A 67,500-nucleotide genomic window follows, 5' to 3' on the forward strand; every position below is an offset into this window, starting at 1 on the left:
GTAGTAGGATGTTAATGTTGCCATGTACTCCATTCTTCCCGCTTCACCACCGTGACCATCCCGGTACCCCGTTCTTCCCGCTACACCATGACTTTCCTGGTTCTCCGTTCTTCCCGCTACACCATTGACCTGTTTTAATGATTCTCCTGAATCACTATGATCAATACAATATTTTCTTGAGTGTACTTTTAAAAAGAGATGAGATTTTCTTCAAATGTGCATTCAGCTTGTTTCTTACACCTATCAAGTTGTTTCAGAATTCCACAAGTGCCTAGGAGGGAGGGGTTAGGGTGTCTTCAGGACAGGGCCTAACTATACTGGGGAGGAGGGGCCAGGGTTTCTTCAGGACAGGGCCTAACTATACTGGGGAGGAGGGGCCAGGGTTTCTTCAGGACAGGGCCTAACTATACTGGGGAGGAGGGGCCAGGGTTTCTTCAGGACAGGGCCTAACTATACTGGGGAGGAGGGGCTAGGGGTTATTCTGGACAGGGCCTAACTATACTGGGGAGGAGAGGTTAAGGGTTATTCTGGACAGGGCCTAACTATACTGGGGAGGAGGGGCTAGGGGTTATTCAGGACAGGGCCTAACTATATTGGTGAGTAGGGGCCAGGGTTTCTTCAGGACAGGGTCTAACTATATTGGGTAGGAGGGGCCAGGGTTTCTTCAGGACAGGGCCTAACTATACTGGGGAGGGGGGGCCAGGGTTTCTTCAGGACAGGGCCTAACTATACTGGGGAGGAGGGGCCAGGGTTTCTTCAGGACAGGGCCTAACTATACTGGAGAGGAGGGGCTAGGGGTTATTCTGGACAGGACCTAACTATACTGGGGAGGAGGGGCTAGGGTTTCCTCTGGACAGGGCCTAACTATACTGGGGAGGAGGGGCTAGGGGTTATTCTGGACAGGGCCTAACTATACTGGGGAGGAGGGGCTAGGGGTTATTCTGGACAGGGCATAACTATACTGGGGAGGAGGGGCTAGGGTTTCCTCTGGACAGGGCCTAACTATACTGGGGAGGAGGGGCTAGGGGTTATTCTGGACAGGGCCTAACTATACTGGGGAGGAGGGGCTAGGGTTTCCTCTGGATAGGTCCTAACTATGCTTGGGAGGAGGTGGTAATAGGGGCTAGGGGTTATTCTGGACAGGGCCTAACTATACTGGGGAGGAGGGGATAGGGTTTCTTCAGGACAGGGCCTAACTATACTGGAGAGGAGGGGATAGGGTTTCTTCAGGACAGGGCCTAACTATACTGGGGAGGAGGGGATAGGGTTTCCTCTGGACAGGGCCTAATAAGCACATTCCCTGGAGATGTTCCGTATCGAGACAGTGGTTTTGGTGTTCGTCATTGGTGCTGGTGGCCTGAGACTCTTTAGAGGAGTCAGCCTACGTTTACATTCTTAGCAATATATGTGAATGTCATTATGACATATTAACGTTCTCATTTAACGTGGCTAGATCATAAATATCTTGTATTCTTAGAACATAGCAACCATGTTCTGTGTATGTTTGGTAGGATATTGACGGAATTTGCTCCTATCTCACAGAAAACTGGACACCGATGTTGTCGCAACGTCCCCATTGTCACGAGGTTGCCCTGTTGGGTGAGGTTTATGACCCTCATAAATACCTTTCCCCCTTTTCTCTCCATTCTACCGAATGGACTCTTGGAAAGCCTTTAACATAGAGAGAGTATGTAGTAATCAACCTAAGGGCCCAATCGGGAGTTCTAGAACCATCACCAGTAATCAACCTAAGGGAACAACGGTGAGTTCTAGAACCATCACCAGTAATCAACCTAAGGGAACAACAGTGAGTTCTAGAACCATCACCAGTAATCAACCTAAGAACACATTGGTGTCATGAGGTTGCCCTGTTGGATGAGGTTTATGACCCCCATAAATACCTTTCCCCCTTTTTCTCTCTCTACTCTACAGATTGGACTCTTGGAAAGCCCTTTGATAGCATGAGAGCACCAGCTGTTCCAGACAACTGTGTGATCACACTCTTTGTAGCCGATGTGAGCAAGACCTTTAAACAGGTCAATATTCACATAGCCGCAGGGCCAGACATTACCAGGACCAACTGGCAAGTGTCTTCACTGACGTTTTCAACCTCTCTCCCTGACTGAGTCTGTAATACCTACATGTTTCAAACAGACCAACCATAGTCCCTGTGCCCAGGGAAGGCCCTAGCCCCTCCTCCCCAGTATAGTTAGGTATTACAGACTCAGTCAGGGAATGAGGTTGAAAACGTCAGTGAAGAAGGTAACCTGCCTGATGATTACCGCCCCGTAGCACTCATGTCGGTAGCCTGTACTCCCTGTTCACCCACGACTGTGTGGCCAAACATGACTCCAACACCATCATCAACAACGATGAGACAGCCTATAGGGAGGAGGTTAGAGACCTGGCAGTGTGGTGCTAGAATAACAACCTCTCCCTCAATGTGAGCAAGACAAAGGAGATAATCGGGGTCTTACAGGAAAGGGAGGGCCGAACACACCCCCATTAACACAACGGGGCTATAGTGGAACGGGTCGAGAGTTTCAAGTTACTTTGTGTCCACATCACCTTTATTTAACTAGGCAAGTCAGTTAATGAACAAATTCTTATTTTCAATGATGGCCTAGGAACAGTGGGTTAACTGCCTGTTCAGGGACAGAATGACAGATTTGTACCTTGTCAGCTGGGGGATTTGAACTTGCAACCTTTTGGTTACTAGTCCAACGCTCTAACCACTAGGCTACCCTGCCGCCCCAATATGGCGGCCGATGTTCCTTCGTGTCCACATCACCAACAAATCATGGTTCAAACACACCAAAGAGGGCACGACAACACCTTTTCCCCCTCAGGAGACTGAAAAGATTTGGCATGGGTATTCAGTAGCACCATCGAGAGCAACATCTGAGAGTTAGGTGCTACAGAGGGTAATGAGTACTGACCAGTGCATCACTGGGGCCAAGCTTCCTGCCATCCAGGACCTCTATACTAGGTGGTGTCAGAGGAAGGCCCCCAAAAAATTGTCAACGACTCCAGTCACCCAAGTCGTAGACTGTTCTCTCTGCTACCGCACGGCAAGAGGTACCGGAGCACCACATCTAGGTCCACAAGGCTCTTTAACAGCTTCTACCCCCCAAGCTATAAGACTGTTGAACAGCTGAACAATTAATCAAACGGCCACCGGACTATTTACATTGATACCCTTCCCTTTGTTTTTACACTGCTGCTACTGGCTGTTTATTATATATGCATATTAACTTTACCCCTACCTACATGAACAAATTAAATCAATTACCCTGTATCCCTGAAAATTGACTTGGTACCGGTACCCCCTGAATCTAGCCTCGTCATTGTTATTTTATTGACCAACAATGTTGTTCAAGAAATAGTTAAGAAAATATTTACTCAATAAACCTGATTGAGAACCATACTTAGGTAGCCCTTTTTCCCACCTGTGTTTGTGGGAAGTTGACTTTGTTTATGGCACATAGCCTTTAGCTTCATGGTTTGTTTTTGTAGTGTTTATTGTTTTGTTCGGCATCATTTTTCCAAATAAAGAGAAAATGTACACTCACCACGCTGCACCTTGGTCCTCTTCTTTTAACGGCCGTGACAGAGAAGAGGACCAAGGGGCAGCGTGGTGAGCGTACATTTTCACGGTCACGGTGGTGTAGACAACGATAGACAGCTGCCTCTGATTGAGAACCACACCCGGCCAAACACAAATAAATAGAAAACATAGAAATAAAGAAACTAGAATGCCCACCTTAGTCACACCCTGGCCTAACCAAAATAGAGAATAAAAACCTCTCTATGGCCAGGGAGTGACAGATGATGTATCAATACAACCAGTCACTGCAAAGATACAGGCGTCCTTCCTAACTCGGCTCCCAGAGAGGAAGGAAACCGCTCAGTGAAAAAGTATTTGCCCCCTTACACTCTATAACTGGTTGTGCCACCTTTAGCTGCAACGACTGCAACCAACCACTTCCTGTAGTTGTTGATCAGTCCACCTTTAGCTGCAACGACTGCATCCAACCACTTCCTGTAGTTGGTGATCAGTCCACCTTTAGCTGCAACGACTGCATCCAACCACTTCCTGTAGTTGGTGATCAGTCCACCTTTAGCTGCAACGACTGCAGCCAACCACTTCCTGTAGTTGGTGATCAGTCCACCTTCAGCTGAAATGACTCCAACCAAACTCTTCCTGTAGTTGTTGATCAGTCCACCTTTAGCTGCAACGACTGCATCCAACCACTTCCTGTAGTTGGTGATCAGTCCACCTTTAGCTGCAACGACTGCAGCCAACCACTTCCTGTAGTTGGTGATCAGTCCACCTTCAGCTGAAATGACTCCAACCAAACTCTTCCTGTAGTTGTTGATCAGTCCACCTTTAGCTGCAATGACTGCAACCAAACTCTTCCTGTAGTTGGTGATCAGTCCACCTTTAGCTGAAATTTCTCCAACCAAACACTTCCTGTAGTTGTTGATCAGTCCACCTTTAGCTGCAGCTAAGCACTTCCTGTAGTTGTTGATCAGTCCACCTTTAGCTGCAGCTAAGCACTTCCTGTAGTTGTTGATCAGTCTTTCACGTCGCTGTGGAGGAATTTTGACCCACTCTTCTATGCAGAGCTACTTTAACTCAGCGACATTTGAGGGTTTTCAAGCATCAACTGCTCATTTCAAGTCCTGCAACAACATCTCAATTGGGATTAGATCTGGACACTTTACATGTGTTGCTTTTTAGGCATGTTCTGGTAGACTTGATTGTGTGTTTTGGATCATTATCTTGCTGCATTACCCAGCTGTGCTTCAGCTCACAGACGGATGGTCTGACATTCTCCTGTAGAATTATCTGATACAGAGCAGGATTCAGTGTTCCTTCTATTCCATCCAAGTCCTGAGGCAGCAAAGCAACCCCAAACCATCACACTACCACCACGCTTGACCATTGGTATAAGGTTCTTACTGTAGAATGCAGTGTTTGGTTTTCGCCAGACATAATGGGACCCATCTCGTCCAAGAAGTTGTACTTTCGAATCATCTGTCTGTAGAACATTCTTCCAAGAGTCTTGGTGATCATCCAGGTGCTTGGATGATCAACTATAGTCAACTTTTTGAATGAGATGGCACACACAGTGAGTGACACAAATACTGCTTTAGAAACAGCCACTCATATACACACACAAATAAAATACACACCACACACACACACACACACCAGCCAGACAATGTGCACATACCCCACACACCAGCAAACCAATGTACACATGTCCTAAACTCCAACTTAAGTGAATTAGGTCAGAGGGGGGACGCGATGGGAGAGAGGCAACAATAGTGCCCACATGGTTAAATCAAATCAAATTTATTTATATAGCCCTTCGTACATCAGCTGATATCTCAAAGTGCTGTACAGAAACCCAGCCTAAAACCCCAAACAGCAAGCAATGCAGGTGTAGAAGCACGGTGGCTAGGAAAAACTCCCTAGAAAGGCCAAAACCTAGGAAGAAACCTAGAGAGGAACCAGGCTATGTGGGGTGGCCAGTCCACTTCTGGCTGTGCCGGGTGGAGATTATAACAGAACATGGCCAAGATGTTCAAATGTTCATAAATGACCAGCATGGTCAAATAATAATAATCACAGGCAGAACAGTTGAAACTGGAGCAGCAGCACGGCCAGGTGGACTGGGGACAGCAAGAAGTCATCATGTCAGGTAGTCCTGAGGCATGGTCCTAGGGCTCAGGTCCTCCAAGAGAGAGAAGGAAAGAAAGAGAGAATTAGAGAGAGCATACTTAAATTCACACAGGACACCGGATAAGACAGGAGAAGTACTCCAGATATAACAAACTGACCCTAGCCCCCCTGACACATAAACTACTGCAGCATAAATACTGGAGGCTGAGACAGGAGGGGTCAGGAGACACTGTGGCCCCATCCGATGACACCCCCGGACAGGGTTAGACCCAGACTGTTGCTGAGCTGGTCCTGTCTCTGGGGAAGGTGGAGGGAATGGGGGGGGGGCTCAGCCTGCCACAGAGGGAGGCTGAAGAAAGGAGACTGGGATGGTGGGAGGCTGAAGAAAGGAGACTGGATGGAGTGGGAGGCTGAAGATAGGAGACTGGGTGGAGTGGGAGGCTGAAGATAGGAGACTGGGAGGGATGGGAGGCTGAAGATAGGAGACTGGGATGTGGGAGGCTGAAGATAGGAGACTGGGAGGGATGGGAGGCTGAAGAAAGGAGACTGGGTGGAGTGGGAGGCTGAAGAAAGGAGACTGGGTGGAGTGGGAGGCTGAAGATAGGAGACTGGGAGGGATGGGAGGCTGAAGATAGGAGACTGGGAGGGATGGGAGGCTGAAGATAGGAGACTGGGTGGAGTGGGAGGCTGAAGTTAGGAGACTGGGATGGTGGGAGGCTGAAGATAGGAGACTGGGATGTGGGAGGCTGAAGATAGGAGACTGGGAGGGATGGGAGGCTGAAGAAAGGAGACTGGGTGGAGTGGGAGGCTGAAGAAAGGAGACTGGGTAGAGTGGTAGGCTGAAGAAAAGAGACTGGGAGGGGTGGGAGGATGAAGAAAAGAGACTGGGAGGTGGGAGCATGATTTTCACTTTACATGGATGAGATTAAAATGCCATTGTGTCTGCTGTGTGACCGCCAGGCCTTTCAGCACTCCGTCCTATACACACAGACACACACACGCAAACACACACACACACACACACACACACAGCGCACTAGACAACAATGACATGGCACCAGTCTAGAACAATGAGGCATTCTGAAAGAAATATGTATTTCAAGTTTTTTTTTCTGGTACACTGCTATATACTAGTCTACATAAAACAGACTTAACACTACGCTAGCAAGATAATCAGGAAGCAGAAGTGCTGAAACATCCCTGATAAACCCAGCTAACAATTCTCGGGAGAGAGAACCTTTTTTTACGTTACCTGTAGGGGAGAGTAGGGTAAGTTCTTTCTAGGAAACCTACACAAAATTATCACATTTGACTAAATATTTAGGAAGAGGTCATTATTTCATGGAGTGTGTGAAGGAAAAAACCACGTGGAAAAAGTGGTAAGCAAGTTAAGTCCCCAAAAAACTGATTTTCACCAAGTCAAATGAATGTATTGTAATAGAGATTTCATGATGCTTGTATCTTAACCAAAGTAGATCATTTCAAGATTGTTCTATACATCAGTTGGGGTCTCTATAAGCTACAGTATGAGGTCCTAAACCTAGAATGAACGTGCATCCTTGTAGCTGTGTGGGCTAAAATAGTCAAATGAATGCCTTGGGGTAAGTTGAGCCTATGGACATGGGGTAGGTTGAGCCTATAGACATAAGGTAGGTTGAGCCTATAGACATAAGGTAGGTTGAGCCTATAGACATGGGGTAGGTTGAGCTTATGGACATGCGGTAGGTTGAGCCTATGGACATGGGGTAGTTTGAGCCTATAGACATGGGGTAGGTTGAGCCTATGGACATGGGGTAGGTTGAGCCTATAGACATGGGGTGGGTTGAGCCTATAGACATGGGGTAGGTTGAGCCTATGGACATGGGGTAGGTTGAGCTTATGGACATGGGGTAGGTTGAGCCTATGGACATGGGGTAGGTTGAGTCTATAGACATGGGGTAGGTTTGAGCCTATAGACATGGGGTAGGTTGAGCCTATGGACATGGGGTAGGTTGAGCCTATAGACATGGGGTAGGTTGAGCCTATGGACATGGGGTAGGTTGAGCCTATAGACATGGGGTAGGTTGAGCCTATGGACATGCGGTAGGTTGAGCCTATGGACATGGGGTAGGTTGAGCCTATAGACATGGGGTAGGTTGAGCCTATGGACATGGGGTAGGTTGAGCCTATAGACATGGGGTAGGTTGAGCCTATGGACATGGGGTGGGTTGAGCCTATAGACATGGGGTAGGTTGAGCCTATGGACATGGGGTAGGTTGAGCCTATAGACATGGGGTAGGTTGAGCCTATAGACATGGGGTAGGTTGAGCCTATGGACATGGGGTACCTATGGACATGGGGTAGGTTGAGCCTATAGACATGGGGTAGGTTGAGCCTATAGACATGGGGGGTAGGTTGAGCCTATAGACATGGGGTAGGTTGAGCCTATGACATGGGGTAGGTTGAGCCTATGGACATGGGGTAGGTTGAGCCTATAGACATGGGGTAGGTTGAGCCTATAGACATGGGGTGGGTTGAGCCTATAGACATGGGGTAGGTTGAGCCTATGGACATGGACATGGTAGGTTGAGCCTATGGTAGGTTGAGCCTATAGACATGGGGTAGGTTGAGCCTATAGACATGGGGTAGGTTGAGCCTATAGACATGGGGTAGGTTGAGCCTATAGACATGGGGTAGGTTGAGCCTATAGACATGGGGTAGGTTGAGCCTATAGACATGGGGTAGGTTGAGCCTATAGACATGGGGTAGGTTGAGCCTATAGACATGGGGTGGGTTGAGCCTATGGACATGCGGTAAGTTTGCGATATGAGGTAACAACAGGGCCTGGTTTATGTAAAAAAAAAGAAAGAAGTACAATGTGTTTATAAGGTGTAAAGCCTGTGTAAAAAATATACTTAAAATGATTAAAATAAAAGGCATAAACTGACCCAGATCTGAACTGAACTGCTGACTAATACGGAGAGTAAACTATGAAAAGAAAGGAAGTCTCACACTAATTACGATCCAAAACATTTAATGGTATAGCAACCAACCCTTTTTAATTAAGGATTACATGGTAAATGCTTGAAACAGATTATGTAGACAAACAGTGAAATGAATGCAGCCAATGAACACAGTTGACGGGTGTGTGATAGTAATTAAGGTAAGGAGTGATGAAAAAGTGGAACTGTAAAAAAAAAAATTGCCATATATTTTACAGCATGTCAAGATGTAAATAGCTGCCCCTTGTATTCAACATCATCTTACATCAACATGATGAGACATAATAGAATACATAATGAAAAATGACATCAACCAATCACTAGACAATAAGTAGGCAATTCTTACTCATTGGTTAAACGGACAGCTAGTGGGGTGGAGCCTGGAGACCAGCTAGTGGGGTGGAGCCTGGAGACCAGCTAGTGGGGTGGAGCCTGGAGGACAGCTAGTGGGGTGGAGCCTGGAGACCAGCTAGCGGGGTGAAGCCTGGAGGACAGCTAGCGGGGTGGAGCCTGGAGACCAGCTAGCGGGGTGGAGCCTGGAAGACAGCTAGCAGGGTGGAGCCTGAAGGACAGCTAGCGGGGTGGAGCCTGAAGACCAGCTAGCGGGGTGGAGCCTGAAGACCAGCTAGCGGGGTGGAGCCTGGAGGACAGCTAGCGGTTGGAGCCTGGACACCAGCTAGCGGGGTGGAGCCTGGAGGACAGCTAGCGCGGTGAAGCCTGGAGGACAGCTAGTGGGGTGTAGCCTGGAGACCAGCTAGTGGGGTGGAGCCTGGAGACCAGCTAGTGGGGTGGAGCCTGGAGGACAGCTAGTGGGGTGGAGCCTGGAGACCAGCTAGTGGGGTGGAGCCTGGAGGACAGCTAGCGGGGTGGAGCCTGGAAGACAGCTAGCAGGGTGGAGCCTGGAGGACAGCTAGCGGGGTGGATCCTGGAGACCAGCTAGCGGGGTGGAGCCTGGAGGACAACTAGTGGGGTGGAGCCTGGAGGACAGCTAGCGGGGTGGAGCCTGGAGACCAGCTAGCGGGGTGGAGCCTGGAGGACAACTAGTGGGGTGGAGCCTGGACACCAGCTAGCGGGGTGGAGCCTGGAGACCAGCTAGCGTGGTGGAGCCTGGAGACCAGCTAGCGGGGTGGAGCCTGGAGGACAGCTAGCAGGGTGGAGCCTGGAGGACAGCTAGCGGGGTGGAGCCTGGAGACCAGCTAGCGGGGTGGAGCCTGGAAACCAGCAAGTGGGGTGGAGCCTGGAGGACAGCTAGTGGGGTGGAGCCTGGAGGACAGCTAGCGGGGTGGAGCCTAGAAACCAGCTAGTGGGGTGGAGCCTGGAGACCAGCTAGCAGGGTGGAGCCTGGAGACCAGCTAGCGGGGTGGAGCCTGGAGACCAGCTAGCGGGGTGGTCCGGAAGTGCTCTGGCCAAGGAGGAAGTGCTGCAGTCCCCAACTGAGCCAGGTCAAGGTTGGAGAGAGCGATAGGAAGGGAAGAGGAGAGGAGAGGAGAGGAGAGGAGAGGAGAGGAGAGGAGAGGAGAGGAGGGAGAGGAGAGGAGAGGGAGAGGAGAGGAGGAGAGGAGGAGAGGAGAGGAGAGGAGAGGAGAGGAGAGGAGAGGAGAGGAGAGGAGAGGAGAGGAGAGGAGAGGTGAGGAGAGGTGAGGAGAGGTGAGGGGTTAGGGAACATGGTCTGAGACTGCTGAGGAGAGAGGTGAATGAAGAAAGGAGTGAGAGAATGATGTGCTGTGGAGCTAAAGAAAGAAAAGTGTGAGAAATATGATAAAGGGAGATGAATGTTGTAGGAAGAGAGTTGAGGACTGTGTCCAACAGTATATCAAGTGAAAACCCTGTGCTCTCACAGCAGTGTGTCTTGTTCCAGATACTGGTTCTGGCAGTAACAACTCAACGACACCAACTCCATCATCAAGTTTTCGGACGACACCACGGCTGAAGGCCTGATAACCAACAACGATGATCCAGGGAGGAGGTAAGTGAACTTGGATTGTGGTACCTCTAGTTCCTAAGGAGGCTGAAGAAATTCATAGCTGACCGAAGTCGTAATGTTTGTATTCTTATCTTTTATTTTTTCTAATTGTTGTTGCATTGTCGAGAAGGAACCTGCACATAAGCATTGGGTATCCTGTATACTGTATATGCAACTTGAAACTTGAATGTCCAAAACACTTTGATATTTTCTAGTGTGCAATTGGTTTTCTTTTACAATTACTCAAGACATTTAGAAGATGAGGATATGGGGCGTAACACTGATCGACCAAGGCAAGAGGAGAGGCTTTCTGGCGGCAGGGTAGCCAGCTACATAGGAGAGGATCAGTCTGAGGTGCGGTGGATATATACAGTGGCTTGCGAAAATATTCACCCCCTTTGGCATTTTTCTTATTTTGTTACCTTACAACCTAGAATTAAAATTGATTTTGGGGGGGGTTGTATCATATGATTTACACAGCATGCCTACCACTTTGAAGATGCAAAATATTTTATATTGAGAATCAAACAAGAAATAAGACAAAAAAAACAGAACTTGAGCGTGCATAACTATTCACTTCCCCAAAGTCAATACTTTGTAGAGCCACCTTATGCAGCAATTACAGCTGCAAGTTTCCTGTGGTGTGTCTCTATAAGCTTGGCACATCTAGCCACTGGGATTTCTGCCCATTCTTCAAGGCAAAACTGCTCCAGATCCTTCAAATTGTATGGGTTCTGCTGGTGTACAGCAATCTTTAGGTCATACCACAGATTCTCAATTCGATTGAGGTCTGGGCTTTGACTAGACCTGTCAGGGGTGCGTACTGGCGGCAGAGAAGTCAGGCGCAGGAGAGCGACCCTGTGTTTCCAACGACTAAATTCAATTATCAAAACCCACGGGATACAGAATAATAAAATTCATGGGAGCATAACCCGACGCACACCAGAACATAACGTGCACAAGCACTGACAACAAACAATTACAGACAAGTACATGGGGGGGAACAGAGGGTTAAATACACAACATGTAATTGATGGATATGGAACCAGGTGTGATGGAAGACAAGACAAAAACCAATGGAAAATGAAAAGTGGATCGGCGATGGCTAGAAGGTTGGTGACGGCGACTGCCGAACGCCACCCGAACAAGGAGAGGGACCGACTTCGGCAGAAGTTGTGACAAGGCCATTCCAAGACATTTAAATGTTTCCCCTTAAACCACTCAAGTGTTGCTTTAGCAGTCATTGTCCTGCTGGAAGGTGAATCTCCGCCGCAGTCTCAAATCTTTGGAAGACTGAAACAGGATTCCCTCAAGAATTTCCCTGTATTTAGCACCATCCATCACTCCCTCAATTCTGACCAGTTTCCCAGTCCCTGCTGATGAAGAAACATCCCCACAGGATGATGCTGCCACCACCGTGCTTCACTGTGGGGATGGTATTCTTGGGGTGATGAGAGGTGTTGGGATTTGCACCAGACATAGCAATTTCTTTGATGGCGAAAAAAGCTCAATTTTAGTCTCATTTAACGAAAGTACCTTCTTCCATATGTTTGGGGAGTCTCCCACATGCCTTTATGACGAACACCAAACGTGTTTGCTGATGTTTTTCTTTAATCAATGGCTTTTTTTCTGGCCACTCTTCTATAAAGCTCAGCTCTGTGGAGTGTACGGCTTAAAGTGGTCCTATGGACCACTTTTGTTGCCTCTCTGATGAAGTTAGGGATCGGCGTCCAGTCAACGGGACAGTTGTAAATCATTCAGCGGCTTTTGTCACCATTGCAGATTTTAAAGAAACAACAAATGTTGGTACATAGAATTGTCTTATATTGGCTGAAAGTTCTTGTTAATATAACAGTAGCTATTACAGTAGCTATTACTGAGAAAAAATGCCATGCTATTGTTTGAGGAGAGCTCCTAACAACAAAACACTTTTTTCATCACGATAGGTTTGATAAATTCACCTCTGAAGGTGAAATGTGTACTTACATTCTGAAATCTTGCTCTGATTTTATCATCCAAAGTGTCCCAAAGATAACATGAAGTGTCGTTTTGTCAGATAAAATAATTTTTCATATCCTAAAAAGGTCCATATAGCATGCATGATCAACTTTGTATTTCCACTCGTTCAATTATGTGACTTCTGAAGGTAATTGGTTGCACCAGATCTAATTTAGAGGCTTCATCGTAAAGGGGGTGAATACAAGCAGCACTTGTCGTTTGAATATTTTTTATAATTTTTGGAAATAAGTTATTTTTTTAATTTCGCTTCACCAATTTGGAGTATTTTGTGTTTGTCCATTACATGAAATCCAAATGGAAATCAATTTAAATTACAGATTGTAATGCAACAAAATCGGAAGAATGCCAAGGGGGATGAATACTTTTGCAAGGCACTGTATACTTCCTTAGTTTAGCATTCATAGATAAATATACTTCCTTAGTTTAGCATTCATAGATAAATATACTTCCTTAGTCCACTGACTTTCTGACCTCTGATTGGAAGCTATAGCTAGTCATTCCTTCCTCGTTATGTTACTGTCATTACTAGTCATCAACTTCCCATGAACTATTAGGAAAGATTGGAATGATATCCAGGAAGTAGCCAATGTTGACTCAGAGACTCTTCTGTAGTGCAACTCAACTAAAACCTGGACGCAACATTAAAAAAACATGTTTTGTCTTGTCAGATGTGTCTCCTGGCCTGTGGTCTGATGTGTCTCCTGGCCTGTGGTCTGCTGTGTCTCCTGGCCTGTAGTCTGATGTGTCTCCTGGCCTGTGGTCTGATGTGTCTCCTGGCCTGTGGTCTGATGTGTCTCCTGGCCTGTAGTCTGCTGTGTCTCCTGGCCTGTGGTCTGATGTGTCTCCTGGCCTGTGGTCTGATGTGTCTCCTGGCCTGTGGTCTGCTGTGTCTCCTGGCCTGTGGTCTGCTGTGTCTCCTGGCCTGTGGTCTGCTGTGTCTCATGGCCTGTGGTCTGATGTGTCTCCTGGCCTGTGGTCTGCTGTGTCTCCTGGCCTGTAGTCTGATGTGTCTCCTGGCCTGTGGTCTGATGTGTCTCCTGGCCTGTGGTCTGATGTGTCTCCTGGCCTGTAGTCTGCTGTGTCTCCTGGCCTGTGGTCTGATGTGTCTCCTGGCCTGTGGTCTGATGTGTCTCCTGGCCTGTGGTCTGCTGTGTCTCCTGGCCTGTGGTCTGCTGTGTCTCCTGGCCTGTGGTCTGCTGTGTCTCATGGCCTGAGGACAGCTTTTTTTTTTTTTTTTTTTTTTACCTGTGTGTGTGTGTGTGTGTGTGTGTGTGTACCAGTGTGTGTGTGTGTGTACCAGTACATGTGTTAGGAATCATGCTCTCCTCTTCTCAGACAGAGTTGACTCTAGACAGAGGAGAGGCAGGGAGGATAATGTCTCTTTGTTTCTCAAATCATCTTGGATGTCTCCCAGTCCCTTTTTAATAATTCATGTAAAATCTCAGCTGAGTCCATTTACTGTGCTTACATTTTAATCTACCGCACTGTTTCCACTGTATCAGGGATTAGAGAGCGGGAAAGAGAGAGAGAAAGAGAACTGTTTCCACTGTATCGGGGATTAGAGAGCGGGAAAGAGAGAGAGAAAGAGAACTGTTTCCACTGTATCGGGGATTAGAGAGCGGGAAAGAGAGAGAGAAAGAGAACTGTTTCCACTGTATCGGGGATTAGAGAGCGGGTTAGATTAGAGGGAACTGTGCAGATCCTTGTCAGTAAAAGCAGGAAGGGTGAAAACAGGCGTAGAGCTTCTCAAAACCGCTGCTTTAGGTGAGAAACCACCACTACGTAGCTTAAAACAGAAACAATTTTAAACTAAATCAATGACTAAATAGAAGACTTATCATCAGATACTTCACGATGATACTGGCCCATGATGGCAGTACTGGAGACCTGGTTGTGCGGGACACTACTTGTACAATCAAGCTGTATGGCTACAGCACCTTTGTATGTCTGTGTGAATGAGTTCAGTCCGGAACATGTTTTCATTTCTTTTGGGATACAGTTAAGCCCTCTATCCCTAAAAAAAAAAAAAAATCTTCAAGTTCCCTTATATTTTGTTTTATGAGAGGGGGCTGCGGACATCGAATGTATTCTTGTGAGAGTGAAACATGAACGCTCTCTAAAGAAAAAAAAGACTGGTCTGATTTCAATTTATCCGCCCTGACTGTCTTTTTTTTGAGACAGAGAGCTTTGTTCATTCTCAGTGTAAAATCTGTCCTCATACAGTAAGGGGGAAGAATTTGATCCCCTGCTGATTTTGTACGTTTGCCCACTGACAAAGAAATGACCAGTCTATAATTTTAATGGTAAGTTTATTTGAACAGTGAGAGACAGAATAACGACAAAAACAACAGAAAAACACATGTCAAAAAATGTTATAAATTGATTTGCATTTGAATGAGTATCAACTCTTTATCATATTCTATAAACCACACTGTCTTTTACAATAGCAATACTATTGTATTACAATACTCTGAAGTATTACTCTGAAGTATTACTCTGAAGTATTACTCTGAAGTATTACTCTGAAGTATTACTCTGAAGGTTAAGCACAACAACAACAAAATCACACGTGATCACGGGCAACTTTGATGAGGGTGGTGGCCACAAAAAAAAAGATGAACTCATCACGAGGCCGCAGTGTCTCGTGGGTCTGTATACCCACGTCCAAACTTCTGAACCTTTCTAATCGCATGTAATACCGTGTGGATTAGTGCGTGTATGTGTTTGAAATTGTCACGTGAAAATAAAAAAGTAAAAATTTGTCATGAAGAATCTGAAAACACTTCCATCTTGTGGTGGAATACAGTAACTGCCATTGGAGACCGTCTGAAAGGACTGCTTGTAATTATTCCCAGGCATTCTGTGACATGTTTAAATGCCCCACAGTAAAAGTTGGCATAATAAAAATGTCAACTTACCAATAACTGTTCACATAACAATTGATCGACCAGATCGTTTGATGGAGTCCAATACATTTAGATAAATGTATTACAATTTAGTCGGCTTGTATTTATTTTTTACTTAAAAAAAAAAAAAGGCAAGTCAATTAAGAACAAATGTCTTATTTACAATAACGACCTACATGGGAACAGTGGGTTAACTGGTCTAGGAACAGTGGGTTAACTGGTCTAGGAACAGTGGGTTAACTGGTCTAGGAACAGTGGGTTAACTGCCTTGTTCAGGGGCAGAATGACAGATTTTTACCTGGTCAGCTCAGGGATTCAATCTTGCAACCTTTCGGTTACTAGTCCAACGCTCTAACCACTAGGCTATCTGCCGCCCCAACTTTAGCCTATGGCGTATTAGCTACTATAGGACTGCTATAACTTTAGCCTACGGTGTATTAGCTACTACAGGCCTACTATAACTTTAGCATACGGTCTATTAGCTACTACAGGCCTACTATAACTTTAGCTTACGGTGTATTAGCTACTACAGGCCTACTATAACTTTAGCATACGGTCTATTAGCTACTACAGGCCTACTATAACTTTAGCTTACGGTGTATTAGCTACTACAGGCCTACTATAACTTTAGCTTACGGTGTATTAGCTACTACAGGCCTACTATAACTTTAGCATACGGTCTATTAGCTACTACAGGCCTACTATAACTTTAGCTTACGGTCTATTAGCTACTACAGGCCTACTATAACTTTAGCTTACGGTGTATTAGCTACTACAGGCCTACTATAACTTTAGCATACGGTCTATTAGCTACTACAGGCCTACTATAACTTTAGCTTACGGTGTATTAGCTACTACAGGCCTACTATAACTTTAGCCTACGGTGTATTAGCTACTACAGGCCTACTATAACTTTAGCCTACGGTGTATTAGCTACTACAGGCCTACTATAACTTTAGCCTACGGTGTATTAGCTACTACAGGCCTACTATAACTTTAGCATACAGTCTATTAGCTACTACAGGCCTACTATAACTTTAGCCTACGGTGGATTAGCTACTACAGGCCTACTATAACTTTAGCCTATGGTCCATTAGCTACTACAGGCCTACTATAACTTTAGATTATAGTAAATTGAAATTTGCTATCGTAAATGTTAGCAACACCTCCGCCTTTGCGGGATGCACGGGGGATATGGTCACTAGTGTAACCAGGAGGTGAGGCCTCATTTAACACAGTAAATTCATCAGGCTTAAGCCATGTTTCAGTCAGGCCAATCACATCAAGATTATGATCAGTGATTAGTTCATTGACTATAACTGCCTTGGAAGTGAGGGACCTAACATTAAGTAAAACCCTATTTTGAGATGTGAGGTATCATGATCTCTTTCAATGATGACAGGAATGGAGGAGGTCTTTATTCTAGTGTCATTGCTAAGGCGAACACCGCCATGTTTAGTTTTGCCCAACCCAGGTCGAGGCACAAACACGGTCTCAATGGGGATAGCTGAGCTGACTACACTGACTGTGCTAGTGGCAGACTCCACTAAGCTGGCAGGCTGGCTAACAGCCTGCTGCCTGGCCTGCAACCTAATTTCAATGTGGCGCTAGAGGAGTTAGAGCCCTGTCTACGTTCGTAGATAAGATGAGAGCACCCCTCCAGCTAGGATGGAGTCCGTCACTCCTCAGCAGGCCAGGCTTGGTCCTGTTTGTGGGTGAGTCCCAGAAAGAAGGCCAATTATCTACAAATTCTATCTTTTGGGAGGGGCAGAAAACAGTTTTCAACCAACGATTGAGTTGTGAGAATCTGCTGTAGAGCTCACCACTCCCCCTAACTGGGAGGGGAGCCAGAGACACCTCATACCAGTCTAAAATACATTATCTTACTGGCATCATGGGAGAGCTTCCTCCCAATGTGTTTGTGTGAGTAGCCTGAACAGCGGCAGAGAGGGACTTCCACTAGGGAGAGGTGGAGTTTCCTTACAAAGTATAAACACACACACACACACCTCATACCATTCCATGTGATTAGAGGCCCACACACCCCCACCATGCCCATTCCGACAGCCTATCCTATCACAGGAAACAAAATGACGTTGAAAAGACGTTGGCATGACATGTATTTCTGGTGCTGAATGAAAGGTCAGAGTACATACTGGATGTCCAAAATATGTATTTTTTGGGTCATTGATTCTATGGACAAATGTCAATAGCACACATGCACAAATATAACAAAAATATCAACACAGCATGTAAAGTGTTGGTCCCATGTTTAATAAAATGAACTAAAATAATCCAGAAATGTGTTCACATCCCTGTTATCAAATCAAATGTTATTGGTCACGTACACATGGTTAGCGGATGGTATTGGTCACATGGTTAGCAGATGGTATTGGTCACATGGTTAGCAGATGGTATTGGTCACATGGTTAGCAGATGGTATTGGTCATATGGTTAGCAGATGGTATTGGTCATATGGTTAGCAGATGGTATTGGTCATATGGTTAGCAGATGGTATTGGTCACATGGTTAGCAGATGGTATTGGTCACATACACATGGTTAGCGGATGGTATTGGTCACATACACATGGTTAGCGGATGGTATTGGTCACATGGTTAGCAGATGGTATTGGTCACATGGTTAGCAGATGGTATTGGTCACATGGTTAGCAGATGGTATTGGTCATATGGTTAGCAGATGGTATTGGTCACATGGTTAGCAGATGGTATTGGTCACATACACATGGTTAGCGGATGGTATTGGTCACATACACATGGTTAGCAGATGGTATTGGTCACGTACACATGGTTAGCAGATGGTATTGGTCACATACACATGGTTAGCGGATGGTATTGGTCATATGGTTAGCAGATGGTATTGGTCACATGGTTAGCAGATGGTATTGGTCACATACACATGGTTAGCGATGGTATTGGTCACATACACATGGTTAGCAGATGGTATTGGTCACATACACATAGTTAGCAGATGGTATTGGTCACATACACATGGTTAGCGTATGGTATTGGTCACATACACATGGTTAGCAGATGGTATTGGTCACATACACATGGTTAGCAGATGGTATTGGTCACGTACACATGGTTAGCAGATGGTATTGGTCACATACACATGGTTAGCAGATGGTATTGGTCATATGGTTAGCGGATGGTATTGGTCATATGGTTAGCAGATGGTATTGGTCACATGGTTAGCGGATGGTATTGGTCATATGGTTAGCAGATGGTATTGGTCACATGGTTAGCAGATGGTATTGGTCATATGGTTAGCAGATGGTATTGGTCATATGGTTAGCAGATGGTATTGGTCATATGGTTAGCAGATGGTATTGGTCACATGGTTAGCGGATGGTATTGGTCATATGGTTAGCAGATGGTATTGGTCACATGGTTAGCAGATGGTATTGGTCATATGGTTAGCAGATGGTATTGGTCACATGGTTAGCAGATGGTATTGGTCACATGGTTAGCAGATGGTATTGGTCATATGGTTAGCAGATGGTATTGGTCATATGGTTAGCAGATGGTATTGGTCATATGGTTAGCAGATGGTATTGGTCACATGGTTAGCAGATGGTATTGGTCACATACACATGTTAGCGGATGGTATTGGTCATATGGTTAGCAGATGGTATTGGTCACATACACATGGTTAGCGGATGGTATTGGTCACATGGTTAGCAGATGGTATTGGTCACATACACATGGTTAGCGGATGGTATTGGTCACATGGTTAGCAGATGGTATTGGTCACATACACATGGTTAGCGGATGGTATTGGTCACATGGTTAGCAGATGGTATTGGTCACATGGTTAGCAGATGGTATTGGTCACATACACATGGTTAGCAGATGGTATTGGTCATATGGTTAGCAGATGGTATTGGTCACATGGTTAGCAGATGGTATTGGTCATATGGTTAGCAGATGGTATTGGTCACATACACATGGTTAGCAGATGGTATTGGTCACATGGTTAGCAGATGGTATTGGTCACATGGTTAGCAGATGGTATTGGTCACATGGTTAGCAGATGGTATTGGTCACATGGTTAGCAGATGGTATTGGTCACATGGTTAGCAGATGGTATTGGTCACATGGTTAGCAGATGGTATTGGTCACATGGTTAGCAGATGGTATTGGTCATATGGTTAGCAGATGGTATTGGTCACATGGTTAGCAGATGGTATTGGTCACATGGTTAGCAGATGGTATTGGTCATATGGTTAGCAGATGGTATTGGTCACATACACATGGTTAGCGGATGGTATTGGTCACATACACATGGTTAGCAGATGGTATTGGTCACATACACATGGTTAGCGGATGGTATTGGTCATATGGTTAGCAGATGGTATTGGTCACATACACATGGTTAGCGGATGGTATTGGTCACATACACATGGTTAGCAGATGGTATTGGTCACATACACATGGTTAGCAGATGGTATTGGTCACATACACATGGTTAGCAGATGGTATTGGTCACATACACATGGTTAGCGGATGGTATTGGTCCTATGGTTAGCAGATGGTATTGGTCACATGGTTAGCAGATGGTATTGGTCACATGGTTAGCAGATGGTATTGGTCACATGGTTAGCAGATGTTATTGGTCACATGGTTAGCAGATGTTATTGGTCACATACACATGGTTAGCAGATGGTATTGGTCACATGGTTAGCAGATGGTATTGGTCACATGGTTAGCAGATGGTATTGGTCACATGGCTAGCAGATGGTATTGGTCACATGGTTAGCAGATGTTATTGGTCACATACACATGGTTAGCAGATGGTATTGGTCACATACACATGGTTAGCAGATGGTATTGGTCACATGGTTAGCAGATGGTATTGGTCACATGGTTAGCAGATGGTATTGGTCACATGGTTAGCAGATGGTATTGGTCACATGGTTAGCAGATGTCACATGGTTAGCAGATGGTATTGGTCACATGGTTAGCAGATGGTATTGGTCACATGGTTAGCAGATGGTATTGGTCATATGGTTAGCAGATGGTATTGGTCACATACACATGGTTAGCAGATGGTATTGGTCACATACACATGGTTAGCAGATGGTATTGGTCACATACACATGGTTAGCAGATGGTATTGGTCACATACACATGGTTAGCAGATGGTATTGGTCACATACACATGGTTAGCAGATGGTATTGGTCACATGTTACACATGGTTAGCGGATGGTATTGGTACATATGGTTAGCAGATGGTATTGGTCACATACACATGGTTAGCGGATGGTATTGGTCATATGGTTAGCAGATGGTATTGGTCACATACACATGGTTAGCGGATGGTATTGGTCATATGGTTAGCAGATGGTATTGGTCACATACACATGGTTAGCGGATGGTATTGGTCACATGGTTAGCGGATGGTATTGGTCACATGGTTAGCAGATGTTATTGGTCACATACACATGGTTAGCAGATGTTATTGGTCACATACACATGGTTAGCAGATGTTAATGCGAGTGTAGCGAAATGCTTGTGCTTCTAGTTTCCGACAGCGCAGCAATATCGAACATCTAATCTAACAATTCCAAGACAACTACCTAGTATACACAAATCTAAGTAAAAGGATGGAATAAGAATATGTACAGTTGAAGTCGGAAGTTTACACACACACACACACACCCACATAGGTAAAAAAACAAAACAAGCTGACCACAGGCCAGGAGACACAGCAGACCACAGGCCAGGAGACACATCAGACCACAGGCCAGGAGACACATCAGACCACAGGCCAGGAGACACATCAGACCACAGGCCAGGAGACACATCAGACCACAGGCCAGGAGACACATCAGACCACAGGCCAGGAGACACATCAGACCACAGGCCAGGAGACACATCAGACCACAGGCCAGGAGACACATCAGACCACAGGCCAGGAGGAGACCACAGGCCAGGAGACACATCAGACCACAGGCCAGGAGACAGACCACAGGCCAGACCACAGGCCAGGAGACACATCAGACCACAGGCCAGGAGACACATCAGACCACAGGCCAGGAGACACATCAGACCACAGGCCAGGAGACACATCAGACCACAGGCCAAGAGACACATCAGACCACAGGCCAGGAGACACAGACCACAGGCCAGGAGACACATCAGACCACAGGCCAGGAGACACATCAGACCACAGGCCAGGAGACGACCACAGGCCAGGATCAGACCACAGGCCAGGAGACACATCAGACCACAGGCCAGGAGACACATCAGACCACAGGCCAGGACACATCAGACCACAGGCCAGGAGACACATCAGACCACAGGCCAGGAGACACATCAGACCACAGGCCAGGAGACATCAGACCACAGGCCAGGAGACACATCAGACCACAGGCCAGGAGACATAGCATACCACAGGCCAGGAGACACATCAGACCACAGGCCAGGAGACACATCAGACCACAGGCCAGGAGACATAGCATACCACAGGCCAGGAGACACATCAGACCACAGGCCAGGAGACACATCAGACTACAGGCCAGGAGACACATCAGACCACAGGCCAGGAGACACATCTGACCACAGGCCAGGAGACACATCAGACCACAGGCCAGGAGACACATCAGACCACAGGCCAGGAGACACATCATACCACATCAGACAAAACATGTTTTTTTAAGTTGCGTCCAGGTTTTAGTTGAGTTGCACTACAGAAGAGTCTCTGAGTCAACATTGGCTACTTCCTGGATATCATTCCAATCTTTCCTAATAGTTCATGGGAAGTTGATGACTAGTAATGACAGTAACATAACGAGGAAGGAATGACTAGCTATAGCTTCCAATCAGAGGTCAGAAACTCAGTGGACTAAGGAAGTATATTTATCTATGAATGCTAAACTAAGGAAGTATATTTATCTATGAATGCTAAACTAAGGAAGTATATTTATCTATGAATGCTAAACTAAGGAAGTATATTTATCTATGAATGCTAAACTAAGGAAGTATATTTATCTATGAATGCTAAACTAAGGAAGTATATTTATCTATGAATGCTAAACTAAGGAAGTATATTTATCTATGAATGCTAAACTAAGGAAGTATATTTATCTATGAATGCTAAACTAAGGAAGCATGTGGGGCGAAAAACAAACCAAATCCAATTTTGTCACATGCTTCGTAAACAACGTGTGGAGACTAACAGTGAAATGCTGACTTGCTGGTCTTTCCCAACACTGCAGAGAAAGAAGAGAAACAGAAGAAAACAATAGAAAAATAATAAGTCAGCGGAGGAGGAAAAAGTCATTAATTGTCCAACTTGAGTAAAAGTATAGTTGAAGTAAGAAGTTTACATACACTTAAGTTGGAGTCATTAAAACTAGTTTTTCAAACACTCCACAAACTATAGTTTTGGCAAGTCCGTTAAGACATCTTCTTTGTGCATGACACAAGTAGTTTTTCCAACAATCGTTTACAGACAGATTATTTCACTTATAATTCACTGTATCACAATTCCAGTGGGGTCAGAAGTTTACATACACTAAGTTGACTGTGCCTTTAAACAGCTTGGAAAATTCCAGAAAATGATGTCATGGCTTTAGAAGCTTCTGATAGGCTAATTGACGTCAACTGGAGGTGTAGCTGTGGATGTATTTCAAGGCCTACCTTCAAACTCAGTGCCTCTTTGCTTGACATCATGGGAAAATCAAAAGAAATCAGCCTCAGAAAAATCCTTGGGAGCAATTTCCAAACTCCTGAAGGTACCACGTTCATCTGTACAAACAATAGTACACAAGTATAAACACCATGGGACCACGCAGGCGTCATACAGTCACATTACCCATTCCAATCATTCCTACATGTACATACTACCTCAATAATCCTGACTAACCGGTGCCTGTATATAGCCTTGCTACTGTTCCAAATGTCTTTTTACTTTTTTAATTTCTTTGTCTACACACACACACATTTGTTTTTGGTTAGAGCCTGTAAGTAAGCATTTCACTGTAAGGTTTCTGCGCACGTGACAAATCAACTTTGATTTGACTAGAGATTAACATACTTTGGTGCGAAAAGTGCAAATCAATCCCAGAACAACAGCAAAGGACCTTGTGAAGATGCTGGAGGAAACAGGTACAAAAGTATCTCTATCCACAGTAAAATGAGTCCTATATCAACATAACCTGAAAGGCCGCTCAGCAAGGAAGAAGCCACTGCTCCTAAACCGCCATAAAAAAGACAGACTAAGGTTTGCAAATGCGCATTGGGACAAAGATCATACTTTTTGGAGAAATGTTCTCTGGTCTGATGAAACCAAATATGAAACAAAAAATATATCTGTTTGACTATAATGACCATCGTTATGTTTGGAGGAAAAAGGGGGAGGCTTGCAAGCCGAAGAACACCATTCCAACCGTGAAGCACGGGGGTGGCAGCATCATGTTGTGGGGGTGTTTTGCTTGCAGGACGGACTGGTGCACTTCACAAAATAGATGACATCATGAGGGAGGAAAATGATGTGGATATATTGAAGCAACATCTCAAGACATCAGTCAGGAAGTTAAAGCTTGGTCGCAAATGGGTCTTCCAAATGGACAATGACCCCAAGCATACTTCCAAAGTTGTGGCAAAATGGCTTAAGGACAACAAAGTCAAGGTATTGGAGTGGCCCTCACAAAGCCCTGACCTCAATCCTATAGAAAATTTGTGGGCAGAACTGAAAAAGTGTGTGCGAGCAAGGAGGCCTACAAACTTGACTCAGTTACACCTGCTCTGTAATGAGGAATGGGACAAAATTCACCAAACTTTTTTTGTGGGAAGCTTGTGGAAGGCTATCAGAAACGTTTGACCAAAGTTAAACAATTTAAAGGCAATGCTACCAAATACTAATTGAGTGTATGTAAACTTCTGACCCTCTGGGAATGTGATGATAGAAATAAAAACTGAAATAAATCATTCTCTCTACTATTATTCTGACATTTCACATTCTTAAAATAAAGTGGTGATCCTAACTGACCTAATATGGTCAATGTCTAATATTAAGGTTGTCTCGAGGTATTGCTCGCCTGAGGTAGAGTATCTCATGATAAGCTGTAGACCACACTATCTACCAAGAGATTTTTATTCTGTATTTTTTCGTAGCTGTATATTTATCACCACAAACCGCCGCTGGCACTAAGACCGCACTCAATCAGCTGTAGGCCCTAAGCAGTTCAAATCTCATCCAGAAGCGGCGCTCCTAGTGGCCGGGGACTTTAATCCAGTCAAATTTACATGCGTTGTACCTCATTTCTACCATCATGTCACATGTGCAACCAGAGGGAGAAAAAAACTCTAGACCACCTTTACTCCACACACAGAGACACGTACAAAGCTCTCCCTCTCCCTCCATTTGGAAAATCTGATCATAATTCTATCTTCCTAATTCCTGTTTACAAGGTAAAACTAAAGCAGGAAGTACCAATGACACGCTCAATACTGAAGTGGTCTGATGACGCAGATGCAACTTTACAGCACGGTTTTGCAGCACAGACTGGAATAAGTTCCAGGATTTATCCAATGGCACTGAGGAGTATGCCACTTCAGTCACCGGCTTCATCAATAAGTACATCGACGACGCCACCCCCCCATCTGCACTGAGACAAAGAGTAGAGCTGCCTCTTTCAAGGAGCGGTACACTAATCTGGACGATTCTAAAAAAATGCCAATACGCTCTCAGACGAACCATCAAACAGGCAAAGCGTCAATACAGGACTAAGATTGAATCCAACTACACGGGCTCTGACGCTCGTCGGATGTGGCAGGGCTCGCAAACTGTTACTGTCTATGTAGGGAAACCCAGCCGTGAGCTGCCCAGTGAAACGAGCCTACCAGATGGGCTAAATGCCTTTTGTGCTCGCTTCGAGGCAAGCAACACTGAAGCATGCATGAGAGCACCAACTGTTCCAGACAACTGTGTGATCACACTCTCTGTAGCCGATGTGAGCAAGACCTTTAAACAGGTCAACATTCACAAGTGTACTCCAAGCATTTGGGGCGGCAGGTAGCCTAGTGGTTAGAGCATTTGGACTAGTAACCGGAAGGTTGCGAGTTCAAACACCCGAGCTGACAAGGTACAAATCTGTCGTTCTGCCCCTGAACAGGCAGTTAACCCACTGTTCCCAGGCCGTCATTGAAAATAAGAATGTGTTCTTAACTGACTTGCCTGGTTAAATAAAGGTAAAAAAAAAAAAAAAAAAAAAAATGTAACCGAATGGTTGCTAGATTGAATCTCCGAGCTGACAAGGTAAAAATCTATCGTTCTGCCACTGAACAAGGCCAAACAAAAACCTCCCTCTGCAACTGGATCCTGTACTTCCTGACGGGCCGCCCCTTGGTGGTAAGGGTAGGCAACAACACATCTGCCACACTGATTCTCAATACCGGGGCCCCTCAGTGGTGCGTGCTTAGTCCCCTCCTGTACTCCCTGTTTACCCAGGATTGTGTGGCCAAGCACCACTCCAACACCATCATTAAGTTTGCTGACGACACAATGATGGTAGGCCTGATCGTCGACAACGATGAGACAGCCTATAGGGAGGAGTTCAGAGACCTGGCAGTTCGGTGCCAGGACATTAAACCTCTTCCTCAACATGAGCAAGACAAAGAAGATGATTGCGGACTACAGGAAAAGGAGGGCCAACAAACCATCATGGTCCAAACACACCAATAAAGTCATGAAGAGGGCACAACAATGCCTTTTCCCCCTCAGGAGACTGAAAAGATTTGGCATGGGTCCCCAGATCCTCAAAAAGTTCTACAGCTCTGACCGATTGCATCACCGCCTGTTATGAAAACTGCTCAGCATCTGACCGTAAGGTGCTACAGAGGGTATTGCGTACGGCCCAGTACATCACCGGGGCCAAGCTTCCTACCATCCAGGATCTATAAACTAAGCGTTATTAGAGGATGGCCCAAAAAATTGTGAAAGACTCCAGTCACCCTAGTCATAGACTGTTCTCTCTGCTACCACACGGCAAGCAGTACCAGAGCGCCAAGTCTAGGTCCAAAAGGCTCCTTAACAGAATCTACCCCCAAGCCATAAGACTGCTGAACAATTGATCAAATGGCCACCCAGACTATTTACATTGACCTCCTTTTGGTTTTACACTGCTGCTACTCTCTGTTTATTATCTATACATAATCACTCTACCCCTACCTACATGTACAAATTACCTCGACTAACCTGTATCTCTACACATTGACTTGGTACTGGTATTTCCTGTATATAGCCTCATTATTGTTATTTTAGTTTTGACTTTTTTTATTTTATTTTTTGACTTTAGTTTATTTAGTAAATATTTTCTAAACTCTGTTCTCCTAAAACTGCATTGTTGGTTAAGGGCTTGTAAGTAAGCATTTCACGGAAAGGTCCTACGGAAAGGTCCTACACCTGTTGTATTCGGCGTATGTTACAAATAACATTTAATTTGAGTATGACAATTGGGTACTTTTTCCACCACTGCTCTTTAGTGCTTTGCGGTCGAGGGCGGTGCATTTGCCATACCAAGCGGGGATGCAGCCAGTCTAAATGCTCTCGATGGTGCAGCTGTAGAACTTGTTAAGGAACCAAATGCCAAATCTTTTCAGCCTCCTGAGAGGGAAAAGGCTCTGTAGAGTGCTCGTCATGACTGTGCGGGTGTGTATGTGGGTGCAAAGGAACTTGAAGCTCTCAACCTGTTCCACTACAGCCTGGATGGGGTTGTATTCCCTCGTCCTGCTTTCTCCTGTAGTCCACAATCAGCTCCTTCGTCTTGCTGACTTGGTTTAAAGTTCTTAAGTAAAAATCATTTTAAGTACTACTTCAGTAGTTTTTTGGGGGGTATTTATGCTTTACCATTTATATTTGGACAACTTTTACTCTTACTTCACTACGTTCCTAAAGAAAATGATGTACTTTTTTTACTCCAAACATTTTCCCTGACACCCAAAAGTACTAGTTACATTTTGAATGCTTAGCAGGACAGGGAAATGGTCAAATTCACACACTTATCAAGAGAACGTAGATCTCTACTGATCCTCTTCTGATCTGGTGGATTCACTAAACATAAACGCTTCCTTTGTAAATGATGTCTGAGTGTTGGACTGTGCCTAGCTGTCAAAAAAATGTAATAAAAAGGAAATTGTGTTGTCTGGTCTGTCTAAATATCAGGAATTTAATGTAATGCATTTACTTTTACTCACAATTGAGTACTTTTTTCCACCACTAAGTATATTTAAAATCTGATAATTTTAGACTTTTACTCAAGTAGTATTTTACTGGGTTACTTTCAATTTTACTTGTGTCATTTTCAATTATGGTATCTTTACTTTTACTCAAGTTGGACAATTAATTACTTTTTCCTCCTCCGCTGACTTATTATTTTTCTATTTTTTTCTTCTATTTCTCTTCTTTCTCTCTCTGCATTGTTGGGAAAGACCAGCAAGTCAGCATTTCACTGTTAGTCTCCACATGTTGTTTACGAAGCATGTGACAAATACAATTGGATATGATTTGTTTTTGAGCCCCACGCAGTTCAATGGGTGCCAAAGTGGTGTTAGCTTGTGTAGGGACGTAGACAGCCGCGATAATTGTGGATGAGAATTCTCTTGATAGATAAAAAGTTACTCAGCTTACCATATATATACAGTATATATACTGACATTCCTGTCTTGCAGTGAATCACACACAGAACGAGCAGTATGGCTGGTGGCATTGTCAGGCTGGAGGGTCATGTCAGGATGAGCCTGCAGGAAGGGTACCACATGAGGGAGGAGGATGTCTTCCCTGTAACGCACAGCGTTGAGATTGCCTGCAATAACAACAAGCTCAGTCTGATGATGCTGTGACACACAGCCCCAGACCACGACAGACCCTCCACCTCCAAATCGATCACGCTTCAGAGTACAGGCCTCGGTGTTACGCTCATTCCTTCGATGATAAACGCCAATCCGACCGTCACCCCTTGTGAGACAAAACCGTGACTTGTCAGTGAAGAGCACTTTTTGCCAGTCCTGTCTGGTCCAGCGACGGTGGGTTTGTGCCCATAGATGACGTTGTTGCCGGTGATGTCTGGTGAGGACCTGCCTTACTACAGGCCTACAAGCCCTCAGTCCAGCCTCTCTCAGCCTATTGCGGACAGTCTGAGCACTGATGGAGGGATTGTGCATTCCTGGTGTAACCCGGGCAGTTGTTGCCATCCTGTACCTGTCCCGCAGGTGTGATGTTCAGCTGTACCGATCCTGTGCAGGTGTTGTTACACGTGGTCTGCCACTGCGAGGACAATCAGCTGTCCGTCCTGTCTCCTTGTAGTGCTGTCTTAGGCGTATCACAATACGGACATTGCAATTTATTGCCCTGGCCACATCTGCAGTCCTCATGCCTCCTTGCAGCATGCCTAAGGCACATTCACGCAGATGAGCAGGGACCCCGGGCATCTTTCTTTTGGTGTTTTTCAGAGTCAGTAGAAAGGCCTCTTTAGTGGCCTAAGTTTTCATAACTGTGACCTTAATTGCCTACTGTCTGTAAGCTGTTAGTGTCTTAACAACCGTTCCACAGGTGCATGTTCGTTAATTGTTTATGGTTCATTGAACAAGCATGAGAAACAGTGTTTAAACCCTTTACAATGAAGATCTGTGAAGTTATTTGGATTTTTACGAATTATCTTTGAAAGACAGGGTCCTGAAAAAGGGGAGGTTTCTTTTTTTGCTGAGTTTATATTAGGTTGCGAAACCTCAATATTCACTTCTCACTGGAAGCGTTGTACCAGTTGATGCACTGGAACGTTTTTTCTATTCTTTTTAAGGAGTTTTTATATGGAGGTCATGAGTGTCGAAATTGGTTAACAATGCATGTAATTTCTTATTTTCTACGTGTGGATTATTTGAAGTGTCTAAGTGCTGCAATGAATATAAGTGCTGTAATGATTGAGTGTACTGTAATAAGTAGGACACGTGACATCTCGGTTATTTTTGAGAAAAAACACTTTTTTCGGGAGTTGTGCATGATCGTCCCTAGTTACCACAGCCACAAAGTCACCCCCCCACCCCCTTTCCTACAATTTATATACATTTAAAACTAGCCTTAATCACACTGCTAACTGTATGCCTAATAATAACCTGAAATTAAGACTAAAAACCATTTTTATAATATTTTTTAAAGCTATAGAGCCAATTGTGACTTTGTGGCTGTGGTAACTAGTGGATACCGTTGCGCCCCACACCCATATCCGCCCTCTCATTGGCTAGAATGGTCCCACCTGATCTTGCCTCCTCTCTTATTTTCATTGTTAAAACGGCCACTAGAGAATATGGTCAATATAATCTATAAAATGTACATCCGGTTTTCAGGGGAAATTGAAAGAGACAATGACGCCTCTTACACTTTCGGACGTTAACCACAGATTATTTATTATATTGACAAGATATACTGCTTTGACAATGGAAATACATGTCCTCAATGATTGAATGAATGCCATTCTAGCCAATGAGAGGGCAGTATGTGCACAAAAACCACAACTAAATCGTTTTTCTCAAAGTTGCCGGAATACCGCGTTCATCCACTTATATATTATATATTACATTTATAACAGCCTAAACATTACAAAACGTATATTTGATCAAATAAGCCTGACGTATTTCGACACTCTCTCATAGACCTCCTTACAAACAAACGGGCTTGTCTCACTCGGACAAAATTTTGGACGGAGTAAATCCTCTCGCTTCGCCTCTTCCTCTCTGGGTTAACAAAGGTGACATCAGAGAGGAAGAGGCAAAGCCTGGCGACACTCCATTTTAACTATTTTTGCACGTTTACGGGATTGGATGAACAGTGCAGATGATAACCTCCCTCGACAGTTTTTTTTCTCTCGTCAGGGCCCCCCAAAAAGAAAGAATGGCAGAGTTTCTAAGAGGCGAGATTGCCAAACCAGTGAATGAGACAAGTGAAAAGATTCTTCCTTAATTAAGTAGATGTTTTCTTCTTCTTACATCTAAAGGCACAACCTAGATTCGAGCCAATATCATACGTAGTTAAACATTGTATTACTCAGACCTCGTGAAAGTAACAAATTGACACGTTTTTATATTAAGGAAAAAAAAAACTACTTTATATCGAAGGAATGAATGCCTTTGATTTGACGGCATGCACATGCGCAGTTATACCGGACGAAGTGTTTAGCTATCCAACGTCACAATGACGTCATCTACAAGCGCGATCGGCGATTTCTTTTTATCATTGGAAAATCCGTTTGTCTATCTTCATACTGTACTACTTAATGTCTTTGGAAAATAATTCACTAGACGTTTCTTTTTCAACCTACTATTTTAAGGTTGGCCCGCCTCTGGTTAAACCCAAAAAGAAAGGAAACAGCGACACCTACTGGCTGATGAAAGAAAGGTGTTATTTATCGAGGTCAGGGAGGTGAGTTCAACGGATTACAGTTTCATGCTGTTTATTAAAAAACAATCACAGCTATCCAACTAATATAACGTGATTAGACAGATGTTTGCACACGTTTGGACAGCATTTGGTGAGGTAACGGTTGGGTGAAAGATTCGAGAAATGAACAAGCGTCAAACAGCAGATTTTCTGTAGTCCACAAACTACAAATCCCAACCTCTCTCGCCTTTAACAGAAAAGCAAAGCCACACTTGCGCCGTAGGGAAAGAAGTGGATGCGTTGGGGACACAGTAGGGGAAGGGAAAGAGAAAGAGACGAGGTTTTTCAACATAAATGGAGGTTCATCCGTAGCGGTGAGAGAAGAGCAGCTGCAAAAAAAATAAAATAATAATACAAGTCAAAATGGCGAAAGAGCAGGAGGTCGAACGCATTGCTAAAACGCTGGACAAAATGGTGCACAAGAAAAACACGGTAAGTTTGAGTTTGCTCGGTGGCAGAAGTCAGGTAGGCTTGGCAGAGCAGGGGTGTTGTGGTGGTCGTGTGATGCCTCTTTGTAGACATCGAACATTCTGGCAAGCTACAGAAATGTTGGCTATTTGTTTTTCAGGGGTTCTGAACTTTAAAACACAAACACATAACTAGTTGATTGCGCTGTCGACTTGACGTGAAAGTGAATTGTTGCACTTCACTACTACTATGTGTCAGCGTAGGTTGTAATGACAACGTGTTGAAACATTGTTGCATTCACGCTGTGTTTTTGTGACGAACGGGTGTCCACGCCATTGACACGAAAAGCAGGTTCCGCCCCTCCGTTCTCCTAGTTCAGTCCAAGCATGGCTACTCAGGTTTATCAACTGGGATCGTTTTGATATCTGTGTAGGTTCAACTTCAGCGTAGATAATTACATTTGTCGACATTTCCACCACTTCTGTTGACCCTTGCCCGGAGGCGGAAACCGAAATATTTAACCTGGAGATAAACTCCCTAAATCCATATGCCACACGGAGGACCAGCCATTACAACTGACCATTAAGGTCTCTGTGCTGTGCCCACATTCTTTCCCATATCACCATAGGCCAACACTATCCAGTTTTGATGTGTCTTATCATCTAGATTCTAGCCCACTATTTTGTTGGAATAATTAACACATGCATAATGTTTGGTAACTAAAAATAGATTTGTATACAACATCCATTCAATTCAACAGGTGTCAATAATTTTAGCTGTCTCCTTTCTTCACAGGATGGTGCCATATATCTGCTGAGGGAACTGAAGAGCATGAAGATGTCTCTGGAGACTCTACAGGTAGACCCTGTAGGCCTCTCTGTCTGTACCACCTGAGGGAAAATAGGATAGTAATTGACCATAGTTTATACAATATAATGTCTATACAATGTGTCAGTCCAGGATCGTTGTCAGTTGGGGAGGGTCAGACCATAGCTCAAGATGTAAAGTAGGCTACAAAAAAAATTACATTCGGTTATTCCAACCCTCCCCTTTAAAATTTTTTTTTTTAAAAATGCAATGGCTGTTCACTTAACATAGGTTGGCTTTAGGACCATGCGGCGCGTCGCTTGGAAGGCAGTTTGCTTTTCCGGGTCAGGCCGTTTTAGGCAGTTTGCTTTGAATTTGATGTCAGCGTTTGAGCTCACCGGGTACTTTCAATGGGCAAGGGGGAAAATAAGCTTCCTCTAAAGAAAATGTAATTAAATGTGCCAAAATAAACTATATAATTGCTTGTGCCTATACAGAAATAGAATGGTTGTAAATACCACACCGGAGAGAATGATTTTACCACAGAAGACCATTGACTATTCTTTATTTTAACATTTTAAATCTGTGGATTGATATAAGTGTGAAATTTGGGCAGTGAGTTGCAAATAGCCTACTGATTGAGTTGCAGCTGTCGGTGAAAAGCAGTTCAACAGGTCTAGTCCTATCCTGTATTCCAAAATACAACCATAGGAAAAACAGTCAAAAAAATAAATAAAACTCAAATGGCTATTGCTGAGAAGATGAAGAAAAGACTAGTCGATCTCTCTTTAATTTTCAACTCTGAATTGACACCAGCTGAGAGCATCGGCCATATTGGGGCGACAGGTTAGCCTAGTGGTTAGAGCGTTGGGCTAGTTAACCAAAAGGTTGCAAGTTCAACTCCCCCGAGCTGACAAGGTACAAATCTGTCATTCTGCCCCTGAACAAAGCAGTTAACCCACTGTTCCTAGGCAAGTCACTGAAAATAAGAATTTGTTCTTTAACTGACTTGCCTAGTTAAATAAAGGTAAATTAATAAATATCCCTGGTGAGTGAACATATTCAGTGTTTTTAGATCATTGGATCAGTACCACTGGAAACATGTTGTTGTTTTCCATAAATTAGATGGTTGCATTTAAGACGAGGTGGTTTTCATTGATCTCTGTTTGTCAGTGTCAGCAGAGTAGGCTACTAATTTGTTGGTCCGATACCAACGGGCTCAGAGACCGTTTCTGTCTTCAGATCATCAGACTGCTGAACACTTCAACTGGACTGAACACCTGCTTGGATTTTTATTTAAATCCTTCCCACAACTTGGCACATATCCACACACCCACACACACTCGCATCACAACTGCTGCTACCAGACTCTTATCATACTGGTCAGTTTATACACTGCCCCCCTCATCCCCACCTTCCCTAAAACACGTGTAAATATTAGGCTATAAATTGTACCTTCTTGTATTATACTGATGCTAAAAAAAAATCATTCTACTGAGACATTTACTTTGTTCGTTTTCTTATATTATTTCTTATTGTTGCATTGTCCAGAAGGAACCTGCAAGGAAGCATTTCATTGGATGATGTATGACGTGCTTATCCCGTACGACTAAGCATTTCATTGGGCGATGTATAACGTGCTTATCCTGTACGACTAAGCATTTTGATTGGGCGATGTATAACGTGCTTATCCCGTACGACTAAGCATTTTGATTGGGCGATGCATAACGTGCTTATCCTGTACGACTAAGCATTTTGATTGGGCGATGTATAACGTGCTTATCCCGTACGACTAATGAAACTTAACTAGATGCATGCAACCCTTTTTTTATTTTTTAAAGCAGCAATTTTATTGTGAAAATAAGTGCTTCCCAAAAAACTGAATTCGCGCTCCGCCTATGGATGTCAGAGTTTGAGGTCAGTCTTGTTGTGACTTGATAGTGTTTAATTAATAATATATATAATAATTATACATCTATTTCACACAGCCCTGTAAACCCGGTAGTGATCAGTAATGTGACGTTCCACAGCCCTGTAAACCCGGTAGTGATCAGTAATGTGACGTTCCACGGCCCTGTAAACCCGGTAGTGATCAGTAATGTGACGTTCCACGGCCCTGTAAACCCGGTAGTGATCAGTAATGTGACGTTCCACGGCCCTGTAAACCCGGTAGTGATCAGTAATGTGACGTTCCACGGCCCTGTAAACCCGGTAGTGATCAGTAATGTGACGTTCCACGGCCCTGTAAACCCGGTAGTGATCAGTAATTGTTGGGGACTTTTTTTTTTTTTAAACTTTAAAAAAAAAAACTTTTTTTGTTTGTTTTCCAAATTGTTTTTTAATATGTAATGTAAAAATGCAGTAAATGAGGTAAAACTTCCCAAACAATCGCTGACCGTAATGATTAAAGCTAAGATGCTGTCTGTTAGTCCACCAGGATCGGCATGTCGGTGAATGCTGTGAGGAAGCAGAGTTCAGAGGAAGAGGTCCAGACCCTGGCCAAGTCACTCATCAAGTCCTGGAAGAAACTACTGGGTATGTCTGGTACAGGTCTGCCTCGTACAGCTGTCTTGTCTGACCTGCAGGTCTGCCTCGTACCGCTGTCTTGCCTGACCTGCAGGTCTGCCTCGTACAGCTGTCTTGTCTGACCTGCAGGTCTGCCTCGTACAGCTGTCTTGCCTGACCTGCAGGTCTGCCTCGTACCGCTGTCTTGCCTGACCTGCAGGTCTGCCTCGTACCGCTGTCTTGTCTGACCTGCAGGTCTGCCTCGTACCGCTGTCTTGTCTGACCTGCAGGTCTGCCTCGTACCGCTGTCTTGTCTGACCTGCAGGTCTGCCTCGTACCGCTGTCTTGTCTGACCTGCAGGTCTGCCTCGTACAGCTGTCTTGTCTGACCTGCAGGTCTGCCTCGTACAGCTGTCTTGTCTGACCTGCAGGTCTGCCTCGTACAGGTCTTGTCTGACCTGCAGGTCTGCCTCGTACAGCTGTCTTGTCTGACCTGCAGGTCTGCCTCGTACAGCTGTCTTGTCTGACCTGCAGGTCTGCCTCGTACAGCTGTCTTGTCTGACCTGCAGGTCTGCCTCGTACAGCTGTCTTGTCTGACCTGCAGGTCTGCCTCGTACAGCTGTCTTGTCTGACCTGCAGGTCTGCCTCGTACAGCTGTCTTGTCTGACCTGCAGGTCTGCCTCGTACAGCTGTCTTGTCTGACCTGCAGGTCTGCCTCGTACAGCTGTCTTGTCTGACCTGCAGGTCTGCCTCGTACAGCTGTCTTGTCTGACCTGCAGGTCTGCCTCGTACAGCTGTCTTGTCTGACCTGCAGGTCTGCCTCGTACAGCTGTCTTGTCTGACCTGCAGGTCTGCCTCGTACAGCTGTCTTGTCTGACCTGCAGGTCTGCCTGACCTTGCCTGACCTGCAGGTCTGCCTCGTACCACTGTCTTGTCTGACCTGCAGGTCTGCCTCGTACCGCTGTCTTGTCTGACCTGCAGGTCTGCCTCGTACCGCTGTCTTGCCTGACCTGCAGGTCTGCCTCGTACCACTCTCTTGTCTGACCTGCAGGTCTGCCTCGTACCGCTGTCTTGTTCATACCGCTGATATGTTCTCTCTACAGATGGTGCTGAGGGGAAGGCTGCGGAGGAGAAGAGGAGGGAGAGCTCTCCTCTGAGGTCATCAACGTCCAAGGACAGTCCTGGATCCAGCGACCAGAGGTGAGACGTCGTGTCTGTCCTAAACCAGAGGTAGTTCAATGAATAACCTTGTCTGACCTCTGAAGACTTGTGTGAGCTCCCTGAACTAATGGTGTTTAGCTCAGCAGGCTAATGTGTAGTCCATGTAGCAGAGGCAGTTCAATGAACTACTCTTGGGTGATGCATAATCTATCTTGAGCCCAAAAGACATGGTTTTGACTCATTCACTCACTCACACATCAAATATGACCAGACAGGTGAAGACAAGGGCTACATCTCTCCACATGCCATCAAAGTGTAACATACGCTGAACGAGTGACCTCAGTTTGTTTTTTGGCAAGTTGTGACGGCGTTTCCTTGCAAAGTTAGATTTTTATGTACGTTTCAATTTGGATCCCGCGACGCTCAGTTAGCCTGAGTTACTGTGACCTCTACTATCTCACAGGATCCTGCCAGACCAAAACGTCTGAAGTTGGTTTTCTAAGCTAGCTACTAGCCTAGCTGGTAGTGATCCGTATCAAACTGGCAGGGTTTTCCACAAACAGCCCGTGACGCGGTTAGCCCCTGTGGGCGCAGAGGTATCCCACTCTATTTGTATTTCCTGTTGCTTTTTCAAAAGCACAATCGTTGCATGAACATACCTAACCATAAACATCAATGCCTTTCTTAAAATCAATGTACAGAAGTATATATTTTTAAACCTGCATATTTAGTTAAAAGAAATTCATGTTAGCAGTCAATATTAACTAGGGAAATTGTGTCACTTCTCTTGCATTCATTGCACGCAGAGTCAGGGTATATGCAGCAGTTTGGGCTGCCTGGCTCGTTGTGAACTAATTTGCCAGAACTTTACATAATTATGACATAACATTGAAGGTAACAGCATTATTTAGACTTAGGGTTGCCACCCGTTAGATAAAATGCGGAACAAATTCATATTTCACTGAAAGAATAACCTATTTTTTTTCTCTCATTTGGAACGTTTTCCGGATTTGACCATATTAACCTCTGCTAGCGTCCCACCACGACAACAGCCAGTGAAATTGCAGGGCGCCAAATTCAAAACAACAGAAATGCCATAATTAAAATAGGTAAAATAGAGAGGGAGAAAATTAATCACAGATGACACTCATAGGACCTTTTATTTAACCGGGCAAGTCAGTTAAGAACAAATTCTTATTTTCAATGACGGCCTAGGAACAGTGGGGTTAACTGCCTGTTCAGGGGCAGAACGGCGGTTTGGGGGTTGGGGGTTTGAACTTGCAACCTTCCGGTTACTAGTCCAACGCTCTAACCACTAGACTAACCTGCCTCTAACCACTAGGCTACCCTGCCTCTAACCACTAGACTAACCTGCCTCTAACCACTAGACTAACCTGCCTCTAACCACTAGACTAACCTGCCTCTAACCACTAGACTAACCTGCCTCTAACCACTAGACTAACCTGCCTCTAACCACTAGACTAACCTGCCTCTAACCACTAGACTACCCTGCCTCTAACCACTAGGCTACCCTGCCTCTAACCACTAGGCTAACCTGCCTCTAACCACTAGGCTACCCTGCCTCTAACCACTAGGCTACCCTGCCTTTGGCTACCCTGCCTCTAACCACTAGGCTACCCTGCCTCTAACCACTAGGCTAACCTGCCTCTAACCGCTAGACTAACCTGCCTCTAACCACTACCCTGCCTCTAACCACTAGGCTACCCTGCCTCTAACCACTAGGCTAACCTGCCTCTAACCACTAGGCTAACCTGCCTCTAACCACTAGGCTAACCTGCCTCTAACCACTACACATTACATGTATGTTTTGTTCGATAATATTTATATCCAAAAGTCTGTTACATTCACTAGTTCTAAAACATGCGGCGATTGTGCAGAGAGCCACGTCAATTTACAATTTACAGAAATACTCATAAATGTTGACAAATACAAGTGTTATACATGGAAGGAGAGATGTACTTCTCCTTAATGCGACCGCTGTGTCGGATTAAAAAGCAAACCATGCGATAATCTGAGTACAGCGTTCAGACAACAAACTAGCCAAAATGATATCTGCCGTATTGTGTAGTCAACAATACTTAGAAATAGCATTATAAATATTCACTCACCTACCTCAGATTGCACTCCCAGGAATCCCAGTTCCACAATAAATGTTTGATTTTATTCGATAAAGTTCATCATTTATGTCCAAATAGCTTCTTTTGTTGGTAAACAAATCCAAACGCTCGTGCAGGTCCAGCCGAACATCAGACGAAAAGTTCAAGTTATATTACAGGTAGTTTGACAAGATTCTACGAAGTATAGAATCAATCTTTAGGATGTTTTTATCATAAATGTTCAATAATGTTCCAACCGGAGAATTCCATTGTCTGTAGAATAGCAATGGAACGAGAGCTAACTCCTTCATAGTAGAAGCCCGAAACAAAGTTCTGAAGACTGACATCTAGTGGAAGCCTTAGGAAGTGCAATATCACCCCATAGACACTGTATATTGGAATGGCAAAGAGTTGAAAAACTACAAACCTCAGATTTCCCACTTCCTGATTAGATTTTTCTCAGGTTTTCGCCTGCCATATGATTTCTATTATACACAGACATCATTTAAACAGTTTTAGACACTTCTGAGTGTTTTCTATCCAATACCACGAATAATATGCATATATTAGAATCTGGGAGAGAGTAGCAGGCAGTTTACTCTGGGCACCTTATTCATCCAAGCTACTCAATACTGCCCCCCAGTCACCAAGAAGTTAACCTGTTGCGTGTAGGGGGCAGTATTTTTGTTTTTGGCTAAAAGAAGGAACCCATTTGAAACCGCCTATTTATCAGCCCCAGAAACTAGAATATGCGTATAATTGTCAGATTAGGATAGAAAACACTCTAAAGTTTCCAAAACTGTAAAAAACGTCTGTGAGTATAACAGAACTGATATTGCAGGCGAAAGCCTGAGGAAAATCCAATCAGGAAGTGCTTCTTTTGAAACCTCTGTGTTCCTATGCATGCATATCCTCCATTTTTAAAGGGATATCAACCAGATTCCTTTTTCTATGGCTTCCCTAAGCTGTCACCAGTCTTTAGACAGTTTTAAGCTTTTATTTTGAAAAATGAGCGTGAAGGAGCACATTGCGTAAGTGGATAGGTGGGGGCTCTCGAGTGAGTTTTGTGCAATTGAGTAAAGCGGCCATTGTTCCTCACGCTGTTATTGCAAAAAGCTACACACTCGGTTGATATATTATCGAATATATATTTTTTAAACAACATGAAGATTGATTATAAAAAACGTTTGACATGTTTCAGTCGACATCATCATGGATATTATTTGGAATATACCTCTGCGTTGTCGTGACCGCTCTTTCCTGTGGATTTCTGAACATAACGCGACAAACAAACGTCTGTATTTTGGGTATAAAAATAATCTTTATGGAACAGAAGGAACATTTGTTGTGTAACTGGGAGTCTCGTGAGTGAAAACATTCGAAGATCATCAAAGGTAAACGATTAATTTGATTGCTTTTCTGATTTTCGTGGCCTAGCTACTTAATGCTTAATGTACAGTGCCTTGCGAAAGTATTCGGCCCCCTTGAACTTTGCGACCTTTTGCCACATTTCAGGCTTCAAACATAAAGATATAAAACTGTATTTTTTTGTGAAGAATCAACAACAAGTGGGACACAATCATGAAGTGGAACGACATTTATTGGATATTTCAAACTTTTTTAACAAATCAAAAACTGAAAAATTGGGCGTGCAAAATTATTCAGCCCCTTTACTTTCAGTGCAGCAAACTCTCTCCAGAAGTTCAGTGAGGATCTCTGAATGATCCAATGTTGACCTAAATGACTAATGATGATAAATACAATCCACCTGTGTGTAATCAAGTCTCCGTATAAATGCACTTGCACTGTGATAGTCTCAGAGGTCCGTTAAAAGCGCAGAGAGCATCATGAAGAACAAGGAACACACCAGGCAGGTCCGAGATACTGTTGTGAAGAAGTTTAAAGCCAGATTTGGATACAAGAAGAATTCCCAAGCTTTAAACATCCCAAGGAGCACTGTGCAAGCGATAATATTGAAATGGAAGGAGTATCAGACCACTGCAAATCTACCAAGACCTGGCCGTCCCTCTAAACTTTCAGCTCATACAAGGAGAAGACTGATCAGAGATGCAGCCAAGAGGCCCATGATCACTCTGGATGAACTGCAGAGATCTACAGCTGAGGTGGGAGACTCTGTCCATAGGACAACAATCAGTCGTATATTGCACAAATCTGGCCTTTATGGAAGAGTGGCAAGAAGAAAGCCATTTCTTAAAGATATCCATAAAAAGTGTCGTTTAAAGTTTGCCACAAGCCACCTGGGAGACACACCAAACATGTGGAAGAAGGTGCTCTGGTCAGATGAAACCAAAATTGAACTTTTTGGCAACAATGCAAAACGTTATGTTTGGCGTAAAAGCAACACAGCCCATCACCCTGAACACACCATCCCCACTGTCAAACACGGTGGTGGCAGCATCATGGTTTGGGCCTGCTTTTCTTCAGCAGGGACAGGGAAGATGGTTAAAATTGATGGGAAGATGGATGGATCCAAATACAGGACCATTCTGGAAGAACCTGATGGAGTCTGCAAAAGACCTTGAGACTGGGACGGAGATTTGTCTTCCAACAAGACAATGATCCAAAACATAAAGCAAAATCTACAATGGAATGGTTCAAAAATAAACATATCCAGATGTTAGAATGGCCAAGTCAAAGTCCAGACCTGAATCCAATCGAGAATCTGTGGAAAGAACTGAAAACTGCTGTTCACAAATGCTCTTCATCCAACCTCACTGAGCTCAAGCTGTTTTGCAAGGAGGAATGGGAAAACATTTCAGTCTCTCGGTGTGCAAAACTGATAGAGACATACCCCAAGCGACTTACAGCTGTAATCGCAGCAAAAGGTGGCGCTACAAAGTATTAACTTAAGGGGGCTGAATAATTTTGCACGCCCAATTTTTCAGTTTTTGATTTGTTAAAAAAGTTTGAAATATCCAATAAATGTCGTTCCACTTCATGATTGTGTCCCACTTGTTGTTGATTGTTCACAAAAAAATACAGTTTTATATCTTTATGTTTGAAGCCTGAAATGTGGCAAAAGGTCGCAAAGTTCAAGGGGGCCGAATACTTTCGCAAGGCACTGTACATAATGCTATGCTATCGATAAACTAACACAAACGCTTGGATTGCTTTCGCTGTAAAGCATCATTTCAAAATCTGAAACGACAGGTGGATTAACAAAAGGTTAAGCTGTGTTTTCCTATATTGCACTTGTGATTTCATGAATATTTTTTTGTAATATAATTTGACTGTGGCGCTATGCTATTCAGCGGTTGCTGATGATAATTATCCTGCTACCGGGATGGGTAGCGTCAACAAGTTAGTGTATTAGAACATCCAATAGTCAAAGGTATATGAAATACAAATGGTATAGAGAGATAGTCGACACGTCATAATTCCTATAATAACTACAAACTAAAACTTCTTAACTGGGGAAAATTGAAGAACTGGGAATATTGAACCACCAGCTTTCATATGTTCTGAGCAAGGCACTTAAATATTAGCTTTTTTACATGGCACATATTGCACTTTTACTTTCTCCAACACTGTTGCATTATTTAAACCAAATTGAGCATATTTCATTATTTATTTGAAACTAAATAGATTTTATTATATTAAATTAAGTGTTAATTCAGTATTGTTGTAATTATTCCCCAGGGCAGCTGTCTAGGCCCGTTTTTAAAATCATAACTAACAACACTAATGACTAAATCCGCTTTGAGCCAGTGTGTCTATGTGGATGACTCAACACTGTACACGTCAGCTACTACAGCGACTGAAATGACTGCAACACTTAACATAGAGCTACAGTTAGTTTCAGAATGGGTGGCAAGGAATAACTTAGGCCTACATTTCTCAAACTAAAAGCATTGTATTCGGGACAAATCATTTACTATACCTTAAACATCAACTAAATATTGTAATAAATAATGTGGAAGTTGAGGTGACTAAACCGCTTCGAATATAGAATCGAAAGGTGAAACTGCACAGTTGGCAAATAGAAATCCAATATGGATGGTCTTCAGAAATAGATGGGAGAGGTGGGGGAAGGACTGGACTAAAAACCAAAATGCAACGATTGTAAAATAGTGTCTGTAAAATGTATATAGTAGAAGCGTAAGTGTTATTGTTTGTTAGTTTAGTCCAATTAGGGGACGGGTGGTAGGGTTTGCAGGGAAAATATATTCTAACAAGATATTTATGTATGTGTATATACATATATATTTACCCCCCCCAAAAAAAAAAAAAAATATATATATATATATATATATATATATATATATGGGATTGGAAATGATGCAGACCATTTATGTTGATGGAAGCTACAATCTATCTGCAATATAAAATCTAATCCACCCCTAATTTTCTTATTTTTATGTCAAAGTAAAAACCGCTTGAAGTAACCCTGTATTCTAAACTGTCTGGGGGGGATAATAGTAGTGTTGACAAGCCAAAGGTACCGATCTGTCTGTTTTTAAACGACTAGCACACAGCTCAGACACCCATTCATACCCCACAAAGACATGCCACCAGAGGTCTCTTCACAGTCCCCAAGTCCAGATCAGAACAGTACTACATAGAGACATGGCAACATGGAACTCTATTCCACAGTACTACATAGAGCCGTGACTACATGGAACTCTATTCCACAGTACTACATAGAGCCGTGACTACATGGAACTCTATTCCACAGTACTACATAGAGCCGTGACTACATGGAACTCTATTCCACAGTACTACATAGAGCCGTGACTACATGGAACTCTATTCCACAGTACTACATAGAGCCATGGCAACATGGAACTCTATTCCACAGTACTACATAGAGCCATGACTACATGGAACTCTATTCCACAGTACTACATAGAGCCATGACTACATGGAACTCTATTCCACAGTACTACATAGAGCCATGACTACATGGAACTCTATTCCACAGTACTACATAGAGCCATGACTACATGGAACTCTATTCCACAGTACTACATAGAGCCATGACTACATGGAACTCTATTCCACAGCACTACATAGAGCCATGACTACATGGAACTCTATTCCACATCAGGTAACTGATACAAACAGTAGAATCAGATTTAAGAAACAGATACAGACACACGTATACGCACACACGCAATCACAAATTAAATGGATTGTGATATTGTTGTATGGTGGTGTTATACATGTTGCATTGTAGATATGTAGTGGTGTAAAAATGTTATATGATGTAATGTAAGTGCCTTAATGTGTTTGGACCCCAGGAAGAGTAGCTGCTGCCTTGACAGGAACTAGTGGGGATCCATAATAAACCCCAGGAAGAGTAGCTGCTGCCTTGACAGGAACTAGTGGGGATCCATAATAAACCCCAGGAAGAGTAGCTGCTGCCTTGGCAGAACTAATGGGGATCCATAATAAACCCCAGGAAGAGTAGCTGCTGCCTTGGCAGGAACTAATGGGGATCCATAATAAACCCCAGGAAGAGTAGCTGCTGCCTTGGCAGGAACTAATGGGGATCCATAATAAACCCCAGGAAGAGTAGCTGCTGCCTTGGCAGGAACTAATGGGGATCCATAATAAACCCCAGGAAGAGTAGCTGCTGCCTTGGCAGGAACTAATGGGGATCCATAATAAATCGAAGAGAAAAATAAACACACTTATGTTACTGTTTTAGAATAAATGGATCAGGGTCACTCCTAACATGATGTAACATTTTCTTCTTGTCCACCCCAGCAAGAAACTGCCTGAGCCCCCTACGACCCCTACGACCCCCACCACCCCTACGACCCCCACCTCTCCAAAGTTCACCTCCTTCCCCCAAGCCCCCGTCACCACTGACAGCGTACGCACCAAGTGCCGAGAGCTGCTGGTGGCTGCCCTGCAGACCGACGGTGAGACAGACCCTACAAAGATGGCCGCCATTATCGGCACATTCTACAGCTGTATAGGTTGATGACTTCAGCAACTCTAGTATTATACATCTCTGGGTGAGACGGAGCCCAATCACAAGGAGGGATCTAAGATATGGGGTGGCTGGAGGGACATTTTTTTTTTTCAAGTACATTATTTGGATGTGTAATTTTTGTTTAAAAAACAAAAAACAAACCGAATGACCACTCTGTTTTCGTATTTCAGATGACCACAAGACCATTGGAGCAGACACTGACAACTTGGCTGCTCAGATTGAGGACTATATCCTTTCGCCTGTCCGCTTGTCTCTGTCTGTGTCTGGTGATGAGGACCAGACAGACGTGTGGTAATCAAGGTTTCTGGATTGTCTTTATAGGACTCTGCATGTCTAAGACTGTCTTACTGTGTGTGTGTGTGCAGCGTCGTTCTCCTTCACTCTCCCTGCTTCACGTATCTACCAGGAGTTTAAGTCTACAGACCAGAAGTACAAGTCCAGACTGAGGAGCCGTATCTCCAACCTGAAGGACCAGAAGAACCCAGACCTCCGACGCAACGTCCTCGCTGGAAACATCTCTGCTGACCGCATCGCTAGCATGGCTGCTGAGGTAAATGGGGGGGTGGCATCGCTAGCATGGCTGCTGAGGTAAATGGGGGCATCGCTAGCATGGCTGCTGAGGTAAATGGGGGGGGCATCGCTAGCATGGCTGCTGAGGTAAATGGGGGGCATCGCTAGCATGGCTGCTGAGGTAAATGGGGGCGGGGGGGCATCGCTAGCATGGCTGCTGAGGTAAATGGGGGGGGGGGGCATCGCTAGCATGGCTGCTGAGGTAAATGGGGGGGCATCGCTAGCATGGCTGCTGAGGTAAATGTGGGGGCATCGCTAGCATGGCTGCTGAGGTAAATGTGGGGGAGGCATCGCTAGCATGGCTGCTGAGGTAAATGGGGGGGGCATCGCTAGCATGGCTGCTGAGGTAAATGTGGGGGGGGGCATCGCTAGCATGGCTGCTGAGGTAAATGGGGGGGGGGGGCATCGCTAGCATGGCTGCTGAGGTAAATGTGGGGGGGGTCTGTGTGTTTCATGTTTTGACCGTGAACTCCATACAGTTGAAATATGTCCCAAGGTTGTCTCTAAAAAAAAAAAATAGCATGTTTGTGCGCGCTTCACATCTGACACTGAGACGATTCTGTAAGGTCAATTCTCTGTGTGTACCAACCAGGAGATGGCGAGCGCGGAGCTGAAAGAGATGAGGAAGGCTTTGACCAAGGACGCCATCAGAGAGCACCAGCTGTCTAAAGTGGGCGGGACCGAGACTGACATGTTTCAATGTGGCAAATGCAGGGGCAAGAACTGCACCTACACACAGGTACTGACATAGTGAACTGGACCTCTACACACAGGTACCGACATAGTGAACTGGACCTCTACACACAGGTACCGACATGGTGAACTCTAGTCAGCTCAGTGTAGTTTCCCCCTGGGGTAAAATCACATGTTGTCAGCTCAGTGTAGTTTCCCCCTGGGGTAAAATCACATGTGGTCGGCTCAGTGTAGTTCCCCCTGGGGTAAAATCACATGTTGTCAGCTCAGTGTAGTTTCCCCCTGGGGTAAAATCACATGTTGTCAGCTCAGTGTAGTTTCCCCCTGGGGTAAAAATCACATGGGGTCGGCTCAGTGTAGTTTCCCCCTGGGGTAAAAATCACATGGGGTCGGCTCAGTGTAGTTTCCCTGGGGTAAAAATCACATGGGGTCGGCTCAGTGTAGTTTCCACCTGGAGTAAAAATCACATGGGGTCGGCTCAGTGTAGTTTCCCACTGGGGTAAAAATCACATGGGGTCGGCTCAGTGTAGTTTCCCACTGGGGTAAAAATCACATGGGGTCGGCTCAGTGTAGTTTCCCACTGGGGTAAAAATCACATGGGGTCGGCTCAGTGTAGTTTCCCACTGGGGTAAAAATCACATGGGGTCGGCTCAGTGTAGTTTCCCACTGGGGTAAAAATCACATGGGGTCGGCTCAGTGTAGTTTCCACTGGGGTAAAAATCACATGGGGTCGGCTCAGTGTAGTTTCCCCCTGGGGTAAAAATCACATGGGGTCGGCTCAGTGTAGTTTCCCCCTGGGGTAAAAATCACATGGGAACTCGGCTCAGTGTAGTTTCCCCCTGGGGTAAAAATCACATGGGGTCGGCTCAGTGTAGTTTCCCCCTGGGGTAAAATCACATGGGGTCGGCTCAGTGTAGTTTCCCCCTGGGGTAAAAATCACATGGGGTCGGCTCAGTGTAGTTTCCCCCTGGGGTAAAAATCACATGGGGTCGGCTCAGTGTAGTTTCCCCCTGGGGTAAAAATCACAGAAAAGAACATGCTTCTGCAGGTTAGAGCAGAATGTGTTGATTCGACACACAGAGACACACACAGAGAGACACACAGAGAGACACACAGAGAGAGAGCTCCTGTGTGTGGCTTGTGTAAATACAGTTGAAGTCGGAAGTTTACGTACACTTAGGTTGGAGTCATTAAAACTAGTTTTTCAACCACTACACAAATTTCTTGATAACAAACTATAGTTTTGGCAAGTTGTTTAGGACATCTACTTTCTGCATGACACAAGTAATATTTCCTACAATTGTTGTCAGATTATTTCACTTATAATTCACTGTATCACAATTCCAGTGGGTCAGAAGTTTACATACACTAAGTTGACTGTGCTTTTAAACAGCTTGGAAAATTCCAGAAAATTATGTCATGGCTTTAGAAGCTTCTGATAGGCTAATTGACATCATTTGAATCAATTGGAGGTGTACCTGTGGATGTATTTCAAGGCCTACCTTCAAACTCAGTGCCTCTTTGCTTGACATCATAGGAAAATCAAAAGAAATCAGCCAAGAACTCAGAAAACTAATTGTAGACCTCCACAAGTCTGGTTCATACCTGGGAGCTTTTTACAAACGCTGAAGGTACCATGTTCATCTGTACAAACAATAGTACGCAAGTATAAACACCACGGGACCACGCAGCCGTCATACCGCTCAGGAAGGAGATGCGTTCTGTCTCCTAGAGATGAAAGTACTTTGGTGCGAAAAGTGCAAATCAATCCCAGAACAGCAGCAAAGGACCTTGTGAAGATGCTGGAGGAAACAGGTACAAAAGTATCTATATTCACAGTAAAAATGAGTCCTATATCGACATAACCTGAAAGGCTGTTCAGCAAGGAAGAAGCCACTGCTCCAAAACCCCCATTAAAAAAGCCAGACTACTTTTTGCAACTGCACATGGGGACAAAGATTGTACTTTTTGGAGACAGGTCCTCTGGTCTGATGAAACAAAAATATAACTGTTTGGCCATAATGACCATCGTTATGTTTGGAGGAAAAAGGGGGAGGCTTGCAAGCAGAAGAACACCATCCCAACTGTGAAGCACGGGGGTGGCAGCGTCATGTTGTGGGGGTGTTTTGCTGCAGGAAGGACTGGTGCACTTCACAAAAAAAGATGGCATCATGAGGGAGGAAAATTACGTGGATATATTGAATCAACTTCTCAAGATGTCAGTCAGGAAGTGAAAGCTTGGTTCCAAATGGGTCTTCCAAATGGCCAATGACCCCAAGCATACTTCCAAAGTTGTGGCAAAATGGCTTAAGGACAACAAAGTCAAGGTATTGGAGTGGCCCTCACAAAGCCCTGATCTCAATCCCATAGAAAAGTGTGTGCGAGCAAGGAGGCCTACAAACCTGATCCAGTTACACCAGCTCTGACAGGAGGAATGGGCCAACATTCACTTAACTTATTGTGGGAAGGTTATTGAATGCTACACTAAATGTTTGACCCAAGTTAAACAATTTAAAGGCAATGCTACCAAATACTAAATGAGTGTATGTAAACTTCTGACCAACTGGGAATGTGATGAAAGAAATAGAAGCTGAAATAAATCATTCTCTCTACTGTTATTCTGACATTTCACATTTTTAAAATGAAGTGGTGATCCTAACTGACCTAAAACGGGGAATATTTACTAGGGTTAAATGTCAGTAATTGTGAGAAACTGAGTTTAAATGTATTTGGCCAAGGTGTATGTAAACTTCTGACTTCAACTGTACATGCTGTCTCTCCCTGTGTGTTGTAGGTGCAGACGCGCAGTGCTGATGAGCCCATGACCACCTTTGTACTGTGCAACGGCTGTGGAAACCGCTGGAAGGTAGGCTGTGTACCCAGATCACTGTCTGGTACATTCCTGGGATAATTCGTTTTTATCTATGCTTCATTTGAATATCAAAGAAAATAGTTAGCAGCTATATTGGACTACCTCAAGCCCAGGTTTGATGCCCCGCTCCCTAGCTTGGTGGTCGGATGGGCCCGGCTCCCTAGCTTGGTGGTCGGATGGGCCCGGCTCCCTAGCTTGGTGGTCGGATGGGCCCGGCTCCCTAGCTTGGTGGTCGGATGGGCCCGGCTCCCTAGCTTGGTGGTCGGATGGGCCCGGCTTGGTGGTCGGATGGGCCCGGCTCCCTAGCTTGGTGGTCGGATGGGCCCGGCTCCCTAGCTTGGTGGTCGGATGGGCCCGGCTCCCTAGCTTGGTGGTCGGATGGGCCCGGCTCCCTAGCTTGGTGGTCGGATGGGCCCGGCTCCCTAGCTTGGTGGTCGGATGGGCCCGGCTCCCTAGCTTGGTGGTCGGATGGGCCCGGCTCCCTAGCTTGGTGGTCGGATGGGCCCGGCTCCCTAGCTTGGTGGTCGGATGGGCCCGGCTCCCTAGCTTGGTGGTCGGATGGGCCCGGCTCCCTAGCTTGGTGGTCGGATGGGCCCGGCTCCCTAGCTTGGTGGGCCCGGCTCCCTAGCTTGGTGGGCCCGGCTCCCTAGCTTCTATGTACTTCTGTAGATCTTAAATGATTTGAACGGTGTAAGTAGTATGCTGGTTCACCTTTCTGATTTGGTGAGTTAGGAGAATTGCACCATAGTGCTTCCACTTGTCCAGTCCTGTCAGATCTGCAGCCATGTGTATAAGGGTAGAGACCAGTGGTTTGCCTGATCAGAGGTTACCTAACCCCGACTTGGTTGTGAGATGTAAATACGGGCTAGAAGTAAGGGAACATGGTGCTTTTTATGGGTTGGCTGCTCAGTACTCCTGCAGTACCACAGTGTCACCACAAGATGGCAGCAGACATTGTCAAGCACTGCTGACTTTACTGGCGCTACTGTGGTGGTAACCATGCCGACTTCTTCTAATGATGTTATACATTCTCTCACATCCAATATAATACAACACACCTACCAGACACGTTTGTTGTTGTTGTCATGTACCCTCCATATTTTAGTTGTTTTAACAGACACTCTTACTCGGTGACTTGCAATCAGTGTATTGAACTAAAGTAAATCAACCACATGCCATGATCATTGCAAGTCAAATCTTTACCACTTTGTCTCCCTCCTCCCCAGTTCTGTTGAGGAGAAGAGATTCTGGATTTGCTAGTAGAAGAGCTGACCTGGATGAAGAAATAAACCTGGACCTAATTTTGTTACAACTGCAGACTGTTTTGTTTTTTTGTGCTTTTTTTTTTTTTTTTTTTTTATACCTTTTTTTTTTTTTTTTTTTTTTATTTTTTTTTACATTTAACTCATAAATCTGTAGAAAATATTTTGCCATTTTGATTTAATATCCTTTTTTTTTTTTTTTAATATTAAATCACACTAGCCTGGGTGCCTTTTCTGGTTCTGTTCACTTGCCTCAACCTCTTATGGAATGTCATGTTTGGTTTGACAACAGGTTGGCAAGAGCACAAACTGTTCTGGGACCAGGCCGAAGTTGAACACTTGCTCTTAAAACTACATTTTGGTTTGCTGTTCATTAGTTGTGAAGCGCTATCTTACTAAAAAAAAAAAAATCTTAATTTTGGGGGGGTGCCTTTCTTTGCCCCTCTGTGCCACAAATGATCATTTTACTGTTAGTTTTATACACTTGCTGTATTTCGAGGGTTTATACACTCTTAGCATAAGTCCCTCTTAGCATAATGCCACCCTATTCCCTGTAGTGCACTATAAAGGGAATGAGGTACCATTTGGATACATACTTGCTGTATATAGAACAAGCCGTTGTTTCACTCTATTCTGAATCTACAGTCTTACATATTCAGTACCACTCAAAACTCTGAAGTTGACGAATATGGAATCATGTAGTAACCAAAAAAATAAAGTGTTCAACAAATCAAAATAGTTTAATTTTTTTTAGATTCTTCAAAGTAGCCACCCATTGCCTTGATGACAGCTTTTGCACACTCTAGGCATTCTCTCAACCAGCTTCATGAGGTAGTCACCTGGAATGCATTTCAATTAACAGGTGTGCCTTGTTAATTTGGTTAGAAACCCTTGAATGAGTAGGAGTGTTCAATCTTTTGACTGGTACTGTATGAATAAAATACACAGATTCTTAGTACTGTTTTGGTTCTTCCATAAACAAATGAGAGAAACAGGAGGATCTGCTAGAAGATATAGAATGAGAAAGGTTTGAGGAGGACAGTTTCTGCTTGACCTTTACTAAAAGGTTAGCGGAGTACTAGAGAAGTAGCCTGATATCCAAATCGAGTTTGCTACTTTTTCTCCTTTCTGTTAAAACAATTATAAAATGTAGTTCAGAGAGGAGTAAAAGAACCTCCTGACAAACTATCGACTGGTTTGGAAAGTTTTGTCATGCAAGTGATTTATTTTGTATTGTTAACATTTTGTCCTCCCAACGGGAACTTGTGTCAATTTGAATTAAAAACAGATGTAAGGAGTGTGGAAAGAGACTGGGGGAGGGGTCCTGGTGAGTTCTTGTTAGCACTGGGCTTATCAACACGATCAGTTCACTAGCCAAACATTGTTTTTAATGTTACAAATACAGATGTCATGAATAGAGCAGACCATGGTTCCTTGTTGTACAACAAACATGTTTTTACAACTTGTCCTGCTGAACACACCCCCCCTTATGCACAACAGGTGAAAGACCCATTTTAAAGTTCTATCGTCATGACAATGTTTTCTGGGGGGGGGAGCCCGAAAGAGGAAGCCAATTTCATTTGACTTCTTAATAGCTGAGAACACACCCTCCATATAAACTATTTTGGAGAACTAGAGAGATACTTTCCAGAAGTTGATGTACATTTCACATCACGTCCCACTGGATCAACTGAAAGTTTGCTGTGGAGAAGAGAAAAAAACCCACAAAGAGGAATAAACCGCTAGCCAATACACCTGCCTTGTTATTTTTTTTTATTTTACCTACCTATCTTTTATTTAACTAGGCAAGTCAGTTAAGAACACATTATTTTCAATGACAGCCTAGGAACAGTGGGTTAACTGCCTGTTCAGGGGCAGAACGACAGCTTTGTACCTTGTCAGCTCGGGGGTTTGAACTCGCAACCTTCCGGTTACTAGTCCAACGCTCTAACCACTAGGCTACGCTTACTTCTCAGCTCCCTTCCATGACACTTACTAGGTTCTCCTAAAAGTCTTCTGTTGACCTCATCATTGATGAAAACTAACTGTAATGAACATCTATAAATGACTAAATGCTGCTCATTATGAGGTAGTCCTACCGTAATGTAACAGTACAGAGCCATCTCTCCTCAGCCGAGACCCGGGTTCACGATGTAGGAAACTGACCAAAACTGTTTGCTAGACGGTGAAAACGGGGAGGTGGCCTAATATCTAGACTTGTCCAATAAGAAACGCTTGTTTCCCTTTGCACATTTTTTTTGCTACAATGTGCAGTAATCAGCCTGGTTCTCGGTCTAGCGTCCTGCTCAGGAATATGAGTGAGTGTGTGGTGCTGGTGTCTGTGGAGCTCTGTGTTGTTTGTGGAGCTCTGTGTTGTTTGTGGAGCTCTGTGGTGTTTGTGGAGCTCTGTGTTGTTTGTGGAGCTCTGTGTTGTTTGTGGAGCTCTGTGTTGTTTGTGGAGCTCTGATGTCTGTGGAGCTCTGTGGTGTTTGTGGAGCTCTGATGTTTGTGGAGCTCTGCTTATTTCAGCACTAGCAGGTTATTTCCATACCTGTGAAGGCAGAGTGGGATCAGATCAGCCTGTCAAATCTCTGTCTTACAGACACACAGAAGCACAAGCTGACTTAAGTCTAAAGAGCTGCAAGACTAGACTAAATGCTTAATTACTGTAGTCGGATTAGGGTTCAGTGGATATATTCAGACTGACCCTGTCTCTGTGGTGAAGTATTCAGCCCATTTATCTCTCTTGCAGGTCACATATTAACCCCCTCTCTCTGGCAGGTCACATATTAACCCCCTCTCTCTGGTACGTAACATATTAACCCCCTCTGTCTGGCAGGTAACATATTAACCCCCTCTCTCTGGCAGGTAACATTTTAACCCCTCTCTCTGGCAGGTAACATATTAACCCCTCTCTTTGCAGGTAACATATTAACCCCCTCTCTCTTGCAGGTAACATATTAACCCCCTCTCTCTGGCAGGTCACATATTAAACCCCTCTCTCTTGCAGGTAACATTTTAACCCCTCTCTCTGGCAGGTAACATATTAAACCCCTCTCTCTTGCAGGTAACATTTTAACCCCCTCTCTCTGGCAGGTAACATATTAAACCCCTCTCTCTGGCAGGTAACATATTAAACCCCTCTCTCTTGCAGGTAACATTTTAACCCCCTCTCTCTGGCAGGTAACATATTAAACCCCTCTCTCTGGCAGGTAACATATTAAACCCCTCTCTCTTGCAGGTAACATTTTAACCCCCTCTCTCTGGCAGGTAACATATTAAACCCCTCTCTCTGGTAGGTAACATATTAACCCCCTCTGTCTGGCAGGTAACATATTAACCCCCTCTCTCTGGCAGGTAACATTTTAGGCCCAGGTCTGACAGAATCTGTGCAGAAGATCTTGGTGCTGCTTTAGGCCCTCCTTGGTTGGGGACAGAAGCACCAGATCATCAGTAGACATTTGACTTCAGATTCTAGTAGGGTGAGGCTGGGTGCTGCCGACTGTTCTAGTGCCCTCGCCAATACCTTGATATGTATGTTGAAGAGGGTGGGGCTTAAGCTGCATCCCTGTCTCACCCCCGGCCCCGTGGGAAGTAATTCGTTTTTTTTTGCCAATTTTAACCACACACTTGTTGTTTGTTTCAGTTGTGTAGCAGGTCCTGAAAGCTTTTTTTGAAATCAACAAAGCATGAGAAGGCTTTGCTTTTGTTTTGTCTTGTTTGTTTGTCAATTAGGGTGTGCAGGGTGAATACGTGGTCTGTCGTATGGTAATTTGGTAAAAAGCCAATTTGACATTTGCTCAGTACATTGTTTTCGCCGAGGAAATGTATGAGTCTGCTGTTAATGGTAATGCAGAAGATTTTCCCAAGGTTGCTGTTGACGTAATTCCCCCCGGTAGTTATTGGGGTCAAATTGAACTCCACTTTTGTGGATTGGGCTGATCAGTCCTTTGTTCCAAATACTGGGGAAGATGCCAGAGCTGAGGATGATGTTAAAGAGTTCAAGTGTAGCCATTTGGAATTTATGGTCTATATTTTATCATTTAATTTAGGATATCATCAACCCCACAAGCCTTTTTGGGTTGGAGGGTTTGTATTTTGTTCTGCAGTTCATCCAATGTAATTGGAGAATCCAGTAGGTTCTGGTAGTCTTTAATAATTGATTAAAATGTTTGTATTTGATGTAAACTCAACAAAATAAGAAACGTCCTCAGTGTCAACTGTGTTTATTTTCAGCAAACTTAACATGTGTAAATATTTGTATGACCATAACAAGATTCAACAACTGAGACACAAAGTGAAGAAGTTCCACAGACATGTGACTAACAGAAATGGAATTATGTGTCCCTGAACAAAGGCGGGGGTCAAAATCCAAAGTAACAGTCAGTATCTGGTGTGGCCACCAGCTGCATTAAGTACTGCAGTGCATGCAGTACTTAATGCATGGACTGCACCAGATTTGCTAGTTCTTGCTGTGAGATGTTACCCCACTCTTCCACCAAGGCACCTGCAAGTTCCCAGACATTTCTGGGGGAATGGCCCTAGCCCTCTCCCTCCAATCCAACAGGTCCCAGACGTGCTCAATGGGATTCCGATCCGGGCTCTTCGCTGGCCATAGCAGGATACTGACATTCCTTGCAGGAAATCACACACAGGAAGAGCAGTATGGCGGGTGGCATTGTCATGCTGGAGGGTCATTTAAGAATGAGTCTGCAGGAAGGGTACCACATGAGGGAGGAGGATGTCTTCCCTGTAACGCACAGCGTTGAGACTGCCTACAATGACAACAAGCTCAGTCCGATGATGCTGTGACACACCGCCCCAGACCAAATCGATCACGCTCCAGAGTACAGGCCTCGGTGTAACTCTCATCCCTTCGACGATAAACGCGAATCTGACCATCACCCCTGGTGAGACAAAACCGCGACTCGTCAGAGAAGAGCACTCTTTGCCAGTCCTGTCTGATCCTGCGACGGTGGGTTTGCGACCATAGGCAACGTTGTTGCCAGTGGTGTCTGGTGAGGACCTACCTTACAACAGTCCTACAAGCCCTCAATCCAGCCTCTCTCAGTTTATTGTGGACAGTCTGAGTACTGATGGAGGGATTATGTGTTCCTGGTGTAACTTGGGCAGTTGTTATGCATCTCACAGTACGGACATTGCAATTTATTGCCCTGGCCACATCCGCTGTCCTCATGCCTCCTTGCAGCATGCCCAAGGCACGCAGATGAGCAGGGACCCTTGGCATCTTTCTTTTGGTGTTTTTCAGAGTCAGTAGAAAGGCCTCTTTAGTGTCCTAAATTTTCATAACTGTGACCTTAATTGCCAACCTTCTGTAAGCTGTTAGTGTCTTAACGACCGTTCCACAGGTGCATGTTCATTAATTGTTTATGGTTCATTGAACAAGCAGGTAAACAGTGTTCAAACCCTTTACAAAGAAGATCTGTGAAGCTATTTGGATTTTTACAAATTCTCTTTGAAAGACAGTGTCCTGAAAAAGGTATGTTTATTTTTTTGCTGAGCTTACATGTTTTTGCCGTTTCTTTGTTTAGGGCCAAAAATACTGGAGAAGCGATTTATATATCTATTTATATAGATTTACATATCATTTTGAGCAGATCATTCTTTGTGTTTGTTTAGAGTTTTACCATTTTTCCAGAAGTGGTTATATTCTATGGATTCTTCAATTACAATTACTGTATGTTGAGGTCACTATTGAATGAGGCCAATGCTATATATTACTGTATGTTGAGGTCGCTATTGAATGAGGCCCATGCTATAGATTACTGTATGTTGAGTTCAACTATTGAATGAGGCCCATGCTATAGATTACTGTATGTTGAGGTCACTATTGAATGAGGCCAATGCTATATATTACTGTATGTTGAGGTCACTATTGAATGAGGCCAATGCTATATATTACTGTATGTTGAGGTCACTATTGAATGAGGCCAATGCTATATTACTGTATGTTGAGGTCACTATTGAATGAGGCCAATGCTATACATTACTGTATGTTGAGGTCACTATTGAATGAGGCCAATGCTATATATTACTGTATGTTGAGGTCACTATTGAATGAGGCCAATGCTATATATTACTGTATGTTGAGGTCACTATTGAATGAGGCCCATGCTATAGATTACTGTATGTTGAGGTCACTATTGAATGAGGCCCATGCTATAGATTACTGTATGTTGAGGTCACTATTGAATGAGGCCCATGCTATAGATTACTGTATGTTGAGGTCACTATTGAATGAGGCCCATGCTATAGATTACTGTATGTTGAGGTCACTATTGAATGAGGCCCATGCTATAGATTACTGTATGTTGAGGTCACTATTGAATGAGGCCAATGCTATATATTACTGTATGTTGAGGTCACTATTGAATGAGGCCAATGCTATATATTACTGTATGTTGAGGTCACTATTGAATGAGGCCCATGCAATAGATTACTGTATGTTGATGTCACTATTGAATGAGGCCCATGCTATAGATTACTGTATGTTGAGGTCACTATTGAATGAGGCCCATGCTATAGATTACTGTATGTTGAGGTCACTATTGAATGAGGCCCATGCTATAGATTACTGTATGTTGAGGTCACTATTGAATGAGGCCCATGCTATAGATTACTGTATGTTGAGGTCACTATTGAATGAGGCCCATGCAATAGATTACTGTATGTTGAGGTCACTATTGAATGAGGCCCATGCTATAGATTACTGTATGTTGAGTGAGGCCCATGCTATAGATTACTGTATGTTGAATATTGAATGAGGCCCATGCTATAGATTACTGTATGTTGAGGTCACTATTGAATGAGGCCCATGCTATAGATTACTGTATGTTGAGTTCAACTATTGAATGAGGCCCATGCTATAGATTACTGTAAAGGGGAAGATGGTGGGTAACACCTGGAGGGGGGTGGAGACAAGCATAAAGACAGGTGAAACAGGTGACACTTGGCATTTTCTCAACCGGCTTCATGAGGAATTATTTTTCAACAGTCTTGAAGGAGTTCCCACGTATGCTGAGCACTTGTTGGCTGCTTTTACTTCACTCATCTCAATTGGGTTGAGGTCAGGTGATTGTGGAGGTCAGGTCATTTGATGCAGCACTCCATCACTTAGCCTGGAGGTGTGTTGGGTCATTGTCCTGTTAAAAAACAAATGATAGTCCCACTAAGCGCAAACCAGATGGGATGGTTTATCGCTGCAGAATGCTTTGGAATCCATGCCTTCAATTCTAAATAAATCACTGACAGTGTCACCAGCAAAGCACCCGGCAGGGTAGCCTAGTGGTTAGAGAGTTGGACTAGGAACCGGAAGGTTGCAAGTTCAAACCCCTGAGCTGACAAGGTACTAATCTGTCGTTCTGCCCCTGAACAGGCAGTTAACCCACTGTTCCCAGGCCGTCATTGAAAATAAGAATTTGTTCTTAACTGACTTGCCTGGTTAAATAAAGGTCAAATTTCAATTTAGAAAACACCTCCTTGCTTCGTGGTGGGAACCACACATGCGGAGATCATCCGTTCACCTACTCTGCATCTCACAAAGACTTGGCGGTTGGAATCAAAAATCTCAAATTTGGACTCATCAGACTAAAGGATGCATCACCAGGAGCAAACTACCTGCCCTCCAGGACACCTACACCACCCGATGTCACAGGAAAGCCAAAAAGATCATCAAGGACAACAACCACCCGAGCCACTGCCTGTTCACCCCGCTATCATCCAGAAGGTGAGGTCAGTACAGGTGCATCAAAGCTGGGAACGAGAGACTGAACAACAGCTTAAGGCCATCAGACCGTAAACAGCCATCACTAACACAAAGAGGCTGCTGCCTACATACAGACTTGGCCACTTTAAAATCATTGGCCACTTTAATAAATGGAACACTAGTCACTTTAATAATGTTTACATATCTTGCATTACTCATCTCATACTGTATTATCTACTGTATCTTAGCCTATGCTGCTCTGACATTGCTCGTCCATATATTATATATTCCTAATTCCTTTACTTAGATTTGTGTGTTGGGCATATGTTGTGAAATTGTTAGATACTACTGCACTGTTGGAGCGAGAAACACAAGCATTTCGCTACACCTGCAATAACATCGCCTAAACATGTGACCAATAATTGTTGATTTGAACAGTTGATGTTGATGTGTCTTTTACTTGAACTCTGAAGCATTTATTTGTGCTGCAATCTAAGGTGCAATTAGACCTATCTTCTGCAGCAGAGGTAACTGGGTCTTCCTTTCCTGTGCCGGTCCTCATGAGAGCCAGTTTCATCATAGCGCTTGATGGTTTTTGCAACTGCACTTGAAGAAACTGTCAAAGTTCTTGACATTTTCTGGATTGACTGACCTTCATGTCTTAAAGTAATGATGGACTGTCGTCTCTCTTTGCTTATTTGAGCTGTTCTTGCCATAATATGGACTTTATGGTATTTTACCAAATAGGGCTATCTTCTGTATACCAACCCTACCTTGTCACAACAAAACTGATTGGTTCAAATACATTAAGAAGGAAAGAAATTCCACAAATTATCTTTTAACAAGGCTCACCTGTTAATTTAAATGCATTCCAGGTGACTACATAATGATGCTGGTTGAGAGAATGCCAAGAGTGTGCAACGCTGTCATCAATGCAAATATAAAATATATTTTGATTTGTTTAACACTTTTTTGGTTACTATATGATTCCATATGTGTTATTTCATAGTTTTGATGTCTTCACTATTATTCTACAATGTAGAAAATAGTTTTAAAAAATAAATAAAAACCCTTGAATGAATAGGCGTGTCCAAACTTTTGACTGGTACTGTGTAGTGCCCAGTTTCGTGATAACAGGGACATCAGCTGCAGGCATCATCTTTCACCAACCTGCTCCTTCAATTCAAAGCCACATTTTCTTGCAGCTCAATCAAGTCCATCTGCAGTGATGCAACATCTACCCATCTGAAGATCTGTTTTGCGTCTTCTCCTTTTTTTGGGGTCACATATTTGTGACCAAAAAAGGGTTTCTGAGCTGCAGCAGTTCTCTTCCAGCCGTGATGTCATCAAAGCGAGCCTTGACGTTATTCATCAGCTTCTGGATGTAATCAAACATGGAACATCTTTGTCTCCCTGCTTTGCACCAGAAGATCTGCGAAGTGGACAAGTTCTCTCTGGAGATAATTCTTGAAAAGCTCCCAATGTCTTCTGGGAAGCCCGGACTGCTGTTATCATATCACTGTTCTCCCGTCCCTGCAGCTTAACGTTCAGTTGATTTAAGATGTGATGTAATGTCTGTCAAAAATCCAACTGTTTCCATCTTCTCCTCATCTTCCAAAAACTCAGAAGACTGGAGTTGCCTTGTGACTCTTTTGTCCTGAATGTCCCAAAAGCATTCCAAAACCCTGCCTTTGCTGAGCCATCTGACATTGTCGTCCAGTAGTAGGTCATTAAAACTAGCATTGGCCTCGGTCAGAAAGCCTCGTAGCAGGCGGTGTTGTAGGGATGATGATGATGCCCTCAAAAAAAGTTGATCAGTTTCATCATCGTTGTCATGACCTCAGAATACTCTTTTCCCAGACTGACACACAGGACAGATTGATGTCAGGTGCTCCTCTTTCAAACGTGTAGGCAGTCCCCTTCCTGTCATGTCTGGACCTCCATCTGTGGTGATGGAGAACACTGACTTCAGATCTCTCCCCCTTTTTGTCAGCATCTTTGATGTCCTCATGGATATCCTGTCCCCTGTGTGTGTGTTTCTAGATGTGTTAAGCCCAACAGCTCCTCACAGAATCTAAGGGGTCAAATACTTATTTCCCTCATTAAAATGCAAATCAATTTCTAACATTCTTGACATGCGTTTTTCTGGATGTTTTTGTTGTTATTCTGTCTCTCACTGTTCAAATAAATCTACCATTAAAATTATAGACGGATAATTTCTTTGTCAGTGGGCAAACGTACAAAATCAGCAGGGGATCAAATACTTTTCCCCCCTCACTGTATCTCAACACCATCCATTTCTATTTGACATATATATTTCAACTGTGCTGTGATGTTTCACAAAAGTACTGAACCTTTCTATTCTCATAGCTTCTACAGATTGTAAATTAAAGATGAAATGTTTCGCTAAAATGATTATTATATTATTGATAGATTGACTATGACTTTTCAAATCACCCACTATTGTTATCTGCCGAGTTAGCTCCAGGTAAATGTTGCAATTCCTCAGACATTCCTGGACCCGTGACCAAAAACAAGCTACATATGGACAGTACCAAAATAAATGATCTAATGATTCTCTTTGCAGGAAAATGTGCAAAGCTGGTAAGGTTATATCCCCCTTATATATAAACACCCCCCTTCCACTTGCCTCTTCCATTTTTGCAGTAGTCCTGCAATTAGTTGGTTGTAGTTTTTGTTAGCTGGATGTGTGACATAACTTCACAAGTCCTATTTATGATATAATTTACAAAGATTATACTATTTATTTTATTATTATTTTATGTTTTTATCAATTAGTATATTTGAGTTTAACCACAACACTAGGAAGTGTCTTGGTGGTTCCAAAATTCATTGATTTAAGAATGATGGAGGCCCCTGTGTTCTTGGGAACCTTCAATGCTGCAGAAATGTATTGGTACCCTTCCCCAGATCTGTGCCTCGACACAATCCTGTCTCGGAGCTCTACCGACAAGTCCTTCGACCTCATGGCTTGGTTTTTGCTCTGACATGCACTGTCAACTGTAGGACCTTTATATAGACAGGTTGTGTGCCTTTCCAAATCATGTCCAATCAATTGAATTTACCACAGGTGGACTCCAATCAAGTTGTAGAAACATCTCAAGGATGATCAATGGAAACAGGATGCACCTGAGCTCAATATCGAGTCTCATAGCAAAGGGTCTGAATACTTATGTAAATATATTGTAAATTATTACAATACTTATTATGTAAATAAGGTATTTCTGTTTTGTATTTTTTTATTTTATAAATGTTTTTATATATTTGTAAACATTTCTAAAAACCTATGTTAGCTTAGTCATTGTGGGGTGTTGTGTGTAAATGTATGAGGAATAAATGAATGTAATCCATTTTAGTATAAGGCTGTAACGTAACAAAATGTGTAAAAAAGGAGAAGGGGTCTGAATACTGTACGTATTATGTATAAATATCTACTGTTCCATTTGTACTTACAAACATTTTGTCGTTTTTTAAGGAACAATGCAATTTGTGGCCTGACGGACTGTCTGAAAATAAAGGTCATTATGAATAAACAGCTACGGTTGGTTTCCCGGACATGGAACAAGTCTAGTCCTAGACTAAAATGTACATTTCATAGAGAGTTTATATTCAGCATTCGTTTTAGTCCAGGACAAGGCTAAATCTGTGTGTTGGACACTCTACAGTATTGACTACATTAAGAGTGGCTGAGAGAGTAAAGGGGTCAGACAGTGTGAAGGGGACTTGGCTTGGGACAGGAAGGGGACCAGACATTTTGAAGGGGACTTGGCTTGGGACAGGAAGGGACCAGACAGTGTGAAGGGACAGGAAGGGGACCAGACAGTGTGAAGGGACAGGAAGGGGACCAGACAGTGTGATGGGACAGGAAGGGGACCAGACAGTGTGATGGGACAGGAAGGGGACCAGACAGTGTGATGGGACAGGAAGGGGACCAGACAGTGTGAAGGGACAGGAAGGGGACCAGACAGTGTGAAGGGGACCAGACAGTGTTACGGGACAGGAAGGGGATCAGACAGTGTGAAGGGGACTTGGCTTCAGGACAGGAGGGGGGACCAGACAGTGTGACCAGACAGTGTGAAGGGACTTGGCCAGACAGTTGGGACAGGAAGGGGACCAGACAGTGTGAAGGGACAGGAAGGAGACCAGACAGTGTGAAGGGACAGGAAGGGGACCAGACAGCGTGAAGGGACAGGAAGGGGACCAGACAGTGTGAAGGGACAGGAAGGGGACCAGACAGCGTGAAGGGACAGGAAGGGGACCAGACAGTGTGACGGGACAGGAAGGGGACCAGACAGTGTGAAGGAGACCAGACAGTGTGACGGGACAGGAAGGAGACCAGACAATGTGACGGGACAGGAAGGAGACCAGACAGTGTGAAGGGACCAGACAGTGTGAAGGGACAGGAAGGGAGACCAGACAGTGTGACGGGACAGGAAGGGGACCAGACAGTGTGACGGGACAGGAAGGGGACCAGACAGTGTGAAGGGACAGGAAGGAGACCAGACAGTGTGAAGGGACAGGAAGGGGACCAGACAGTGTGAAGGGACCAGACAGTGTGAAGGGACAGGAAGGAGACCAGACAGTGTGACGGGACAGGAAGGGGACCAGACAGTGTGAAGGGACAGGAAGGGGACCAGACAGTGTGAAGGGACAGGAAGGAGACCAGACAGTGTGAAGGGACAGGAAGGAGACCAGACAGTGTGAAGGGACAGGAAGGAGACCAGACAGTGTGAAGGGACAGGAAGGGGACCAGACAGTGTGAAGGGACAGGAAGGTGACCAGACAGTGTGAAGGGGACCAGACAGTGTGAAGGGGACAGGAAGAGGACCAGACAGTGTGAAGGGGACCAGACAGTGTGAAGGGGACAGGAAGGGGACCAGAAAGTGTGACAGGGGGGACAGGAAGGGGACCAGACAGTGTGACGGGACAGGAAGGAGACCAGACAGTGTGAAGGGACAGGAAGGGGACCAGACAGTGTGATGGGACAGGAAGGGGACCAGAGAGGGGGAAAAGGGACAGGAAGGAGACCAGACAGTGTGAAGGGACAGGAAGGGGACCAGACAGTGTGAAGGGACAGGAAGGGGACCAGACAGTGTGAAGGGGACCAGACAGTGTGACGGGACAGGAAGGAGACCAGACAGTGTGAAGGGACAGGAAGGGGATCAGACAGTGTGAAGGGACAGGAAGGGGACCAGACAGTGTGAAGGGACAGGAAGGGGACCAGACAGTGTGAAGGGACAGGAAGGGGACCAGACAGTGTGAAGGGACAGGAAGGAGACCAGACAGTGTGAAGGGACTTGGCTTGGGACAGGAAGGGGACCAGACAGTGTGACGGGACAGGAAGGAGACCAGACAGTGTGATGGGACAGGAATGGGACCAGACAGTGTGACGGGACAGGAAGGAGACCAGACAGTGTGAAGGGACTTGGCTTGGGACAGGAAGGGGACCAGACATTTTGAAGGGGACTTGGCTTGGGACAGGAAGGGGACCAGACAGTGTGAAGGGACAGGAAGGGGACCAGACAGTGTGATGGGACAGGAAGGGGACCAGACAGTGTGACGGGACAGGAAGGGGACCAGACAGTGTGAAGGGACAGGAAGGGGACCAGACAGTGTGATGGGACAGGAAGGGGACCAGACAGTGTGAAGGGACAGGAAGGGGACCAGACAGTGTGAAGGGGACCAGACAGTGTTACGGGACAGGAAGGGGATCAGACAGTGTGAAGGGGACTTGGCTTCGGACAGGAGGGGGACCAGACAGTGTGAAGGGGACTTGGCTTGGGACAGGAAGGGGACCAGACAGTGTGAAGGGACAGGAAGGAGACCAGACAGTGTGAAGGGACAGGAAGGGGACCAGACAGTGTGAAGGGACAGGACCAGACAGTGTGAAGGGACAGGAAGGGGACCAGACAGTGTGAAGGGACAGGAAGGGGACCAGACAGTGTGAAGGGACAGGAAGGGGACCAGACAGCGTGAAGGGACAGGAAGGGGACCAGACAGTGTGACGGGACAGGAAGGGGACCAGACAGTGACAGTGAAGGAGACCAGACAGTGTGACGGGACAGGAAGGAGACCAGACAATGTGACGGGACAGGAAGGGGACCAGACAGTGTGAAGGGACAGGAAGGAGACCAGACAGTGTGAAGGGACTTGGCTTGGGACAGGAAGGGGACCAGACAGTGTGACAGGGACAGGAAGGAGACCAGACAGTGTGATGGGACAGGAATGGGACCAGACAGTGTGACGGACAGGAAGGAGACCAGACAGTGTGAAGGGACTTGGCTTGGGACAGGAAGGGGACCAGACATTTTGAAGGGACAGGAAGGGGACCAGACAGTGTGAAGGACAGGAAGGGGACCAGACAGTGTGAAGGACAGGAAGGGGACCAGACAGTGTGAAGGGACCAGGAAGGGGAAGGGGACCAGACAGTGTGACGGGACAGGACCAGACAGTGGACCAGGACAGACAGTGTGAAGGGACAGGAAGGGGACCAGACAGTGTGATGGGACAGGAAGGGGACCAGACAGCGTGAAGTGTGAAGGGGACAGGAAGGGGACCAGACAGTGTGAAGGGGACCAGACAGTGTGTGACGGGACAGGAAGGGGATCAGACAGTGTGAAGGGACTTGGCTGTGAAGGACAGGAGGGGACCAGACAGTGTGAAGGGGACTTGGCTTGGGACAGGAAGGGAACCAGAAGGGGACAGTGTGAAGGGACAGGAAGGAAGGAGACCAGACAGTGTGAAGGGACAGGAAGGGGACCAGACAGTGTGAAGGGACAGGAAGGGGACCAGACAGCGTGAAGGGACAGGAAGGGGACCAGACAGTGTGAAGGGACAGGAAGGGGACCAGACAGCGTGAAGGGACAGGAAGGGGACCAGACAGTGTGACAGGGACAGGAAGGGGACCAGACAGTGTGAAGGAAGACCAGACAGTGTGACGGGACAGGAAGGAGACCAGGCAGTGTGAAGGGACAGGAAGGAGACCAGACAGTGTGAAGGGACCAGACAGTGTGAAGGGACAGGAAGGAGACCAGACAGTGTGACGGGACAGGAAGGGGACCAGACAGTGTGACGGGACAGGAAGGGGACCAGACAGTGTGATGGGACAGGAAGGGGACCAGACAGTGTGAAGGGACAGGAAGGAGACCAGACAGTGAAGGGACAAAGGGACAGGAAGGAGACCAGACAGTGTGAAGGGACAGGAAGGGACCAGACAGTGTGAAGGGACAGGAAGGGACCAGACAGTGTGAAGGGAAGGAAGGGACCAGACAGTGTGAAGGGGACCAGACAGTGTGAAGGGGACAGGAAGGGGACCAGACAGGAAGGGGACCAGACAGTGTGAAGGGGACAGGAAGGGGACCAGACAGTGTGAAGGGACAGGAAGGGACCAGACAGTGAAGGGGACCAGACAGTGTGAAGGGGACAGGACAGGAAGACCAGACAGGAAGGGGACCAGACAGTGTGAAGGGACAGGAAGGGGATCAGACAGTGTGAAGGGACAGGAAGGGGACCAGACAGTGTGAAGGGACAGGAAGGGGACCAGACAGTGTGAAGGGACAGGAAGGGGACCAGACAGTGTGAAGGGACAGGAAGGAGACCAGACAGTGTGAAGGGACTTGGCTTGGGACAGGAAGGGGACCAGACAGTGTGACGGGACAGGAAGGAGACCAGACAGTGTGATGGGACAGGAATGGGACCAGACAGTGTGAAGGGACAGGAAGGGGATCAGACAGTGTGATGGGACAGGAAGGGGACCCATTATTTTTAGGGCGATCGCTCTGCTTTCCAAGAGAATCTCGATTGTTATAATTTTCCAGCTTCCACAAAGTTAGACTAAAACTTTCAATGCAGATTCACAGAGAAACCATTGAGATGTTGATTGCAGCATAGATGGTCCCCGGGAGTCCAAAGACATTCGGAGATCCAGTTGCTAGTGAACGTTTAGAAAAAAGTATAAATAGGGAGAAAAATATATATAATAATAATAATATCATTTTCAAAATGTGGACTAGGTTGTGGAAACGTTTTGACAAAAACAACTAATTTAATCACCAGCAGCCCCATCTAGTCCTTCCCACCAGCAGCCCCTCTAGTCCTTCCCACCAGCAGCCCCTCTTCCTTCCCACCAGCAGCCCCTCTAGTCCTTGGTTAGGCCCCTTCCCACCAGCAGCCCCTCTAGTCCTTCCCACCAGCAGCCCCTCTAGTCCTTCCCACCAGCAGCCCCTCTAGTCCTTCCCACCAGCAGCCCATCTAGTCCTTCCCACCAGCAGCCCATCTAGTCCTTCCCACCAGCAGCCTCTCTAGTCAGTTCCCACCAGCAGCCCATCTAGTCCTTCCCACCAGCAGCCCATCTAGTCCTTCCCACCAGCAGCCCATCTAGTCCTTCCCACCAGCAGCCCCTCTAGTCCTTGGTTAGGCCCCTTCCCACCAGCAGCCCCTCTAGTCCTTCCCACCAGCAGCCCCTCTAGTCCTTCCCACCAGCAGCCCCTCTAGTCCTTCCCACCAGCAGCCCCTCTAGTCCTTCCCACCAGCAGCCCATCTAGTCCTTCCCACCAGCAGCCCCTCTAGTCCTTCCCACCAGCAGCCCCTCTAGTCCTTCCCACCAGCAGCCCATCTAGTCCTTCCCACCAGCAGCCCATCTAGTCCTTCCCACCAGCAGCCCCTCTAGTCCTTCCCACCAGCAGCCCCTCTAGTCCTTCCCACCAGCAGCCCATCTAGTCCTTCCCACCAGCAGCCCATCTAGTCCTTCCCACCAGCAGCCCATCTAGTCCTTCCCACCAGCAGCCCCTCTAGTCCTTCCCACCAGGTTAGGCCCCTTCCCACCAGCAGCCCATCTAGTCCTTCCCACCAGCAGCCCCTCTAGTCCTTCCCACCAGCAGCCCATCTAGTCCTTCCCACCAGCAGCCCCTCTAGTCCTTCCCACCAGCAGCCCCTCTAGTCCTTCCCACCAGCAGCCAATCTAGTCCTTCCCACCAGCAGCCCCTCTAGTCCTTCCAACCAGCAGCCCCTCTAGTCCTTCCCACCAGCAGCCCATCTAGTCCTGCCCACCAGCAGCCCATCTAGTCCTGCCCACCAGCAGCCCATCTAGTCCTGCCCACCAGCAGCCCCTCTAGTCCTGCCCACCAGCAGCCCCTCTAGTCCTACCCACCAGCAGCCCCTCTAGTCCTTCCCACCAGCAGCCCCTCTAGTCCTTCCCACCAGCAGCCCATCTAGTCCTGCCCACCAGCAGCCCCTCTAGTCCTTCCCACCAGCAACCCCTCTAGTCCTTCCCACCAGCAGCCCCTCTAGTCCTTCCCACCAGCAGCCCATCTAGTCCTTCCCACCAGCAGCCCATCTAGTCCTTCCCACCAGCAGCCCATCTAGTCCTGCCCACCAGCAGCCCCTCTAGTCCTTCCCACCAGCAGCCCCTCTAGTCCTTCCCACCAGCAGCCCCTCTGGTCCTTCCCACCAGCAGCTGGGGTTGGGCCACTTCCCAGTTCAGTTATCAACTCCAACTGGAGCTGGGGTTGGGCCACTTCCCAGTTCAGTTATTAACTCCAACTGGAGCTGGGGTTGGGCCACTTCCCAGTTCAGTTATCAACTCCAACTGGAGCTGGGGTTGGGCCACTTCCCAGTTCAGTTATCAACTCCAACTGGAGCTGGGGTTGGGCCACTTCCCAGTTCAGTTATCAACTCCAACTGGAGCTGGGGTTGGGCCACCTCCCAGTTCAGTTATCAACTCCAACTGGAGCTGGGGTTGGGCCACTTCCCAGTTCAGTTATCAACTGGAGCTGAGGTTGGGCCACTTCCCAGTTCAGTTTACAACTCCAACTGGAGCTGGGGTTGGGCCACTTCCCAGTTCAGTTATCAGCTCCAACTGGAGCTGGGGTTGGACCACTTCCCAGTTCAGTTATCAACTCCAACTGGAGCTGTGGTTGGGCCACTTCCCAGTTCAGTTATCAACTCCAACTGGAGCTGGGGTTGGGCCACTTCCCAGTTCAGTTATCAACTCCAACTGGAGCTGGGCCACTTCCCAGTTCAGTTATCAACTCCAACTGGAGCTGGGCCACTTCCCAGTTCAGTTTACAACTCCTCTGGAGCTGGGCCACTTCCCAGCTCAGTTTACAACTCCTCTAGAGCTTGGCCACTTCCCAGTTCAGTTTACAACTCCTCTGGAGCTGGGCCACTTCAGTTTACAACTCCCCTGGAGCTGGGCCACTTCCCAGTTCAGTTTACAACTCAAACTGGAGCTGGGCCACTTCCCAGTTCAGTTTACAACTCCTCTGGAGCTGGGCCACTTCCCAGTTCAGTTTACAGAATGTTACTCAGAAGCACCAGGGACAGTGTAAATGAAATGTCTGTTACCTTTTCATTTAACTAGGCAAGTCAGTTAAAGAAC

General features: G+C 45.3%; 1 protein-coding gene across 1 annotated transcript; it reads left to right on the forward strand.

Moving 5' to 3' along the window:
• Positions 1 to 30,988: 30,988 nt before the first annotated feature.
• On the forward strand, positions 30,989 to 50,111 carry tcea2 (transcription elongation factor A (SII), 2). Its single transcript, XM_042304308.1, has 10 exons — positions 30,989 to 31,451; positions 32,223 to 32,285; positions 34,664 to 34,769; positions 35,842 to 35,938; positions 43,747 to 43,904; positions 44,149 to 44,205; positions 44,374 to 44,528; positions 45,141 to 45,287; positions 48,036 to 48,107; positions 49,340 to 50,111. The coding sequence occupies exons 1-10, from the start codon at positions 31,383 to 31,385 to the stop codon at positions 49,346 to 49,348; spliced, it is 933 nt and encodes a 310-aa protein (XP_042160242.1). The 5' UTR covers positions 30,989 to 31,382; the 3' UTR covers positions 49,349 to 50,111.
• The last annotated feature ends 17,389 nt before the right edge of the window (positions 50,112 to 67,500 follow it).

Source organism: Oncorhynchus tshawytscha, linkage group LG22, assembly GCF_018296145.1.
Source record: "Oncorhynchus tshawytscha isolate Ot180627B linkage group LG22, Otsh_v2.0, whole genome shotgun sequence".
Classification (NCBI taxonomy): domain Eukaryota; kingdom Metazoa; phylum Chordata; class Actinopteri; order Salmoniformes; family Salmonidae; genus Oncorhynchus; species Oncorhynchus tshawytscha.

Bases quoted from the DNA above. Each gene is read 5' to 3' on its own strand.
- tcea2 (XM_042304308.1), top strand. From the start codon at position 31,383: ATGGCGAAAGAGCAGGAGGTCGAACGCATTGCTAAAACGCTGGACAAA. The intron at 44,529-45,140 runs GTAAATGGGGGG...TGTACCAACCAG, and splicing joins TCGCTAGCATGGCTGCTGAG to GAGATGGCGAGCGCGGAGCT. The intron at 45,288-48,035 runs GTACTGACATAG...TGTGTGTTGTAG, and splicing joins AGAACTGCACCTACACACAG to GTGCAGACGCGCAGTGCTGA.